The following is a 72089-nucleotide window of genomic DNA, read 5'->3' on the forward strand; positions in this document are numbered from 1 at the left end:
CTTCTTTATTTTTCTTCCTTTTTTCAATGTGGCTAATATGGAAATATAATGCATGTCATAGTGTTTGCCTTTTCAATGGGCGGAGGAGGGACAGGAGAGAAATCAAAAGTTAAGAAAAAAAAACAGTGTAAAAAAAGAAGGGGAAGCCCTGGCACTCATCATCTGGCAGGTCCTCTGATAACAAGTACATGATCTTTTTACTATACCAGAGTGTAAATAAATAAATAAAATAAAGTCTAAAAGAAAAACAATGCACATAGGACTCATAGAGACTTTGGGATATTTTTTCCCCTCATAGGCCATATTAGAGAGCTATGAACTAAGTGAACGGGAATGACTGTCACTTCCTGGAGGGTGAGCATTAGCCACAGGAAGGAAAGGTTCTGAGGACAATGCTGCTTAAGGTTATAGTAGAGAGCAGGTTAAAGTACATTGTTGCACAGATAGGCTCTATTGATAAGAGAACAGACATGGAGGAAAAAACATTAGGTGACCCTTGCCAGAGACTTCTTTAGGGCAGTCTTATAAGTGCTGAAAAATATAACAGTTTCCGTGACTTTAGGGGTTTTGCAAATAAAAATTGCTGGAGTGTGAAGATTCCATGTCAATTTGGGAGAGTATTACACTTCTCTCGAATGAAGAGCACATCCTTAAATCTAGGATTGCCTTTCTTCTAGACAGCTCTATAAGATATAATCAACTCCCTAACTTACAAATATTCTGACATCCTCTGATCAGACTAAAGTTATTGTAATGTTAAGCAGGGTGGGATGTTTTTGTTGTCTTCTCTTTTGAAATGCTAAGACCATCAAGTGCCTGAGTCTTACCTTTAAGTCAAAAGTCTTTGATTTAATCAAGAGTCTTTGACCTGCTTAAGCCACACAAAAGCTTAAATCACATGGGTTTGAGGCCCATGTTTGTGAATCCCTCTGACCTTGAATGGGGTATATAAGCTCTGAGGTTGGCATTTTGCTTTGGGGTTCTCACTCACTGGTAGAGTGTCATATGATTTGACCAGATGAGACTCTGGGTAGCCAATGGAGCCCCCCAGCTTTGAAAACCCAGATATTCATGCTTCTCTCTGGTAACTGTATGTATTTGTGTTTATTTGCTCTGTTTATATGATATATGCTTGTAATTTCTGTTTCTTTCTGTCTGAAGTTCATGGTGCTGACTTTTCCCCCTGAACTAAGTGAAAGGTATATGTATGTTTAATTAAAGTGAGATTGCTAACCCCTTAAAGTTCTTTTCTTAGAAAAGCAGATCAAAGAACCTATGCTAACAGCCCTCCTGTGTGCTGGTGTTGTTGGTCTTTCCCTTCCACAAGAGCTGCTAGCAACATTGTTGTTACAGTTTTTTAAGAAGTAAACTGTTAACCACTTCCTGTTCACATCTTCCCCATATTACACAGGGGCCTATATGCAAATTTTATTTCAGCATATACATACACATATTATGTAAATTATAAATCCTTACCTTTTGTTGTACAGTATACAAAATATTAAATAAAATACTATTGTCCTAATATATTTTACTAAAAAATAATTGATGAATCCTTACAAATGTAGATAATGTTTCATGTCTGCAAATGGATTAATTTCAACCTCACGACTACAATTAAGTGAGAAATGAGGAAATGCAAATATTTTTTCAATTTCATATCTTATTACGCATCCCTTGACCTTGTTACAAAATGTTTCACTACTAGTCTTCCCTCACCCCCTCATGCTCACTATCAATTCTTCATTACTAATTCAAAGAAACTGGCAGTCTACTGTAATTTAGTGATGAGATAAAACACTGTATAGTGAACATCTGAAATATAGTTCAAATTCATGTTTTTCCTAGGGTTTCATAATCATAATGCAATCACCAAAACTCCAGTGTTTGTAATCTATCATAGAAGAATATATTTTCCTTCATTGCTATGGCACCTAATGTAACTCGTTTTAATATTTTCAAATTCTGCTGGTGATTATTTTTCCATTTTTCATTAATATACCAGTATAAATTATGCTTTTAAAAAGAAAGCACATTATGTATGCTTTTTAAAACATGAACATACACACACACACACTAACTTTAGGTATTGATTTTATAGGTACCTTGAGGGATTTGGAAGACCAGATAAGGCCAGAGGAATTTGAGTAAACATTTTGATAGGAAGGGATTGACCTGTTCTATTAAGAGTATTGCTTTTGGGGATTAAGAATTCTTAGGAAGTAATAAACCAGGTTGCAGACACTTGTGCTAGATTCCATAGAGCATCGAACTGGTTGAAGAAGATGGAGTGGAAATGCTTATCACCTTTTCAAAATTAATCAGATTCCCAGAAGAACCCTAGACTAACATTTAATTTTCATTTGTGTTATTGTGCAAATTTCACATTTTGTCATTCTTCTCCTTCCTTCCCACCCAAATAACTTCTAAGCAGTGAAATTCTAACTAATCTTCATAGAACAGCTTCCTCTGCAACATTAGGAAAGCTTAGGCTGAAAGGGATTAGAGACCAATTCAGCTTTTTCAATTCAAAATAGTATCTTGAAGACATTTCATCAACTTATCAGCTGGCACACTTTTCAGTAAGCACTCCATTTTATTCTCCTTACTATTCATTTAGTTTTTCCTCTGCTCTCAATCAACAACCACATATTTATTGAAACTTTCATGTATGCCAAGAACTGTGCTCATTTCTGTGAGAGGTACAAAAGAGATATATCAATGTTTAAATAGTGGAAACTAATTCTTCTAAGGGAGATCGCCACTTTTTGTGGAGACAAAGGAAAACATAAAATTATAACTGAACACAGGTAAATAGATTATTAAATGGAAAATATGATTGCTAAAGGGGATCTGAAAGAGTTGTGGGTAATTTAATCATTGCACCAGACTGGAGCCAAACCTAAAGTGAGCAATGAAGGATTTGTACTGGGGTGTCAAAATTATATAGAGTGCTGATAGCAGTCATTTTGAAACATAGAACTAACTTGGATTAGCACTGTTAGTATGAAAAATTAGGGAAAATAGGAATCTACCTGATGTCAAAACAATGATCACATCTAAGGCAATTTCTTCCCTGCTACATAGTTTTACCCCTGTCAATGCTGGTGCAACACAACCCCTGCCCCCCTCTCCCCCACCCAAGTACTATGTTTCATGTACTAACTTGAGACTGATTTTATGCTAGTTTTGCCAGGTACAAAAACAATTATCTTTGTCCCAACACCAGACTGTTTAAATTTGTTACCATTTTTCTATTTTTCCAAATGATCATATATTATTGCCAATATGGAGTTCAAGAAAGGCTTATGTAGAAGATAAAGTTTGATTTGGTCCTTGAGAGACAAGTTTACAGGATGTCCCAAATGTCTTACTGTACCTTAACTTTACAATAACTTTAAAAGTATAAATGCTACAAACTTCTAAAAAATAACTAGAATTTGAGAAGTTATTGATTTTCTTTTATGTTTCTTTTTTTTTTGTAAATAGTATTTCATTTTTTCCAATTACATGCAACGATAGTTTGCAACATTCATTTTTAGAAGATTTTGATTTCTAATTTTTCTCTCCCTCCTTCCTTCCAATCCTCCCTCCCCAAAATGGCAATCAATGTGATATGTTTTACACGTGTAATTATATAAATATATTTCTACATTAGTCATGTTGTGAAGGAAGAAAGAGAACAAAAGGAAAAAGCCAAAAATAAAACAAACAAAAATCTGAAAATAGTACGCTTTGATATGCATTTTGACTCCATAGTTCTATCCCTAGATATGGATAGCATTTTCCATCATGAATCTTTTGGAATTATCTTGGATCATTGGATTGAGAAGAGCTGAATCAGTCATTGTTGTTCATAATATAATGTTGCTGTTACTATTTACAATGTTCTTCTGGTTCTGTTCATTTCACTCAGCATCAGTTCATGTAAGTCTTTCCAGGCTTTTCTGAAATCTACCTGCTCATCTTTTCTTCTAGCACAATAGTATTCCACTACATTCATATACTACAATTTCTCCAAAATTTATCATTTTCCTTTTCTGTAATATTAGCCAACCTAATAGATGTGAGGTCATACTGCAGTTTTAATATACATTTCCCTAATCTATAATGATGTAGAGAATATTTCTTTATATGACTATAGATAGCTTTAATTTCTTCATCTGAAAACTGCCTGTTTATATCCTTTGACCATTTATCAGTTGAGTAATCCCATGTATTCTTATAAATTTGACTCACTTTTCTATTTATTTGAGAAATGAGGCCTTGATCAGAAAGTTACTGTAGAAATTTTTTATAATCTCTCTTCTTTTCTTCTAATCTTGGTTGCTCTGGTTTTGTTTGTGTAAAAACTTTTTTTTATTGTAGTGTAATCAAAATTATCCATTTTGCTTTGCAGAATGTTATCTATCTCTTGTTTGGTCATAAAATTTTCCCTTCTCCATAGATCTAATAGGTAAACTATTTCTTGTGCTCCTAATTTGTTTATGGTATCACCCTTTATGTCTAAATCATGTACCCGTTTTGACCTTATCTTGGTATAGGATATGAGATGTTGGGCTATTCCTAGTTTCTGCCATATTATTTTGCAGTTTTCCCAAAAGTTTTTGTCAAATAGTGTTTATCAAACAATAGACTACTATAGTCGCTTACTACTGTGTCTTATGTAACTAATCTATTCCACTGATCCACCACTCTATCTCTTTCCCAGTACCAAATAGTTTAAATGATTTCTGGTTTATATATAGGTTTAGGTCTGGTATGACGAGTCCACCTTCGCATTTTTTTCACTAATCCCCTTGATATTCTTGACCTTTCATTTTTCCAGATGAATTTTGCTATTATTTTTTCTACCTCTTATAGAGGTTTTATAAACATTGTTTTATAAACAATTTTTGGTAGTTTTATTGGTATGGCAGTGAATAAGCAAATTTATTTAGGTAGAATTGTCATTTTTATTATATTAAGTGGGTCTACCCATGAGCAATGGATATTTTTCTGTTTCTTAGATCTGACTTTATTCATGTGAAAAATGTTTTGTAATTGTCTTCACATAGTTTCTTGGCTTGTCTGGACTCCAAAATATTTTGTATTGTCTACCATTATTTTAAATGGATTTCATCTTTCTATCTCTTACAACTTGACTTTGTTGGTCATATGTAGTCATGCTGATGATTTCTGGGTGTTTATTTCATATCCATCAACTTTGCTAAAGTTGTTAATTATTTCAAGTAGAATTTTTTAGTTAATTCCCTAGGATTCTGTAAGTATATCATCTACAAAGAGTGATTTTTTTTTTCCTTATTGCCTATCCTAATTCCTTCCCTTTCTTTTTCTTCTCATTTCTAAAGTTAACATTTCTAGTATAATATTGAATAATAGTGGTGATAATGTGCATTCACCCCTGATATTATTGGGAAGAATTCTAACCAATCAGTATTACAGATGATGCTTGTTGACGGTAGATAGATAAAAATTATCATTTTAAGTAAAGTACTATTTATTTGTAGACTCCTTAGTGTTTTTAATAGGAATCAGTGCTGTATTATGTCAAAAGTTTTTTTTCTTCATCTGTTGAGATAATTGTATGATTTCTGTTAGTTTTATCATTGATATGGTCAATTATGTTGGTAATTTACTGATATTGAATCAACCCTGAATGCTTCATATAAATGCCACCTGGTGATAGTTTATTATCTTGACAATGAATTCCTATGATCTCTTTGCTAATATTTTATTTAAAATGTTTGCATCAATATGCATCAGAGAAATTGCTTTATAATTTTCTTTCTCTGTTTTAGCTCTTCCTGATTTAGATATCAGCATCATATTTGTGTCACAGAAGGAATTTGGTAAAACTCCTTCTTAGCCTATTTTTTTCTAAATATTTTATATAGTATTGGAATTAATTGTTCTTTAAATGTTTTGTAAGAATTTGCATGTAAATCCATCTGGTCCTGGAGATTTTTTCTTAGGGAGTTCATTGATAGCTCGTTCAATTTCTTTTTTTCTAAAATGGAGTTATTTAAGTATTAAATTTCCTCTTCTGTTATTGTGGGTAATTTATGTTTTTGCAAATATTTGCCCATTCCACTTAGGTTGTCAGATTTATTGGCATATCGTTGGCAAAATAGCTCTTAATTACTGTTTTAAATTCCTCTTCATTGGAGGTGAATTCACCCTTTTCACTTTTGATACTGGCAATTTGGTTTTCTTTTTACTTCCTTTTTTTTTTTTAAAATAAAGTTATTATCTATTTTTTTCTTAAAACTTGCTTTTTGTTTTATTTATTTATTCAATAGCTTTCTTAATTTCAATTTTACAATTGCTCCTTTGATTTTGAGAATTTCTTTTTTGGTATTTAATTGGGGTTTTAAAATTTGTTCTTTTGGTAGCTTTTTTAGTTGCATGCCCAATTCATTGATCTCCTCTTTCTCTATTTTATTCATGTAAGCATTGATGTGTATAAAATTTCTCTTAAGAACTACTTTGGCTGCATCACATGAATTTTAAGATATTGTATCATCATGATGAGGTTGAAGAAAAATGATGATGATTGGCAACCATAGGTTTCTAGGGGTGCTTGAGACCTCAAAACACTGACACACCGGGTACTGATGAATGAATTCAACACAAGCCTTCTCACAAGGAAAAAGACAGTGTTTATTAAAGATTCATCATAATAAGTAGTCTTAAGAAATCTCACCCTTTATGATGCTTGTTTTCACAAGCTGGCCAGATTCAATCTACTGAGCTAGATTGAATCTGAGTGCCTTCATGGAGGCAAGGTAGAGATTATATACAGAAAGATTGTGGGAGGCATTGAGGGGTGGTCAAGTAGTCTGGGGTGACTAGAGCTCAAGACTCCAGGAAACAAGAGAATGGGATTTTGATGGGATTAAGAGTGGGAAGCAGCTGCACCATAGAGGTCTAGACTAGGTAGAGATTTGGTCCTAGATAAGGAAAGGCTTATGGCCTCAGGGGAAGTCCAGATCTAATGAGAAGATTCAAGGAGAGTTCAAGTGGTTTCCCAGAGACTGTATCGCATCAGGTTCAAGGGGATTCCCAGAGACTGTACTCTCATCAATCATGGTCATTTGATGGAATTATTGATTGCTTCTATGATTTATTGATCAACCCACTTATTCTTTAGGATCAGATTATTTAGTTTCCAATTAGATTTTTAGTATATTTTTCCATGGTCCCTTATTACACATAATTTTTATTGCATCATGATCTGAAAAGGATGCATTTAATATTTATGCTTTTCTGTATTTGGTTATGATATTTTTATGCCTTAATACATCATGAGTTTTTGTGTAGGTGCCATGTACTGCTGAGAAAAAAAAAAAAGATAATACTTTCTATCCCCATTGAAGTTTCTCCGGAGGTAGATCATATTTAAATTTTCTAAAATTTTATTCACTTCTTTAACTTCTTTCTTGTTAATTTTGTCATTAGATTTATATAGCTCTGAGAGGGGGAGGTTGAGGTCTCCCAATAATAGTTTTATTGTCTATTTTTTCTCTCATTTTAAAAATTCGAGGTCTTCTTCTGGTGTATAGGAAGCACTGTCCCAAGATTATTGCACTGGGAGCCAGGGTTTTGGTCATTGTTTTTCTGCATTGAGGTCTCTGGTGCTCATGGCTTCCCTGCTCCACTGGGGTGACCCAGCCTACTTGCTCTTATTGTTCCCTTGGTTCTGGGGCTGGCAGGTTGCCTGATGCACTGGGGATGTAAGCCTCACAGCTGGCCTGTTGTGCCACTGGCCTGCTGAGCCAGAACCATGGTGCCTTGGTTGCTGATCTGTGCAGTGTCTAAGACCCTCCCATTGGTTTGCCTGGACATTGAGGCAACATCATGGCTTCCCTCTGCCAACTTCTCTTTTATGGTTCTTATTACAATTCAGCATAACTACATCTTGTTTCATATATCACTCTAATCAACTATCAAACTCTGTAAAATGTGCATTTGTAGTTTTAGCTATAACATTACTCGCGAAATCTGATTTTGAAACACATAAATATTCTAATATGATCCCATAAGAAAATGGCTATTGGATATCAGGTGACTGAAGTAGCCAAGGACAAAGATCTCCTATACTGATCCCATAATCTGAAGAAAATATTATCCAGAAACTATCTCATATGGAATATATAATAATGGGGTGCCCTCCCTTGTCAAAATTAAAATTAAAAATGTATTACTTGAAATGTATAAAACTAAAGCATAAAAGAAGTTTGAATAATTAAACTTTCTAATGATTTTTATGTTTATAGCATTTATACTTCAGAAGTTATTAGAGTTTCAAACTGAACTAAAATATTTGGAACATGCTGCATTTGAACAAGTAGAACTGGGGCAGAGAAGGGCCTTTTAAATAGGGGGAATCATGGAAGTAAAGTTATAGAGATGGAAATGAGCCTGGAAATTTGTGGGAATAATGTAGCTTTTCACTGATGTATAGGACTTGTGATAGAGAGTGGTAAAGAAGAAGAAAAAAATGTCAATGAGAGTTCTCCCTCATGTATTCAAAAACTATGAACCATTCCACTTATAGCACTTACTAGCAGTAGGACTATGGACAAGTAGTTTAATTTCTGTAAGCCTCAGTTTCCTCATCTGTAAAATGAGAAGGGTGGCCTACGTGGCCCCTAGGATGCCTTCCAACTGTAAATATATGATCTTATGAACTCCAGTCTAATTTGGATTGGAGTAACTTAAATATGATTGAGCTATTGATCTGTTCCTTCTTGTAGTAATAGTTGTACTGAGAAAATACAAAACGAAAGGACTTGTAAGCCTGGTCAAGGAGGTATTCACCTCAACGAAGATGATTAAGGGTAAAAGTCACAAGAGGATGTTATTTTTTTCCAAAGTGCATGAAAAAATATTCTGGGTGCTTAAAGTGCCTTACAAATGGGAAAGCATGAGGTAAAAAAAAAAGCATGACAGAGAAAAGTTAGGTAGAAAAGTTCTCTTCAACAGTTGCTTCATTGATCTCAGGAAAGGGAAAGGCTTCATTGGAATGAGTCTCTGGCCAGATTACATAGAAGATACTGATTCATGATTTAGGTGACTGCATGGACAGTAGCTTTGTCTCTTAATTTAGAGATTGGACAGGATTTCAAAATAAATTTACTTGCTTCTTCATTGACCATTAATACTAGGCTATAAAATAGATAGTGGAATGAGATAAGAAAACAGAGATTCTATGATGTGAAGCTTGTCATTTTCCTGAAAGGGAATTTCATCCTGCATAACCAAGCATCCTAGAAAAGAATTTTGTCTTTAAATATGAGAATGGCCAAATATCCTATAGTACAGACCTTTAAATGAAGAGAATAGTCTGGGTTTAAAACAGGGGGATCTATTTCGATGTGTTAGTGGGAACATGGGGGCGCTGAGGAATTAACACCAGAAAACATTTATCCAGCCATCATTGTATGATGTCCTGGCATTATAACAGACTTATCGCTTGGATTATTATATTCTTGTCCCTCATTAAGGCATGTAATCCTGATGTAATATAAAAGAGTTCATAAAGAACCAGATGATGAGGCCAAAATCATGAACAGGCTGGGGACTGCAGGCAAGTAGGACTAGTTGAAAACCTTTAATTGCTGACATTTCTCTTTAAAGTTCACAGAAGATAGCTATATTAAAGGAATAGGTGTAGTCAGAGTCTGATTACCGCAGGCCAAGAATCATGCATACAGATCCTTTGTTGACTCCCACCATAAGCATAAGATGATAGATCATACCATAGCATGCTATAAAACTCATGAAATCAAGATGACAAGGAATAAGTACAGGCTTAAGTAGGCAAGCATATGGAACCACTACCCATGAGCAGAGACCTCTGGAGACCTGAAAGCTGTTTCTCCCTAGGTACCCAATGATATAGGCGAGGGTATAGGTTTGGTCTATTGATGGCATCACATGAGATGTGTGACCACATGATAATGATTATGGTAATGAAGATAGAGTTAGATAGCATCTTTATGCTTTAAAGTTTGTATGGCACTATACAAATACCTCATTTTTCCTCATACCAATTATAGGAGAAGCTGCCATTTCAGATTTTACTAAACATTTTTTATAATTCCATTTTAAGCTCAATTCTTTTTATGCTGCTGCTGTACAAGTGCTATCAACTGTTTAAATTCCATTGGCTTCAGGCAAAGCCCTTATTGTCCCATCCAAATTACAGCTCCATTTTGCTCATCCTAATCTATCATCCAACAAATGTTTTGTCTCTTGCTATGCTCAAAGTGCCCTTCCCTATATCAAACTATGTTCATGAAAAAGCCTATCTCAAGCCTTTTACCTGGCTACTTCTGCCTATATTCATTTGTGGTTTCTCTGAAATGCCATAGTACTCTATACCGCAAAATCTAATGTTATTATTCACATCTTTCATTCTACAATTGTTTCATGTGTTGTTATTTTAACTGTTTTACTTCCTAAGGTAAAGTTAGTTTAAAGCCCTGTTATTGTTTTTTTTGTCTATTGTTTAATATACATAATTGTTCGGGCACAGAAATAGAAGCAGGTAGCATGCAATCACCCTAGTCAAGAGTAGTCTAGTCCAGATTCTGGATTATTTTCAGGGTTGCTGAAAGAGCTCGTGCCAACAGTGTTTCAATTTCTCAAAGCTTGCCTTTCCTCAGGGCCCTGGGCTCTGGCCTTGTTTTCTCCATCTTCTTCCCAATCAATGTACATGTTCTGATTGTATTGTAATGAAAAGAGGTTTCCATGAGAATGCAAAAAAAGATTTTCTGAGACAGATCACCATCCTCAGTTCTCCCCACTCAATGATAAATATGAGAGAGAAAGAGAAAAAAAAGATATAAAAACATATTGATGTGTAATGAATGCCACCTAGATACCAATGAGTGAAAGATGGGAATAAGTTAAGTTTTTATGATAATGAAACATTATTACTAAGAACTGCCTCTCTGTACATCATTGAGAATTCCTTTTTTTATATTATCATGATGAATATAGGTATTAATAGCAAACAATTTCTGAAAATAATTTCTAATTAACCTTCAAGTACATCCTTTGGGAGAACAAGGAATAGAGATTTATTCTTGAACAATTAATACCTGTAATGTTTCCCTTCTTTTGTATAATTTTTTTTATTATTTTGGCTGCTGCTCTTGAAACTCATATTAAAATACAGCTGTTTGAACTTTATTACAAAAAAACCCCACAAATTGCCTTTTGACAATGAATTTGAATTATCCTCCCTGTTGTTAACAGAAAGTGCTGATGTGTCAGCTAGTCTAACATCAAGTGTTGCATGCAGTAAAATTTTAATGCTCTGATAGCAAAGTTTCTTTTGTTTTTCTCCTGAGGACTTTTTGAATGCATTCTCCTTCTCCTCTATATCCTGGTTTTCACTCAAAACTTTGTGCAAAGTAAGTACAAGGCTTTTATATAATGAACATATTTTTAGCATTATCGTATTTCTCTCCCACCTTACATGTATGCCTGTGTATCTGTGAACAGACATACACATGTATTTATCTTTTTGTTCTTCTTGAGTCATTTCAGTTGTGTCTGATTTTTCATGACCCCATGTCGGATTTTCTTGGAAAAGGTATTAGTTTGACATTTGCTTCTCTAGCTCATGAGGAACTGAGGCAAACAGGATTAGGTGTAATATGTATATGCATGCATGTACGTAGGTATGTATGTATGTATATACATATACATATATAAGGGCCATGTGGCATAAAGCCATTTATTCCTCTCCTCAATATTTCTGTTATAATTAATCATGTGTATGTATATATATATATATACATATATATACGTATATATATATATATATGTATACATATGTATGTGTGTAAATACATATAGGTATATGTGTGTGTATAATCTTGATCCTCATTCACAGATGATTTCATATTCATCAATTCTCTTGATTCCTAAAATACATATTTAACCCCCAAGTCAAAGCCAATACTCCTGGAGCTTTTGGGATCATTCATGGACATGTGCAGAGAAATGAAAAATGTGAGTGCCAGATGTGCATATGCTCTGCTGAAGACGAACAAAGCAATGCTCTGCCTTCTTGGTTCTACTCTCATACTGTAAACGACTTTTTTTTATGATCTTTTTAGAACCATTTTTTTTTCACTTTTTTTGTTCTTTTTTTTGATGATTTCATTGATCAAAATGTCATCCAACTATAGTGCTGAAATTATGTCTAGTATTCCTAAAAACAAGTCTGTGATAGGCTTTATGGAGAAAATATTCGCATTAAATAAACTTTTAAAAAATCATATTATATTGTTGTTGGGTGTGACTTCATGTTAACAAATCAACAATATGGTTTATCCAGGAAAAGGGGAAGATGAAATTCACCAATCTGTAGATGGGGTTGCTCTGGAAAGTGGCAAGCTGTATGTTGTGACCAAAAGCTCAAAGGAATCAAACCCTGTATTTCCCCTAGGTGTAATGGTTCAATATTCACTAATTTAGTGTTTGTAGTGACCTTATAAACATAACTATCATTAATGATAAGAATAGACCAAACACACATGTATACATTCATGTGCACATGGAATGCTTGTTTGTGTAAACATGTACTCACAGGCACACATACATATGTGTCACAATATGCATTCCAGCAGTATATAGGCTTCACCACTTTCCCAAAGGAGTCCGGGATGCATACACACAAAAATTAAGAATCCTTGACATAGATTCTAAGCCTCTTGGAGCTGTAATTGACCAGCTTTGGTAAGCCATTCTAATAACATTTTATGTGCTCTAAATGTTGAAGACTTGACTTATAACCCTGTTATCATCCTGAGTGTTTGGGTGCCAACCTTATATATGTCTAAATGATTTCTACTTAACAGAGGATAAGTTCAATAGCCAAGACTTGTATGTTTATATTATAATGGTTTTATATCTATCTTTCTAGTCTTTGGGACGAATGAAGGGGTGATCTAAAAAAAGAAAGAAAGATGTGGAGATCTTATTGGATTCCAAACAATAATCAAAATATTAAAACCAAAAAACTTATAAAGCTCATAATGCGTTATTGGAACAGTAGTGCCCAAAATTTAGGCTGGTTGTGCTATATGTGAGCAAAATGAACCCATGTTGAGATTGCAGTCCATTAAAATTATCAATCTGTTTTTTTTCCAGATCCTAAGCCAATGGCTTTGTATTTATTCTTTCAAAATTTCTGCGTTCCAAATCGCAGAATCTTAGAGTTGTAGGGCACCACAGAGGCTTTCTAGTCCAACCAAACCCAAACAAGAATCCCTCAGAAACATACCAAATAAGTGGCTGTCCAGTCTTTTCTTGAAGACCACCAGTGAGGAGGAGCACACTGTATTTCATGGGACCCAATGTTTTTTGGAGCACTAATTGTTAGGATTCATCACCTGCCTCCCTTTACATTAACCTAAATTTGCCTCTTTGCAATTTTGAAGTATTGTTCCATGTTTTAGTCTCTGGGGCTATGTAGAATAAAGCCAATCTTCCTCCACTCAATAATTCTATTGTATTTTGCCCATCAATCTTGAATTCAGTCTAAATATTCTTTGAAATGTCTCCTTTCCCTAATACAATTAAAATCAAAACAAACCAACATAAACATTGTTTTTCTGTTATAACTTACTTTCTTTACCAGACTTAGATCATGTTCTGAACTCAGCTCCTCTGGTACTATTCTTATAGGACTCTCTGAAATCATTTTGTATTGAAGATTTTTTTTCCTTTTTGTCTCTTCAAAATTTCATTCTTGAGAGCTTCTCATCCATAGTAAAAACTTTACAAAATCACATGAGGTAATACCTAGACTTTCTATGAATTCTCTGAAACACGATTTCTTAAGAGCTAGGTTTATCTCAGACTATGTATAGCTTTTCTCTTCTCATTCATAAATTGTTTGGCCATATGTTCATTTTCCATTATTTTACATATGTGTTACTTTTTTTACAGAGACAGATTTTAGTCATGGGTCTCTCACCAAATCTCAGTTATGTCTTTAAGATTAAATTTTCCTCCTATCATTAGGATCTAGTTTTTCTTCCTTAGACCCCACACTTTATTGATTTTAATTTTACTGTTTATTCCTTTCTTTGAATTCATCTCCTGTGGATTTCCAGACATCCCTAATATTCTTTCCATTTTGTATATATTCTCTGTGGTGTCTAGCCTGGTGACTTTACATGAATACTTCCTAACTCCTCCACCTTCCCTTTTGAGTTTAGAGTATATTTGATGGATTTTGAAAGATGTATACATGTATGTGTATATATGTATGTATTCATGTATGTGTGTATATATGAATGTATATATATGTGCATGTATATACCTATATCTATCTATCTATCTATCTATCTATCTATCTATCTGTCTATATCATATATTTCTCAACTACTCTTCCTCCTCCAAGGAAAACAATACCTTATAATAAAACATAGAAGAATAAGGAAATAAATTGGTAGAACTAACCAATGGCAAATATGTTCATATTAATCGTGATTAGAAGACTACATCACTGGAGAGAAACGTAGCATTTATGCACTTGAAGAGGTGACCCAGTAATACAAATCTTAGCCTCAGATACTGTTTTCTTAACTCAAATATGCTTTTTTCCTCTTCTGAAATCCTTGATTTCAATTACTAGCATTGATGAATGCACCATCTGTTCCCCTAAGGTCTTCAGTTACTGACCCATACTTCCTAAGTTGTTAAGTGTTGCTTTTTAGTTTCCTTCTGGTTGTAATATTTTTATACTTATGAATCACCAAAGTACATGTTACTCATCCTACTTTATATATCTTAGGAAACTGTCATATCCTAGATATGGATATGATGGAAGGAATATCCAAGGAAGGCAGTTGACCTTTGGATTATAATAAGGTAAATTTTCTTTTTAAAATATCCTATTGGTCAGGGAGTCTCTAACCATCACTACTTTTCTTCTTCCTCTGACTTTTGCTGGGTGTTCTCTCACCTGACAGAAGCTGTGTCTCTACATCATGATTATTTAGTGGACAAGCTGCTTTTTATTTTCCTCTCAGAAGGGAGGAAGTGGGGGAGTTGGATGTTGTAATCTGTGTTCTAAACAGTACAGACACTTCTGAAGATTGAATGCCCAACACTTACAACTACTAAAATTCATCAGCTCTTCATCCTTCATGGCCCCTTATCTAACTGGATAGAAGCCAAAAAAACGGAGAAGTCATAAAAATTATGAAGGAAATTTGACAAACAACTACCTCTTTAATGCTAATTCCAATATAAATATTATTTCATAAACCTTCTTGATTCTTATTGGGAGGCATGATTCCCATAGCTAGTGAGTATCTGAGGCCAGGAATGAATTCACGTCTTCCTGACTCCAGGCCTAGCACTCTTTCCACTACCCCATCTTTTGGACAAATCCAATTCTCAGTGAAATAACTTTGGATTTTTGTGATCATCAATTCATATTCCATTTAAGGGACTTCATTTCAAATCCATATTAACTTAATAATTGTTTGATTTAGGGTATAAGATGATATCTCTGGGCTTCATTTCCCTTACCTATGAAATGGGCATAATTATACATACATAGCTTGCCTTACAACACTGGTCTGTGTGTCAGATTTGATTGTATATCTTATATGCTTTGAAAATCCTAAAGGGCTCTGCAAATGCCTGCTCTTATAATTATTTTCATGTCATTAGCATTGTTATTATTAACTGTTGTACAATAGGAAATAGAAACATAACAATAATATCAGGTATCAAGAAGAGAAGGCCCTGATAAACAAAAAGACCCACAGTCCTTCAAGATTAGAATCTGCAGGTTAAAGTTTGGTTTTACACATTAAAGTGACTGTAAAATGGTCTTGAAGGTTCTAATGTTTATTCTCTCAATAACTTTTATATAAAGTTTCTCATCTTTGAAATAAAAAAAAGTAGTTCTGATAGCATAGAAAACTTGCCCTGGGCTCTGAAAATAAAGCTGTCTTCTATCTGCCCTTTAATCATTGCTAGTAATAAAAACCATGTAATTCAACTCTGCTTACAGGGTTATTTTTATGGTATATAAAGGAAAGTAGATTCTCTTACAACTTGCTCATTTAGATCTGAATTGGGATGACAGAACTTTAGCAATATGGCTTAAACACACAAAAAGAACAAAAACAAAAAATAAACCCTATGTAATTTGTATGTATGAATGTATGTATTTAATATATTTTTAACTCAGTCTATGACTTTCTTGGCACAGGGAGCTTCATGTTAGTAACTTATCCTATCAGTGCAGATCAAAGCCTTTTTGCTTCAATTTGTAGTTGTAAAGAGTTTACCGAAACAAATGGGAGTTTAAGTATTTTTCCCAGGGTCACACATTAAGAGTCAGTATTTAAACCCTGACCATCTTGATTCTGAGGCAGGCTGCATGGCTTTCTACCCATTATGCCCTACTGTCTTTCATTCAGACAGATATATCTATATCTATACATATGTATATGTATATATAGATAGATAGATAGATAGAGAGACAAATATTGACAGAGATATAGATATAGATCTATATCTGTATATAGATATATATTTAATTATATATCTATCCCTTAAATATAACCCGTGAAAATCACTTATCACCACACTGAGTAAATATCTAAGACTATAAATTGCAGAACAGTTGCTGGTGTGCATTTTGAGAGGAATTTTCATCACTGGAAATTCCCTAACCAATGAAATCACAATGGATAGACAAGTAGTTAGGTAGATAGGTAGATGATAGCTAGCTAAGTATTATATTTCACGGCATAATCAACACAGATTTTATGCTATTTTTTTTACAAAAACATGGGCTATGATCATTATATGAAGCTTTTAAAAATTGTGCCAGTATTACTTAAAATCATTTATTACTAAACTGTCTACACTGAAAGATTAGAATGCACAGAAAACACATGAATATATGTTAAAATTGAATACTGACTATGCCCATGCACAGAGATTTCTAGGCTCATGGCTCTCAATGTACGATGGATAAATGAATATCCATATGCCACTGGTGAATACATTGCTGCTCTGTTTACCTTTTAAGTGGCATGAGGCAGAGAATTATACCATGTGACTATTATGTAATGAAAGGCCATAAACCCAATTTTTGTACTGAAAAAAACAGGGTGCAACAATTATGTTGTGGCAAAAATTATGTGGTAAAATATGGTTGTTATAGAGAAATAGATGGAAAGAAAGATAAATGATAGAAAATAGAAATATAAAGAGATACGGGATGGATGGATGGATGGATGGATGGATGGATGGATGGATGTGTGGATTGATAGGTTAATTGACTTCAACCTGCTTACAGGTATAGAACCATATACATATAGAGATATAGATAACAGGAAATATTAGGGTTATTTTTACACAGATATCATAATGGTATATAGAGAGATGAAGAAATTGAGATATAGATCAAATCACATTGAAAATATTTCTCACAGTGATATCTTTTATTTACTCTTGGTATGATCAGAAATTGCTATCATCGCAACTACATAAAGGTTATTTTCAGTTTTTGTGGCTATTGTGACACTTTTGAAAGAAGTTTATGTTTCATTACTGTTCAGAGTACCATAGTAGTTTATAAAACAAAATAATTTCAGAGACTCCTGCAGAAGAATTCTCTTTAAATATTGATACAGTAGGAAGACCTTGGCCTTTTCCAGCAAAGGTCTTTAAGAGGTCTTAGTTTGACTGAGACAATGCCCATTCAGTGATTAAGATGATGTAGATGGAACCAATAAATGTCTACGTTATTCAGATGTTGTCATATATACCTCACAACTTCAAGAACCTAATTTTATTGGATCTCTACCCCTCTAAGACATGATTGTCAGTCTTAAAAAAATAGCACCCCTTCTGGCTCATTAGACTATCAAAATTGTTGGGCTTAGCTAGGTTAGCCACAGAGGAGACATACAACTCAAAAAGCCCATGTATGAAACTCTTTCAGTTTGACATCTGCCAAAGCTTGTCTTTTCCTAATACAACCTTGAAGAACACATGACTTCTTCTACACTATGATAAGTAACTAAAAGTTTACTTTAATAGAGATAATCTATCTAATTGGAAAGAACCTATTTCCTGGAGGTATAAGAAAAGATGTAACATAATTTGCAAAAGGGCTTTAGCAGAACACCTTAAAATAGATTTAATTTTAATCCAGTGATTAAACACAAAGACCTAGAGAAAATTTAGTGGAAAATGCATTGAACAAGCCAGAGACGATTTTTCCCATTCCCTAATTTTATCATTGTCATAGGAACTGATGTCAGTAATATCTTCCCTAACTGGAGCTAATATATTCTCTTTTATTTTCAAACTTTCCTATAATATTTGGTTTCTGTTGCCCATATCACATTTTACTTTGTTTCACACTTACCTGTTTATATGCCAAACACCAACCTGGAGTAACATATAAATTCCTCAAAGGTAGGCACTCTATCTATCTACATCTACATAGGTCAATGTTTTTATTTTTTAATTTTTGTGCATGATATACACACACATACAAATGTACTGTATGCAAAGATTAATAGCTTAAAACTGAACTAAGATTTTTGGAATGTTTATAATAATCCATTGTCATATGAAGTGCTCTCATGTGGTTCATGTGGATAGTAATTGACAAAATATTTGTTAAATTTAATTTAATACAGATGTGGTTATACCACTGTGGTCTCCACCATCAGAGTATTGATTGACACTTTGATATGCCCAAAAGCTATTTCCCCAGAGATAAGTGGTGAAAGCAATATGAATAAATGCTTCCCAAAATAACAACTACAAAATATTAACTGTATGGTATAATGCTCCAGTCAACTAATAAGAAAAGAAAAGCACAGAAAAAAAATATCTCTGAGATTTCACCTTACACCTAGACATTTGATAAAGATGATAAAAAATGGAAATAATCAATGTTGGAAGAGTTTTGTGAAGATAGGTACACAAAGGTACACAAATGCATTGCTAATGGAATTGTAAAGTAGTAGAACCATTTTCAAACATAAATTATGCAAATAGAAGACTAAAATTGGTATACCCTTTGACCCAGAGATTATAGCATTAGGAATATCCTCCAAGTGTGTCATTAATAAGAAGAAAGTACCCATATGCACCAAAAATGTTTATAGTAATACTTTTTTATTGTACCAAAGAATTAGAAACAAAGTAGATCGCTATTGATTGAAGCACGGATAAATAAACTATAATATACAAATTCAATAGACTATTAGTCTTCTATAAGAAAGGACAAAAATGATGAATACAGAGAAGCATGGAAAGACAAATGAACTTTTGGAGAGTGAATAAGTAGAGGCAAGAAAACAATATAAACATGCCTTACAGTAACATCAATGGAAAGAACAATGACTACAAAATTATCAAAAGTGAATGTTGCAAAATTACAAAGAAAAGCATGGCCCCAAAGAAGAAATACATGAAAATGCAATACATTCCACCATCACCTCCAACAATAAACATACTCTTTTGGAGAGATGACAACTGTTTTAATGTGGAATATTGTTTATATCTTCAGATTTTTTTTCACATTTATTGATGTTTTGCTGTTTTTTTCTTCTTTCCCCTCTGCTTCCTTTTTAATATTTTTTTTGTATGAAGTGAATTTATGGGAGGGTAAGAAGAGTATGGGGGTTTTTAGGAATATAAAAACAAAATACATAAATTAAAATATTTTGAAAATTATGTGTATACTAAATCTACCCAATCCAATAGTAGATAGAAACTGCTTTGTAATAAACTAGTGTTCTTTGGGAATTCTTGACTTTAGTTGTTCTGTATGCCCACAGCACTATGCCACTACATCTAGAACTCCAAATAGTCATACAAGAATAAAATGTTCTGCCCTACCCTCAGTGAAATGGTATTTATCCACTTGGTCATCCTGGATCAGGTTCTGCTACTCATTTGTTGCCTCTGATTTACTTTCACTCCCATTTGAAATCCTTCTGAATGTTTGCAATCTAAACATACTCTTTCCCTTACAAATCAATTATCTTCCCCCTCTGTATTTTAAAGTGGGACACACTAGGAACTTGGATTACTGTTGGCAAGAGGAGAAAAAAGGTGATGGTTATAGTAACACCCCTTTCTGTTTACTCATCTGAGCTACACACATGTGTGTATGTGTGTGTGTACATACATACATACATGCATGCATACAGTACTTGGTGGTTATAGTAAAAGTTGCTGCACAAGTGCAACGGCCATCAAAGTGGGACTTTTTGTGTCTATTGTTTCAGTGTACTTCTTAGCGTCAAGGGAATCAATTGCCTTTGAGTCTTGCTCTTGCTTGATCAAGAGTCATCAATTGGAAACAATATATGTGATGTGGTGCTAGTCATGATTAGCGATCTTTCCCACACCCTTTTGCTAAGTAGGCTATAAGCCCCAGGGCCCTAAACAGGGAATATATGCTCTGAGGTTAGCATTTTCCTTTGCGGGCTTACTTATGGGAAAAGAGTTCATGTGCTGTGGACAGACAAGAGTCTCAGTAGGCGTTAAGGGCCCCCTCCCCACACACCGCTCCCAGGTTTGAAAAACCCAGATGTTTGTGCTTCTCTCTCTGGTAACTATGTATTTAATGTCCTGTTCAGACAGCTATAAGTCTGTATGTTGATTTGTATTAGTTTGCTCTTTTTATATAATTTCTACTTGTAATTTCTGTTTGTGTTTTCTCTGAAGTTCGGGGTGCTGACATTTTCCTCTGAACTAAATGAATGACATATGTATGTTTAATTAAAGTGAGATCGTAAACACCCGGAAGTTACTTTCCTTAGAAAAGAAGATCAAAGAACTTCTGTTAGCAGCCCTCCTGTGTGCTGGTGTTAACAAAAAATTCCAGTGTATTTGGGTGGAAGTTTTTCCAAGTGTACCCCAGCACATTCATAGCTTCTGTCATAAATATTACATCTAATATAAAAAATGTAAGGCAATAGTAACAGTAAATATCACAGAAAGGTTTTTTTTTTCAGAAATAGAAACTGAGAAATAGGGAATACATGGAGAAGACGATAATGGACATAAGGCATAGGAGGAAGATGGATGATATAAGATTGCATTACAATGGTTTGGATGTGGATAAGAAAAGAGAGTCTAGAAGATAGGTTGTTTGGCTGCCATGTTCTAGTTTCTAAGACTAGCATTGTGCTCCTAACTCAAGCTGAGCCTTTAGAAGGGGAGGAGATAGGATGAAAGATCCCACATATTAAGAGGGTGGAACTTATATTCTTTTTTTTATCTTAAGGTCATTTTCTTTCACTAATAAATCTCCTTCGAAAAAGAAAGAATGCACTCAATTGGTATCTTAGTGTACAGGAAAGTAGGAGAGAAAGGGATAAGGAGGGGGTGATAGAAGGGAGGGAAGATTAGGGGAGGGGGATAGTCAGAAGCAAACACTTTTGTAAAGGGACAAGGTCAAAGGAGAAAATAGAATGAACGGGGGTAGGATAGGATGGAGGGAAATACAGTTAGTCTTTCACAACATGACTACTATGGAAGGGTTTGCATAATGATCCATGTGTAACCCATATAGAATTACTTGCCTTCTCAAGGAGGGTATGTGTGGCAGGGGGTGTAAGAGGGGGGAAGAAAGGAGAGAATTTGGAACTCAAAGTTCTAAAAACAAATGTTTAAAAATTGTTTTTACATGTAACTGGGAAATAGGATACACAGGCCATGGGGTATAGAAATCTATCTGGCTCTGCAAAAAATTAAGGGGGAAAGGGATGAGGCAGGGAATGGGGTGAAAGTGGGGAGGGCAGACTGGGGAAAGAGGTAATCAAAATGTATGCCATCTTGGGGTGGGGAGAGGTGGGGAGAAAATCTGTAACTCAAAATCTTGTGGAAATGAATGTGGAAAACTAAAAATAAATTAATTAATCTTAAATTAATCAATCATTAATCAATAAATTAATTAATTAATCAAAATGTTTTGGGGAAAATAAAGTATTAAAATTGGAAAAAAAATCTACTTTGCCTATTGGACAAGGCAGAAATAGGCATTTTATCTTCTTCCTGCAGGGGAAAGAAAAAAAAATAATTCAAAGCAAAACAAAAAGCAGCAATGTCTTCAAAAACAACAAAAACAAGGAGTCCCATAATAGCCAAATAGTGTCTATCTCTCTCTCAGCAATAAATTAAAAGTGTTGGACTCAAACACCAAAATAAAAAAGAATACTATAAGGCTAGACAACCCAATTCACTATCTGACTGGTTAATCCCTGATGTGAGCTATTTAATGAGTCCTTTCCATCTTTTATTTTATTTTTACTTTAAAGGCAGTTGTGTTTACTGGATTGAGAATTCCCCTAATACTGATGAAGACATAAGTTCATGTTCTACCAGTGAGACATTCAGTCTGTTAGATGCTGGGCATGTGACTTCATCTCTCTATGACCTAAGTGATTCACTAAAGGTATAAATTGCGGAGCAGATGCGGGTTGTTTCAGTACAGGTAGCATCTTATTTGGAACACCTTTACTGATTAAATCCCAGGTCTGGTCAAATACGCATACACTGGTAAACATGAAAGCAAGCACTCACAATTTATTCAGATTGATTGACTTTTGCTGTGGGTTACCTCAGGGAAAAAAGAGATTTGGGTTTTGATTTTAGGGTGCAAATGTATGATATGCAGGGTAACGTCAGTTTCAAGTGGTGATCTATCACCCAGAAAGTAAAGAAAAAATGACAGTTCACCTCACTCCTTTCAATTAAGAGGGAAATCAGGAGGGAAAGGTTCTAATTATGGTATGTATTGGAAAAAAACAGATCATGTTATCTGTGTTGGTTCTAAATTAGTGTTTTACACATACACATGTGTTTGCGTATGTGTATATGTACATGCACACACATATATATATATATACATATGTCTATATGTATATGTGTAAATACATATGATGTGCAAATATTTATATATTATGTATTTATAACGTGCAGTGTTTATATAATATATAATTTGTATATATACATATATGTGTTTTGAATCTATGTATATGTGTGTATGTGTATCCATATATCTATATCTATGTATCTATATCTATGTATCTATTTATTTCTCTCATATTAGAACATAAGTCTTTGTAAGTAAGAATTGATTTATTCTTATCCTTTTTATCAACAGAGCCTAGCAAAATGCCTAGTAAATAACAGGTATTTAACATTTACTCATTGATTGAATGACTGTGCATTGTCCATATGAATCTGCAAAATAAGTTCCTAAACATGTCCCTGATAATATGGATGTGGAATATGGAGCTATTAAAACAAACAAACAACAAAACCAACTCTAGTGCTCTAAAAAATTATCCATTTCATTTTCAAGTCTAAATGCACACCTATGGCGAAGCCAATTTGATTTTCTGAATTTTTTTTTCCATCAAAGCAAATTAAAGCCATTCAACTTAGCATTACTCTTGTTTTCCCTTCATACACACCTTAATAGTCACTTGCAATAATGGCATGCATGTATTCAAGTGTCAAACTGAGAAGATTATAAGATTACAGAAGCAACACAATCAATGCAGAAGTGGGAGCTCCATTTGAAAGCCTTCTAACAATTATTTCATAACATGTGATACTTGAAACTGTTCCATTTTCAGTGATAGATAAAAAATTGCTCAGTATGGAACTTTTGGGAGATATCTCCTTGGGAGATATGAATATAATTTCTTTGCTTTTAATCCACCCTCTAGATTACACACTGATTAACACTTTTATTGAATGAAATGAATGGCAATAAAGAAAAGTTATACGGACTTTGGAAATATATATACTGTCCTTCCTTTGTTTTTAGGGAGATCCATTCTATTGTTTATTCAAATCAGATTATTTTAAATCATATCTTTAGCCTTAACAGAAATAATTGGCATTCATGAGTAAATTAAAATGGGTCTGAATTTTATAGATCTTGTATTTCAGGGAGATCATCTAAATCCAAAGAAACCTTTATAGGTGGGCACCTGAAATTAAGGCAGTATCTTACTTAAATTAACTAATGATTATCTTCTCTTCACAGTGGAAGTATAAACATAATCATAGTACATAAATTTAATAATTCCTTTCACCCACTATGTACATTGCTCAAATCTCAGTCTTTGGTTTTTGCATTCATTCTTAAATATATTGGGATTTTTATTATATATAGTATGGATTTTGGTAAACTTATGTCCATCAACAGTACTCACCTGCGAAAGTTTTATAGTGAAAACTTTTTTTATTAATATCTATGTTCCAGTCTGCTGACTCTTTTAATCCAAATTCATTTTTATCCTCTCCAATTTCAGAAAGAACTATGGCTTAAAAAATTCAATACATGTAAATTTGAGATGAGTCTTTGCAGCATGTATACACATACCAATATCTATATCTATACGTACACATGCACACATGTATGAATGTATATGCAGAGGTATGTGCATGTATGTACATGACACCTACATATCAATATGTGTAGATGCATGCATATGTGTATGCATGTATATATGTATGTAATTGTGAATATATGAGTATGTGTGTGTGTGTATATATATATACATATATATATATATATATATATATATATATATATATATATATATATATATATATATATATATATATATATATTTATGTGCATGTATTTCCCATCCTCCAGTGACCCTGCTTAGTTATCATCCAGGCCAATCTACTTATAAAACTGAAAAATATTTGGACCTATTGCTGAAATACAAAATGAGAAAATCCACAAAAACCTAATTACTTGTATTTTTACCATGACATTATGATAAAAAATCCATTTGCATTCACTTCTTAATATACTATAAGAAATAAAAGTTACCATTGGTGTAGGTAATATATCTGTAAGGCTCTGGTTAGGAACCCCATCTTGTTGAATTTTTCTTTTTCAGGAAATGGGCCCATAGGCCTTAGGGAGGAGGGTCACTCAAGTCATTGGCGTCCTGGGGCAGCTCTTTCCAGCTTGAGAGACCTAATCGTTACATTTTTAATTTGAGCTTTTATGTGTAGGTAATAAGCAAAAAAAAAATCTTGGCGTCATTTGTTGTTTTTTGATTTTCTAGACTTAATTGATGAATAAAATGTTATTACTAAAGATTAATTTTAAAGTATATTTTGTTCATCTTCCACCTCTCCCCAGGAGAGAGCTGACTGTTAGATTGTTACACAGTTTATCAGGGTACCCCTGCAAAATATGCCCAGGAGAAATTATTTATCTGTGTTTGTTTTTTAAGTTTAGCATTAATAAGTCTATCTACTCTTTTTACCTTTGTCTACATTTAAGGGAGACTGCTACCGGGTGGTTGGTGGTGCCTTTGGTATGATATTAACCTCTCCACCAACGTGGTTCACAGAGGAAAAAAAAAGCCAACAACCCCACATCCCTCCCAAACCCACTTTCCTAAACAGGTAAGGGCCAATGCTACAAATATGACCCACAGGTAATTCAGATATGCAGCTGAGTCATCTGTATAATGAAGAGATTGGACTTAATTTCTAAAGTTCCTTTTACCTCTAAACTTTTGTTGCTCAAAAACACAATAGGGGTTCAATCTCCTTTGCATTTCTCATTTACTTTCCGGCAAAAGTTCAGATGGAAGATGTGTTACAAGACACAAAATCTTATATTGAAGGGTAAGGATCATGGGCAAGCAGCACGAGAAGGCAGGAGGATGACTATAGTTCCCACTTAAATAGCACTTAATACTTACAAAGTCTCTTGCTGATGTTGACCATACAGGGAAAGTGCTGTTAAGAATGCTATCACCCTTTAATAGATGAGGAAAATAAAAGTTATAGAGTGTATAACTTACCTGTAGTCACATGCCAAAGTAAGTAATGGAAAGTAAAGTTGAATTCAGGTTTTCTGACTGTTTAGTTGTGTTTATTTTTCTATTACATTATGTGATTTCAACGTTTAAACAAACATATACTTATATAAAGCTAATTTGATTAAATAAATTTTTCCCCTCTTTTTAAAAGAAAAGTATTCTTTACTAAAGAAGCATTTTATTCTCTTCCTATCAGTTACTCAAGCCTAGGGGAAGCCTAATTCATAAGTAATTAATAGTTGACAGCAAGAGAATTATTACATTATATGATAAATTTAACTGATGCAAAATTAAATTAGGTCAGGGGAATTTTTGTAAAAAAAAACTATGGATTTTTGGGAAAGATTTAAAAATATCTAAATTTCTTTGAAGTATAAGTATTTAAGGAGCAAAAATATCTCGAATTAAATGTTTAATTAACAAACATATACACAGTTTTTGCTCATGTCTTTGTATTCTAGAAAAGGATGCACAGTTTTTAAAATTCAACTTTTTATCTTTTTAATAGAATAGTTACATATGTATATATATATACGTGCATGTGTATATGCATGCCTATCCATACATATACACATATGTACATACATATACACAGAAAAATTGAAAGGCCTGAATACCACAGTACTACGATCTGTACTATAAGTCCAAGAATCTGTCACTAATAAGTAAGTTCTAAAAGTAAGAAGAATTCTTAGTAGAATTCATAAGCTATTTCTTGCAGGACATTATATATCTAATTTTAACAGCTGGAAAATCATTATGCACAGTTCAGAGTCCTGCTATAGCACTTATCGCTGAGTCAATTATTAAAGTCAATGGTTATATCCTTGTAGTAGCCTTTTGTATTTTTAATTGAATTTAGACATTTTAAGGAATAATTATTTTCTACTCTATTTCCATTCATGCAATAAAAATGTGATTTCAATACATTATCATTCCAAAACTACTTTAAAAAGTTTGTAAATCATTTATTCAAGAAACATTTTGCTAAGTGAAGGTGTATGCGAACCAACATATAGTTTGGAGTAAGGAGGATCTGCATTCACAGCCTGTCACTGACATCTACCCCAGCCAAGTCATTTAACCTTTTCCAGACTCATCTAGGAATTGAGTCTAGTAATAACACCTTCTAGATCAAGTTATTATAAGGTTCAGTTTGGTCTTTTGATCAATTGTTGTCCTTCACTCTTCAAAAGGACGAAAATGACATCACTATGCCAGAATCAAGTTACGGTGTATCCAACTGTGTCTGATTAGACCAATATAAGCTCAGAATGCTCTACCACAGGTTGGGCACAAATGGTCCATGTGAACAATTGGAATGGATTCTCTAAATTTACACATCTTCTTTTTCTTTTGAGCTACTTCAATTCTACTTTGCTCATAGAGCACAGCACCTTCTCTGATGAGGGCATGCCATCCTAAGTGGTTACGTGCCAGCATCTCCCACGTCACACAATCAATTCCAAAGTTCTTAAGAGAGACTTTGAGAGTGTCTTCATGTCACTTCTTCTGATCACCATGTGAATGCTTGCCCTGTGTGAGTTCTCCATAAAATAGTCTCTTTGGAAAGCATATGTTTGGCATTTGAACAATGTGGCCATCCCAAGTGAATTGCACTCTCTGAAGTAGAGTTTGAACACTTCACAGTTTAGTTTGAGAAAGGACCTCAGTGTCTGGTATCTTATCCTGCCAGGTGATCTTCAGAATCTTCCTGAGATAATTCAAATGGAAGTCATTCAGTTTCCTGGTGTGGCACTAGTATACTGTCCAGGTTCAACAGGCATACAGCAGTGAGGTCAGGACAATGGTTCTGTAGACCTTCAGTTTGTTAGTCAGTCTAATACCTCTTCTCTCCCATACTATCCTTCAGAGCCTCCCAAACACTGAGCTAGCTCTGGCAATGCGTGTGTCAATCGTTTTATCGATATGTACATCCCTGGAAAGTACACTGCCTCAACTACTCAGTGCTGATGAAGCCACAATAATTTGTGATAAGGACATGTTCCAAGAGAGACAGGCTGAACACTTCCACAGTGTTCTCAACAGATAGTCATCAATCAATGCTGAAGCCATTGGCCATTTATCTCAGGTTGATGTCAATCCTTCCCTAACTGAACTTCCAATTGAAGAAGAGATTTGGAATGCCATTAGGCTCCTTTCATGTGACAAAACATCTGGTACTGATTCTAGTCCAGCTGAGATTTACAAGGTATGGGGTTCATTGCTCACACAAAAAGCTGACTGAAATTTTCCAGGTTATATGGCAAGGGGAAATTATCCCCAAGGAGTTCAAGGATGCCTCCATTGTCCATCTATATAAAGGTAAAGGAAATAGATTGTCCTGTGACAATCACGGTGGGGGTGGTCTTTCTCTTAGTTATTGCTAGCAAGATTCTTGCCAGAGTCCTCCTTAATAGACTGATCCCTTATCTGGAAGATAGTCATCAATGTGAGAATGAGGGTAGCTTCAGAAAGGGCCAGGGAAGAGTTGATATGTTGTTTGCTGCCTGACAACTCCAGGAGAAATGCCAGGAGGAGAACAGCAGTCTGTACTCATTTGTAGATCTGACCAAGGCCTTTGATACTGTCAATTGTGAGGGCTTATGGGAAATTACATCAAAATTTGGTTGTCCAGAGAAGGTGATCAGAATTGTGCATCATTTTCATGACAGCATACTTGCTCAGGTTCTGGATAATGGACAATGCTCTCATGCTTTCCCAGTCACCAATGGAAGGAAACAAGGTTGTGTGCTTGCTCCCATGCTTTTCAGCATGATGATTTCAACCATATTGTCAAATACTTTCAGTGAGAATGAATATAGCATAAAGGTCAGCCACTGCACTGGTGGTAAATTGTTGAACTCGAAAAGACTGAAAACCAAGAACAAAAGGTAGGGATTGTTGGTACACGACTCTAAAGTTTAAATGAGGTAACAAATGTAAGATGTTCTGCAAATATTAACTATATAAATGCAAGCTGTTATTGCTTCTTGTTGTTAATCCCTTCCCATGAGCAGTTTAAAAATCATCAGCCAAAAACTTAAAAATAAAAGAAAACACATATAAAAATCTACATGGGAAATGTTGGGAAAAGTGTCACCTATTTCATCAGGAATCCTTAATTGAGCCTTGGCCCAGGCTGTAGCCTTGTGATCTAAAGCAAGTTAATAAAACATATAAATTTCATTTTCTCCACAGGTGCAATGACAGTTGTATTACTTTCTTCTCTAGGTTGTGTAAAGATCAGATGAAACATAATACGCAAAATGTCTTGTTATCATAAAGAAATAATGAATTATTAGTTGTTAGAAATCCATAGGACATAAAATATTTGGGGAATAACAGTCAAATAAATAAAATTTAAATTTCCCATTTAATATTGTAGAAATCAAAATGTAAAAGCAAAACAAAATTTAATTTGAGACTAGACAAAATTCTTCTCTTAGCAGGTGGATTTCAGGAAAACCTGGAAAGACTTACACGAACTGATTCTGAGTGAATTGAGTAGAAAAGGGGAATATTGTACATAGTAACAGCAACATTGTGCCATGATCAACTTTGATAGATTTAGCTCTTCTCAGCAATACATTGATCTAAGACTATTCCAAAAGAATCATGATGGAAAATGCTATCCACATCCAGAGAAATAACTATGGAGTTTGAATGCAGAATGAAGCATATCATTTTCTTTTTTTTCCTTTCTCATATTTTCCTCCTTTTGTTGTGATTCTTTCACAACATGAATAATTTGGAAATATTTTTATATGATTGTACATGTGTAACAACAATATGGCTAGCAGCTACTGTGGTTGTATAAGACCAACAACAAGAGCACACATAAGGCTGCCAGTACAAGTTCTTTGATCTGCTTTTCTAAGGAAAACAACTTTAAGGGGTTAACAATCTCAGTTTAACTAAACATACATATATAATTCAGTTGGTTCAGGGACAAAAGATAAGTCCCCTGAACTTCAGGGCAAGTACAAACAGAAATTACAAGCATACATTACAAACAGACCAACTAACACGAACCAATCTATCCATAGCAATACATAGTTACCAGAGAAGCATCAACATCTACCTGTCTGGGTTACAAAGCCAGGAAGGGGGCGGGGGTTTAACGACTTTCTCAGAGTCTCATTACCCACACTTTTTCAATAAGTGTATCCCAAAAAGTTAACCACCTACCTTCCAATGCATATACCCTGTACAGGACCCTGAGGTCTTGAGGCTTACCATTCAGAGTGTGAGAAATCAGTGTGGGAAAGCTCCAACAACTGGCTGCAATATCAAGTAAGTTGGCTGTCTTTGATTGAATCTTACTAGGTGCTAAATGCCAGGCCCAAACCCCTGTATACTAAGTGCTAAGCCTGTGTGGGCATGAAGCCCTCAGGGTCCTAAGGGGAGCTGGTAAGACCAGAGCCAATAGTAGGAGCCTGAGTCCTGGTTTTGAGATGACATTTGATGATGGCTAGAGTGTATAAAAAGAGAGAACAGAGCTATTTGCTTGGGGCTCTCATTTACTGGATGAGTGGCTTGTGACTGGAAGAGACTCTGGGCAGCTGCAGTTAAGATCCCTCCAGCTTGTAAACCCGGATATCAGGACTTGGTTAAACCATGGTAACCATGCATTGAGATTTGAGTCAGAGAAGGTCGGTCTGTTGATGTTTGTAAGTTGCTTGTATTTCCTCTGAAGTTCAGGGTGCTGGCTTTTCCCCCTGAACTAAGCAAATGATATTTGTATGCTGGACTAAAGTAAGATTGTTAACCTTTTAATGTTACTTTCCTTAGTAAAGCAGATCAAAAGAACTTGTGCTTGCAGCATTCTTGTGGTTGGGCTTGTGTTGGTTTTCACCCCCACAGCAGCTGCTAGCCGAATTGTTGAAACAGCAGCACCACATCATGTACAATTCAATGACTCTCTACTGTGTTAGTGCTGAGAAACTTTCCAAGACAACAACGATCCCACTTTACCTGCCCCATTCAAACAAAGGCCAGACTCATTAAAAGTCCTTAAGAGAAGAACAGCAAAAGAACCCTGCCCTGATTGCCACTACAACATGTATAGCCTATATCAGATTGCTTGCCATCTTGGGGAGGGGGAAGGAGAGGGAGGACAGGAGAAAAGAACTTGGACCTCAAAACCTCATAAAAGTGAATGTTGAAAATTTTCTTAATATGAAAATGGAAAAATAAAATGCTATTAAGTAAAGATCAAAAAGTTCTTTCCTTAGAAGCATATTTTATATATATGAATATTTCCTTCTTTTTTAGTTGTTCTGTAGTATCATTAGAATGGTAGTTATTCCCTCCAAATATATAAAACAATTTCTTTCTATGAATAGATTTTTGTCATTCCATAAAGGATCTGAAGGGTTATTTCTCTGTGTACAAATATATATATATATATATATATATATATATATATATATATATATATACATACACACACATATTGTATATATATGTATATATGCAAATATACATATATGTGTGAGTGTATAGATATATACACACATTCTTATCTTGTTTTTTTTTTTTTGTTGTTATTTTTGTTGTCGTTGTTCTTGTTGTTTTTCAGTTATGTCAGACTCTTCATGACCGCATTTGAGGTTTTTGTGGCAAAGATACTGGAGTGATTTGCCATTTCCTTCTCCAGCTATTTTACAGTTGAGAACTGAAGCCAACCGGGTTAAGTGATTTGCCTAGGACCACATAGCCAGTAAGTTTTTGAGGTTGAATTTGAACTCAGGAAGATGACTCTTCCTGATTCCAGGCCTGGCGCTCTATCCACTGTGCCACCTAGTTACCCATTCCTATTGTATGTATATACAGTTACTAGTATTTATATAAATCTTTAAGATTTGCACAGTAATTTACAAATATTTCCTCATCTTATTCTCCCAACCACTCTGGAAGGTAGATGCTATTATTTCATTTTACTTATGAGGGAACTGGGACCAAAAGAGGTTGTGTGATCTGCCTATTGTCATCACATAAAAGCAAGGAATGAAGATAGACAGACAGATAGATAGATATGAAAGATGAATAGATGTGTGGATAGATGGGTGGATAGATGGAGAGATAGATGGATACAGGATAGATAGATAAGTAAATATAAATCTATACATTTGTGTGTGTGTGTATATATATATACATCCACATGTGTATATATACATATGTGATTATGCATGGATATTTATATTCATACATATATGACTATACATATAAACATAGAGAACTGTGCATATATTATATCATTGTAGCTGAAATGTTCCTCAGTTGTGGTGGCAACATGGTAGAATGGAAAAGCACTGGTTTTGAAGTCAGAGAATGGGGCTTTAAGTATTGGCTCTGTCACTTACTGGGTCAATGATTTCTGATAGTACCTGAAGTTCTCTTAGACGGGTTTCTCATCTGCAAAACTCAGAAGCTACATATAGTTTCAGAAAAGCTGATCTACCAAACACTACATTTCTACTCAATAGCGAACAGATTGTAAATGATTGAGAAAATATAGTCAAAATGTGTAGGCCTATATGAAGACCTAAAAATGAAATTTTATTGAGTATTACAAAATTATGTCTATGAAAGATTATATTAGCAAAGAAGAAAAAAGAATGAGCAAATCAATAAACTAAAACCAAGAATGAAACAGTGATTTTTTAAAGGAAAAATAAGTAAGACATATAATGAAATGAATTTGAAAAATTTGAAACATTTGGAAACATTGGAAAAATAAAGTAGATACTTTGGGAGAACTCAAATAAGATTGATATGAAATGAGCTAATATATTAGAAATTGTGGGAGAGAAAAAAAAAAACATCTAAATTTCCAAATCATTGTGATAAAGGATAACTGCAGTGAGTGTAGAATAAAAAGAAGATTTTTCAGAGATTATTGTTCATGGCTCTTTTTACCACCCCTCAAAAATACAGATTAAAGATAGATTGATATTTTAAAAAATACAAAATATCCACACTGATAAGTCATTTTTAAAAGACAACATTAAAAAGGCCATTTAGGAATTACCACATAAAAAAGGTATCTGGACAATTATATCAAATATAATTATATTGAATATATATCAAATATTCAAACACCAAGTCACCTATGCAATTTGAAAATTCAAATATTTTAAAATTAGTAGAAGATAGTATTTTTTCTAATATTTCTTGTAAGAAAAATATGTTTGAGTCCCCAGACCAACCAAGATAGGACAGAAAAAAGAGAGGCATAGGGGAATATAATTGATAAATATCAGTTGCAACAGGAATAGTAACAACAGTAGCAGCAACAACAAAAACAAGAAAGCTGCATAAGGACTTGACCAAAAAAGACAAAGATTTTGGTGCGAAAATAGCTGCCTAATACACGTACAAGAGCTTTTTAAGGTAGCAAATTGTTGTGTCCATATAACATACTTTTTTTTGATCCTTCATATTTTATTATTTAATATTTTTAGATTTCTACATTGTTTTCTGCAAGATTTTCACTTACAAATTTTCTCCCCATTTCTACCCTCCCCCCCTCCAGATGGCATATATTCTGATTGCCTCATTTCCCAGTCAGCCCTCCCTTCTGTCAACCCCCCAATCCCCTTTACCCTTACTTTCTTGTAGGGGAAGACAGATTTCTATGCCCCATTGCCTGTATATTTTATTTCCCAGTTGCATGCAAAAAACAACTTGTTTTTGAGCATGTACTTTTAGAGCTTTGAGTTCCAAATTCTCTCCCTTCTTCTCTACCCACCCACCCTCCCTAAGAAGGCAAGCAGTTCAACATATGCCCCACATGTATCAATATGCAAAACACTTCCACAATAATCATGTTGGGAAAGACTAACTATATTTCCCTCCATCCTATCCTGTCCTCCTATACTCAATTTTCTCTCTTGACCCTGTCCCTTTTCAAAAGTGTTTGCTTTTGTTTACCTCCTCCCCTGATCCGCCTTCCCTTCTAACATCGCCCCTTTCTTATCTCCTTCCCCCTACTTTCCTGCGGGGTAAGATAGCCAATTGAGTGTGTATGGTATTCCCTCCTCCAGTTCAATTCAGTGAGAGCAAGATTCACTCATTCCCCCTCACTTGCTCCCTCTTCCCTTCCAACAGAAGTGCTTTTTCTCACCACTTTTATGTGAGATAATTTACCCCATTCTATCTCTCTCTTGCTCCCTCAATATATTCCTCTCTCACACCTTAATTTTCTTTTTTTAAAGATATTATCTTCATATTCAACTCACCCTGTGCCCTGTGTTTATATATATATGCATATTCCCTTCAACTACCCTATATACTGAGATAGGTATCTTGAATTACAAACATCATCCTTTCTTGTAGGAATGTGAAAAAATGGTTCAACTTTAGTAAGTCCTTTATGATTTCTCTTTCTTGTTTACCTTTTCATGTTTCTCTTGATTCTTGGATTCGAAAATCAAATTTTCTATTCATCTCTGGTCTTTTCATCAAGAAAGCTAGAAAGTCCTCTATTTTATTCAAAGTTCATATTTGCCTTGTCACATTATGCTCAGTATTGCTGGGTACCTGATCCTTGCTTTTAATCCTAACTCCTTTGACCTCCAGAATATCATATTCCCAGCCCTTCAGTACCTTAGTGTAGATCTTGTCTTATTCTGATTGTGTTTCCACAATACTCAAATTGTTTCTTTCTGGCTGCTTGCAGTATTTTCTCTTTGACCTGGACACTCTGCAATTTGATGACAATATTCTTAGGACTTTTCTTTTTGGGATCTTTTTCAAGAGGTCATCAGTGAATTCTTTAAATTTCTATTTTACCCTCTAGCTCTAGAATGTCAGGGCAGTTTTCCTTGATAATTTCTTGAAAGATGATGTCTAGGCTCTTTTTTTTGGTCATGGCTTTCAGGTGTCCAATAATTTTTACATTGTCTCTCCTGGATCTATTCTCCAGGTCAGTGGTTTTTCCAATGAGATATCTTACATTGTCTTCCATTTTTTTCATTCCCTTTGTCTTCTTCTATAATTTCGTGATTTCTCGTAAAGTCACTAGCCTCCACTTGCTGCAATCTAATTTTTAAGGTAGTATTTTCTTTACTGATCTTTCGGACCTCCTTTTCCATTTGGCTAATTCTGCCTTTCAAGGCACTCTTCTCCTCATTGGCTTTCTGGAGTTCTTTTGTGATTTGACTTAGTCTATTTTTAAGGTGTTATTTTCTTCAGTATTTGTTGGGTCTCCTTTAGCAAGTCATTGACTTGTCTCTTCATTATTTTCTTGCATCATTCTCATTTCTCTTGCCAATTTTTCCTCTACTTCTCTTACTTGCTTTTTCAAAGCCTTTTTGAGCTCTTCCATGGCCTGAGGCCAATTCAAATTTTTCTTTGAGGCTTTCGATGTAGGCTCAGGGACTTTGTTGACTTCTTCTGGCTGTATGTTATGGTCTTCTTTGTCACCAAAAAAAAGATTCTGCAGTCTTAGTCTGAGTCATTCAGCACTACCTGGTCATCTTCCCAGCCAACTACTTGAACTTTGAGCTTTTTGTCAGGGTATGACTACTTGTAGAATAGAGAGTACTTTGTCCCAACTTTAGGGGCTATGCTGCTGTTTTCAGAGCTACTTCTACTCCACCTTCACCATAAGCTCTGCCATAGCAGCGCTCCTCCTCCCTTAAGAATTGCCAAACAGTACCATGACCCAGATGCTAGCAGGTCAAAGCAAGAGAATCCTGCCTCTGTGCCAGCAAAGTCCTCCCTGTACTCCTGCTTTGATCTGGGGCTTGATTCCTCCCACCATGTGAGCCTGGGACTCAGGAAGCAGCTGATGCTGGAGCTCTGGAAGCAGTTGCAGGTGCTTCCTGCTGCTGCCGGCCCACTGCCACACCACCTCTGCTGCCCCCAGGGCTGTGGCCGGACTACTCACTTCTGTTACCCTGATCCAGCAGTTTTCCCACTAACCTGCTCTGTGGTCTTTGGAGTTTGTGGGTTGAGAAGTTTGGTAACTGCTACAGCTCAGTGATTCATGGCCCTATTGCCTGCTCTGCCCAATTCCCAATCTACTTGGTCCTGCAGCAGCCCACACTGGGCTGCGCTCCACTCCCTGCACCTTGCAATAGACTCTTCCCAGCAACCATCCAGGCTGTCCTGGGCTGGAGAAGTGCTTCCCTCTGTGATTCTGTGGGTTCTGCAACTCTAAAATTTGTTCAGAGCTATTTTTACAGGTGTTTGGAGGGATTTGGGGGAGACCTTAAGTGAGTCCCTGCTTTCCAGCTGCCATCTTGGCTCTGCACCTCCATATAACATTCTTTAAAAGTATCCTTTAAACTGATCCTATTTTATAAAAGACTCAGATATGAGTACTGGTTCCATCACTTGTTGTCCATATCACAGTGGTCAAGTTCCTTCACTGCAGAGAGCCTCAGTTTCCTCAAATGCCAAATATATAGGGTAAAATGCACAGAGTCACAATAGACATACATATGTATACACATGTGCATTACATAATGTATATGCATGTGTGTATATGTATACACACATATACATATTATATATTACACTTTTAAAATTCTTATTCAGTATTCAGATCCTCATCCATAATTATCTTTAACAATCCCTGTAGTAACTTATGGAAGAATTGTATTGAAGGAGAAAATGTATTTTTTGCCAAATGGCACAGGCCAGTTTGAAAATGTTTGCTTTTGAGAGGCTTATATAAGATGTGATTTTGGTATCACGAATCAGAGAAACTATTATCCCCTTTCAGCTGGCAAACACTCAGCAGGTGACCCTGGCCTGACATTCATTTTGCGTCATTTGTCATTTCCATAATCTCAAATGTGAAATGAATGCAGATTGAAAGCTGCAGAAGGCTTTCAAGTCTCAGCATGTGTATTCTTATAGAAAGTATAAACCTCAGCTCATACAACAGCCATCACCACATTATTTGAAAAGCAAAAATAAATCTTATTCTATGGGTTGCATGGTAGTGTTGTTATGTGCAATACTTTTTTTTTTCAGAGAGAAAACAATTTGCAAGCTGGTGTTTTGCTGATATTAACACTTCCTCTACATTTCAGCAAGTAACTAGAGAAGTTAGAAATCTTCATTGAATTTATGAGCAAAGGCTTATAGTGTTGTCTGGTGGATCCTTATTAAAATGGCTAACAGTGTTTACAAGTAGTGATTGTAGGAATGATGTAGTAGCTTTGAAGCAGTAGTAAGTCGGAGTTCAGTTAGGGATGTACCTGAAACTGGACACACAAATTCTGCTTCAGATATGCCTAGCCTCAAGACAGGGCCAAATCCAAATGAAAGATTGGAAAATAATGGAGCCCAATGGTAGATTGAACCATACATGATAGCTTGATTATGGATAGCTTAAATTTTGATTCACATGTTCTGTAATAGCACTCTCATTTTTGCATAATTAACCAATTAAGTGCTAGTAAGATAATTTTTTGAGGGAAAAATAAACTCCGTCTAGAATACACTAAGGGCTTAATGAGTGGTGGTCTATTACTAAACTATTAGAATATGAAAGAATTATCACAGTCTGGACTAGAAAAGGATTAACATACCTGCTGAGGCTTGTTGCCTCAGAGGATTTTCCTTTTGCTCTTTTTTTTTTCTTCTCCTTTCTTAATTGTTGCACTTTGTTGCTGACAATCAGAGAATTGGGAGATAATTCACCATGGAAAAAAGGCTTTAAGGGAAAATAGAAACCGGCAACTTGTTGGGTGAGCCAGCATGCTCTTCTCCAATCTTCAACTGTGACCCAGAATTGGATATAGGAGATGGAGTTCTGAAATTGCGTTTTGTCTGATGTCTGGTGCTAGCATAAGGGTATCTTGTAATCTCTTTCTAAACAGTTCCCAGGTTCCCTTTATGATCTTTGGCTTGAGAACTCCCAAATCTTCTACTACTTCTGTTCCTACAACCTAGATGCACAAATGGTATTTTATTCACATGAGGTCCAGGTTTGCCTCCACCCTCACATCACAGATGTCTCTTTCCACCCTCCCAAGTTGTCGTGGGCTGCAAAAAATTCTTCGTTGTCACCTTTGCTAAGCTCTGCCACTCCAGAATCCAATTTGAGGCATTATTTTTAAAATTGTTTGTAGGGGAGTGTTGGGAGAATTGGTCTGAGTGCTTTCTCTACTCTGCCATCTTGGCTACACTGCCCTAGAATAAAATGTTAAAGGCAGAACAAAATAAAGCCAAAATATGGGATAGAACACTAGATGCAAGAAATGTGGTGGAAAGTTGATGAGCCAAATATCAAGATTGCTTTATAATTTTCAAGAAAAAAACAAACAAAAGAAAACTAATTGTATTGAAGACACTTCCAATATTATTTCTTGTTAGAAATTATTACCATCCTTCTACAGGATATTGATATAAATTTAATTTTTTTAAAATAAAAGTTATAAGTTAAATATTCTGAGAAGATGGCAGAATAAGATGGCAAACGCTGGGCTATTTTAAATTCCCTTACAAACATAAGCTAATTATTACTTCAAAGGGAATTTTGAGCAGCAGAAATAATTAAGAGTCAGGATAAAGAAATTGTCCTCCTAAAACAACTTGGGAGGACCTTAGGAAAAGTGACCTCCAGGGCAGAGGCCCTGCCCAATTGAAGTGCAAATACCTCTGGGCAGATTCTACTAATTGAACAAAGGCCCTGGTGACAGGTGGCAGCCTCTGCAACAGAAACTTTCACTTCATGAAAAGTGTAAGGTTCAGACAGCTGAGCAGGGATGCCAGGCACAGGTGTGTTGACCAGACACAGTTCTGGATGCATCTCTAGGTGAGGAGGAATGAGCTTATGCCAGGTGAGTTGTGGTAGCAGAGAAGCAGGGACCCTACTGCTTGTGGGCACTTCCAAGAGAGCTATATCTCTGCTTTCAGTTTTGGTTCCAGTGCAGAGGGTGGGCTGAACTTCACAGTCCTGAGAGGAATCACAGTGAGGTAGAGTATTTGCAGTGATTGCATGGCTGGAGGTTCTAGGTGGAGAGGAATGCCTGAGGTCTGGCTCCAAGAGAGAGATTATTAAACAACAGTACCTTAAACCTGAAGCATGAGGCATCATTCCCCTCACCTCTTGACTATAACTTGACTATCATAAGAAGTTACTAAAAGTTAATAGTAACAACAAAAAATAAGTAAAGAAAGAAAAATAACTTGACTACTATGGGGACAGAGGAGATCTGGATTTATACTCTGAAGAAGATAGTGAGCTAAAAAGACCATTCCTACTTCAAAGAAAACTGTCACAAGCCCAAAAGAGTTCTTAGAAGAGCTTAAAAACAACTTTTAAAATCAAATGAGAGAGGTTAAAGAAAAGTTAGAAAAAAAAAATCTTCCTTCCTCTTCTTCATCTTCCTCTTATTTTTCCTCTCATCCCTCCTCTGCCAAGGGTGATTCACAGGCCATGCCCAAACCTGGAAACTGGCCCTGGAGTCAGGAGGACCTGAGTTCAAATTCGGCCTCAGACACTTGATATATTTCGTAGCTGTGTGATCATGGGCAAATCACTTAACCCCAATTTCCCTGCCTTCCCCCCCAAAAAAATTATCTGTCTTAATTGTTGGGAAATTCAGGCTGCATTAAGGTCAGTGAGCAATGCAAACTCACCTTCTCAAGTAACACCCTGAATTAAGTGAGTATACTGTGATGCAATACATGAATGCCACATGTGCTGTCTGAAGCTGGAACTGATGAAGTTACAGTAAAGGACTAATCAAAGAGGCAGACACAGGTATCTAGGGGAAAGAACTGGTGCATAATTTATGCAGATAATAAGAATTACATAATTTCTTTATGCAACATCTTTGTGCATAGTTGCTCAGAGTCATTAGTACATTTTATAATAACCCAGATGAAAAGATCAGTCTCTCCATCGTGTAGACAAAGTAGACAAAGATCCCTAAAAACAACGTTCAAAGACCTTTGGAAAGAAGTCTTTTTAAAACAGAGTCAATGAAGTACTTTCAAGAATGGACAAAAGAGAAGAGGGGGTTCAGACAGAGAAACACATTTCCAGGAGAACTTTGAAACTGTGTTAAATGTACTGTGTGTATGTACACACACACACATATGTATTTAGAAAGAAAACAGAGTCTGGTTCATATATTTCCAGTTTCTTATTCAATGCTCTTTTTTTTCTTTATATAGAAATGTTTATGTTTGTTGCTGTTTGCCTAGTTCAGGTAAACCAAAAAAAAATGTTTGGAAATAGCTTGTAACCTGGAAGACAAAAAGCTGAGTGTATTCCATTGGAAAGGATGATGAAGCGTGTTTTATTTGTTATGGTTTACTATGAGTGTGTTCATGTTGTTTTCCCCATTTACTCTAGGGCGACTAAAGACTGTCCATATTATTTACATTTAATCTTGACATTTGTATAATATTTTATGTCATGTTGCCCAAATCTGAAGAGATCTAGCTAGACTCATGCTATCTCATATTCTGAGATTATCACAGTTACTAGTCAAAGCAAATGCCATTTTGCTATTTTTTTTTGGGGGGGGAGCATGGGTAAGAAGTTTCAAAAATACTCTGAGTTTGGAGTTTATAGGACCTGGGCCAGGAGTTAATAGATGAGAAAACTGAGTCTCCGTAAGATAAAGTGACTTGCCCACTATTTCGCAGGTATAAGTGGCAGAGACCTTATTTTAACACTTTGTATCCTCTATCCTGGAGTGAACTCCATCCTCATGAGGGAGGATTCAAGGGCCATACCCCATTTGGGGAAAATTATTCATGCTTTGGGGAATGGACTAGGTGGGAAGGAGGAGAGAGACATGAAAGGGTTTTATCTGCTCTCAGGGTGAAGATCCCCGCCCACCCCCCTTAGTTAAATTCACAACTGTTACATCTGAGGAAACAAATATAAAATGGGAAAAATAAAAAAAAAACATCCACATGGGTTTGAGCTCTGGGAGGCATACATCCATACTACACACATACTGATAATATAGTTACATATTTATGTACATATATACATATGTACATATAAGTACGTATATGTGTATATATAAACATACTTATGAATGTGTGTACATACACACACATATATATATGAATACTCATATACATACACACATACTAATATTATATGAATGTTAATATACACATGTACACATATATTCATAAATCATGTGTGCATGGCTCTGATTAATTAGGAGCTAAAGATTATGTATACTGATAACTCATTCGTAATTTGTTTACCTGCATGTAAACTTGTGTATTTGTGTGGGAAGGGTTTTTTAGATCTGTAATTTCATTGGTGTAGGGACTAATCAGTATAGAAACTCTTCCGATCTATGTGGATTAACAATTCATTTGTCCCAAAGGGTTTCAGGAAATTGTCTGGGTGCCTGAGACATGACATGATCATACAGTTAGTAAGTCTTAGAGTTAGTTCTCACACCTAGGTCTTCTCAACTTATAGACTAGTTTTCTATCCATTAACCACATTATGCATTGCACTATGATATTGTAAAGCCTCTAAAAATCTTCATTTTTGATAGGAAAGGCAAATATTCCCCTCAAACACATAAAGTCTTATTTAGTCATTTGTTTATTTTAAAGTTTGCTTAGCATGCCAATTCTTAATGCCAATATAAACTGCAAGCCAATCCAAGCAAAATGATTGACAACTTCAAATCATCATGTTCTTGACTGAATTTTTTTTTTTCAATTCATACAATGCAATTAGAAAAGAATTCTAACAGTTAAGGTTATTCACATTTCACATTTTAAAATTATCACTATTTGTCCTTGACAATTTTGAACTGTAACATTTTGCAGAAAGCATTCCAATATTTGGGGCTAGGTGAGAAACTTGTAAGCAAGGTGAGAGATTAGTGATGGCTTTTAAATTCCATCATGTTCTTCTCTTCTACTATATTTGGGTGGAGAAATCAGTCCTATTGTCTATAAAGAAACCAGTCTTGAAGGATTTCTGTCACTAACCATGACATATCAAAGAATTATAGAATCCCAGAGTTTAAAGGGACTTAAAAAGTGATACAATCCAATATGTATCTGAAATCTTCTCTATCACAAACCCAAGTGTCCATACATATTTTCCTTGAGAACCCTGAGAAACAGGAAAGTCACTAAGTCTGTGTAATGTAGACAGTCCACTTTTAGATGCCTTCATTTATTAATAATTTTTCTCTTTATCTTAGCAAATAATTTACCTCTTTCTCCAAATTGACAGTGTTGATAGCATGCCCAATAAATTGAAACACCTATTGTGTTTACGGCAAGATGATTTTTTCCTGACAAATCATCTCTATTTCCTTTAATAAATGGTCATATAGCATAGCCAAGTTCTCTTATCTTGCTTGTCAAATTCTTCTTAACATATTCCATCTTTCAATGCCTTTTTCCAAAATGTAGTTTCCAAAATTTAGCAGGTTACTCACCCCCTCTCTGTATCAAGAAATAGAGAGATAAATGTAGACAGATATATATAGATATATGCATATATGTGTGTATTTGGGGAGAGAGAGAGAGAGAGAGCGAGAGAGAGAGAGAGAGAGAGAGAGAGAGAGAGAGAGAGAGAGAGAGAGAGAGAGAGAGAGAGACAGAGAGAGAGAGAGAGAGGGAGTGAGAGAGGAGAGGATACAACAGAGCCATCATGTCTGATGCTTAGGATAGCTTGCTTATGTTCATAATTTCTCAAGATTTGAGTTAGTTCTCTGTGGCAAAATTTTCACACTGTTGACTCAAAATGAGTTTATAGTCCATCAAAAATCCCATTTTTAAAATGTAGCCTTATTACTCACATCTGACTTATTCTATATTTACAATTTTTAATGGTCATAGAACTTTAGATTTATCTCCTATTTTCACCATTTTTAGAATCTTTTGGATCCCAATTTTTCTCATCCAAAAATAAGCTATTCTTCTCAAGTTCTTATCCATAAGTAAGATGACAATATCTATGAATTCATCTAACATTAAATTTTAAAGAGTATAATATACAGGATAAATCTGAAAGGCATTTATTAGAAACACTTTAGCTTAAGAGTAATGTATTAATTTACTTTCTTTTGTTTTTTTTTGGATTGATCATGTTTCATTCCACCAAAATACACTGTCAGTCTAAATCTCTCAATCTTTCCACCTTGCCCACAAGGATATAATTTCAGACATTGAAAAATGCCTCATTGAAACACAAATGTGTTTGTATAGATATATGCACTCTCCCTGTTCTAACAGTCTAGCAGACCTCTTAAGCGAGGTGTTGACAGTAGTCTAGCACATTTTTTTTAATTAAGAAACCCATGCTAGATAACAGTGATTTTTACTTCTTTGTCTGAATACTCACATAATAGCAATTCTATAATCTGTAATCTTGCTGGGAATGGAAGTTGAGATCCCTCCTTTGTATATGAAGAGTCCAAATTTTTCTTATGCCATTTTTAATTGGTAGCATGTTCATCTGTCACTTCCTCCACCACAAATATTCCTTTTCATAGAATTGTTCCAATATCAATCATATTGAATATTATTAATATTTTAATCTCAATCATATTTTAAGAACCACACATGCAATACCACTTTGCTACCATTTTTAGCCAAGCATCATTTTCTCCTGCAAACCATCAAAACTCAGCAACTACTATTTTAGTAGAATTTAAAGGACTACAGAGATGAAAGTTCTTACTATCTTGTTGTTATCCTACTGTAGTTCCTTTTGGGATTAATTGGTTAAGGACCAAGTTCTTTGAAATCACCAAGGATAAGTAAGTATATGATTAATATTTTCTCACTTATCCTTATTATATGCTCTACTATAACTTTGTCATTCCCAACTTCTTAGTTTCTGTTTCTTTTAAATAATTCTTGTTCATTTCTTTCTATTCTCAAGACCTTAGAAAAAAACACTATCATTCAATGGCCTTGCTTTCTCTATATTCTCTAATTGTCATTTCATCCATTTCAATTGTTTAATCTCCTCCTTATCCTTCTTCCAGCCTCCAATCTCAAAATACCTTTTTGTTGTCATCTTTTACTGTAATCATTGGCTTGCTCTCTCTTTTCTTATCCACAAAATATCTTTTTATTCTTACATGTTTGATTTTCATACACACATATATGTTTTTAAAAATCTGAATTTACCTTAGAATTTCCTCAGATGCTAGATGCACACTGTTAAATGATGCTCAACTTTTCCCCACTCTCTAACACTGGATCATTTGAGACTATCAGCAAAATGATTTTCTTTATAGTCCTTCATCTATCTTTAGCTGATTTAGTTTCAGTCTCAGATGATAGAATCTTATCCATATATCTTCTGAATTCCATGAATTCTGCTTTCCCAAGCTTTGGGGTATATGCAAGAGTATGACTGCTCCTATTTCCTTTATATAGTACCAATTTATATAGTTTGTTCCCTTCTCAATATTTCCATCATTTCTATGCCAAGTCTGTCTTTATTGGTAAAACAAAGTCCAGACTAGCAGTTGAATCTATAATTCTTATAGCTTTTATGACAGGAAATTATTAGCAAAGGAGAGTTGAGTGTATAAAATAGTCATGTTTTTAGTGAGAGTACTTCTGTCATATCAAAATAGTTGATTCTCTCCCTTGCAATCATGTACTCTTGATACATGGCATTTTGATTATCATCAGGCATTAATTTTCCATTTCTTTCTCCTGCATACTCTGGCTTACTATCCAAAAAAGAGACATTGAACTTTTATACCTCTAAAAAATGTGTAGAATTAACTTGCTACTACTGTCTTTTGTGATGGATATTACAGAGCCACTTAATGGTAATAAGTTATTGTTTGATGTTGGCTAGCTTTCTCACTAGTCCCTCAGTGACAGGGTGAAGAGCAGAATTAAGTGTCACTTTGAGCTGAAGGATCTCGTTGCACACTTGAATGGGTGGATGTAAGAAGAATTTTTCAATGAGGGCTCAAATGCATCCAATGTATGTACAGTCACAGGTATTCTCTTGGTGATTGACCACTCACATGAAAGTCTACTGATGGGAAAATAACTGGGTTTAAGCCCTTTTGCTCAATAAAGCTCCAAAGGCTGCTGAGGAGACAGAAAGATTGCTAAAGCAATGTTTGTCAGTTTTACAAGTCATAACTTGGTGACAAACCAGATCATAATAAGATGTATTCACTCAACTCTTTTGCTTTAGGTTCAATATCAATATTTCTCCCACTTTTTATCATCCTCCATATATTCCTAACATGCTACTATCCCTACAATGATGATTTATTCACATAAAATCTCTCTTTTTTATATACAATGTTACTTTGTCACATTTTAAAATAAAATCTTTATTTTTTGACAGTTTACATTGTAGTGTTTCAGTCATGAATCAACCACAGAAGTTTAATGATCTTTTGGAGGTCATCTCACCCCATTATAATTATATACTTGCATGAATACAGACATAATACACGTATGCATACACATGTACACCATACACATATACCTACTTATTAATATATACACATATTAATACACTTTATATGTGTGTGTATATAAATATATGCGTACATATATACATATATATACTTACATATATATATATATACATATATATATATATATACACATACTTACATATATATACACACACACTTTCATTTCTTATTCGTGCCAGATAGAATTTTGAGACCATACGTGTAACTTCCCTTCTTTGTAGTCTTGTCTCCAGCAAATTATGGGACCCTTGAGTATTTGGAGTATTTTGTTTGCTTTGTTGTTTGCTTATTTTGTAACATTTAAATGTGTATATAAATGCAAGCTATAATCCTTGCTATGATCTCCATTTTCATTGTTATACCACATTGGTTGCTCTCTTTGGTACTTGCTTTGGCAGTTATATCTGATCACTTTAATCCTTCCACTTTCATCATAACCTAAGATGAGCAAATCTATAGGCTGATTCATTTTAGATTCAACCTTCCCCATAGCAAAAGCAAATACACAAACAGTCAATATAAAAACAAAACCATCATTCTTGTAATTTAAATTCTCACCCTGGAAGCAACATCTAATTCTCCAATACCAATTTCTTAGCCACATGTAAATGCCCCATTTCATTCTTTATATCCTGATCTGCAATTTGCTGTAGGGATTAAAATATCTCCTTCCAGTTTTTGGCACATGATTTCATAAAACCTAGAGCTACTTTGCTGTTTCTTCCCAGTGGTATCATTCATTTCTACATATATATCTAAAAGTAAGGAATGATCATCTGGTTTGACAAGTCATGGGGAGCCTTCCAATAAACCCTCTTCATATATCCCACAAAGACAGTACACCCAAAGTTTATAAGCATGTATGTCAGTGTTACACATTGCTGCTTTCGTACACATCAAATGATAATGCCCATTACGTATTCTTTCTTCATCTCCCACATTGTTTGTGGCAATATGAATCTCACAGTAGGAGAAGCAGCAGCAGCAGCAACAGTAGTAGTAATAGTAGTAGTAGTAGTAGTAGTAGTAGTAGTAGTAGTAGTAGTAGTAGTAGTAATATGCTTAGCACAATACCTGGAAAATTATAGATGCCTCATAAATTCTTATTGACTGATGAAAGCTAGAATTTTTATAGCGCTTTAGAGCTTTTGAAACCTTTTATGTTGTAACAATAATGCTACTAGCAGCTGCTGTGGAGTTGTAAGACCAACAACACCAGCACACAGGAGGGCTGCTAGCACAGATTCTTTCATCTGCTTTTCTAAAGAAAGCAACTTTGAAGGCTTCATAATCTCACCATATCATTCACATAGTTCAAGGGAAAAAAGTCAGTACCCTGAACTTCAGAGAAAACACAAACGGAAATCACAAGCAGAAATTATATAAACAGAGCAGATAGCATAAATCAGTAGACAGGGCTTCTGTTTGTCCATAGCAGTACATACATAGTTGCCAGAGAGAGAAGCGCCAACATCTGGGTTTTCAAAGCTAGGGGGCCTCCTTAACAACAACCCAGAGTCTTGTCTGGTCAAATCACATGACACTCTTCCAGTGAGTGAGCCCCAAGCAAAATGCTAACCTCAGACTATATGCACACTTCTTTGGGGTCAGAGGGCATCACAACCATGTCACTCAACCTGTTATGACTTAGGCTTTCCTGTGACTTAAGTAAGTCATCAAAGACTCAATTCAAACAAAGGCAAATCTCAGTCAAAGGCACTCGATAACCTCAGTACTATGAAGAACTAGAACTCCAAAAGAAAAAAAGAGCAAAACAAAAAGTGCCACTTTGCTTGCCATTACATATATATGTTAACTTGTGAGGTCGGAGTTATTACTGTCCTTGTACTATTGATGGAGTAACTGAGGAGCATTGAGGTTAAATAATTCGACCAGGTTCACATAGGCAGGAGGATTTAAAATCAGGTCTTCCAGACTCCAAGGCCTTTACTCTATTTTACCACTTGAATGTTATTTACCAATTTATAGAACTTGGACAATTTGCATTTTGCTCAGAAGACTCAATTTTCTGTTCTACAAAGAGTTTTATATTTATTGAACAACTTGAGGTGTTGGGAATTTTTTCTTTATTCCTCCATATTATATTTTACCCACCCACCAGCCTTATTATTCTGGTATGGATATAACTTTTTTTAAATGCTCTTCTTATATTCATTCTTTCCCTCTGAAAATATCCCTTCTACATTGTTTTCAAAAAATAATTTTACAATTTCAATTGAAACAGAGAATAGAGAAATGTAACTTCAATCTTTTCACTTTCTCTTCTACCTGAGAGAAGACTCTCCTCCTCCTTTTCTTCTTCTTCTTCTTCTTCTTCTTCTTCTTCTTCTTCTTCTTCTTCTTCTTCTTCTTCTTCTTCTTCTTCTTCATAATATTACTATTATTATCATTATTATTATTATTATTATTATCATCATCATCATCTTTGGTTGCCAATAGTCAGAACAGTTCAGGTGAAACTTACTAGGAACAGACAAACTTTGAAGTATTGCCAAGATTATGGAGTATACTGTACACAGGCAATTCAGGAGAGGTAAATTTCTTTGAGCACATTGGAGACAATATGAAAGGTCCTTATGATAATTGTAGGGAGGCAGAAAAGAGTGGAAATAGAATTAATATGATATGTGAATGTATGTGAACATGTTCTGAAGAACAAAAAGGAAAAAAAAATGGGTGTGTAGCAAAAAGAGTTGGAGCTTAGACCAGGTTGAATGAGTTGTAGTAGTCTTGGTAGCCGGTAAGACTAAAGATCTTCAAACAACTTTTCTTTCCTATGAAAACCAAAATTAAATTAAATTAAAAAAAGTCTACTTTCTTAGAGCACAATGCTGGGGAAAATTCTAAGCATACTTTATATCTCAATTGCTTTGTTCAGCAAAATCTTTTCAGACTGGGAGTAGCACTGAGGAAAGGAGAAAAGAGGGATTCTTGATGTGGTCCTCATCCAAGCTTCATATAAATGTCCATCTGTGTTTCAGCCTGCTTCCGTAGTGCCAATGAATCACAGAACCATTAATACTTATTTTTCCCAAGCCTACCATTTCACAGTTCAAGAATGAGTGAAGAGTAGATATCTTAAGAGAAAGGTGATTTCTTTAATTTTGTGTGTTGGAGTCTGAGCCAATCTGAAAAAGAGTTTTTACAATTTTGAAAATTCCTGATATTACTACAAAGAATATTCATTAGATTACTTTTGAATTTGTAGAGAAATACTTAATAAACAGATGATTAAATAGCAGAGAAAGGGTGAAGGTGGTATAATTGAGTTTGACTATCCCTGAAAGTAATTGTATCACACGCTCAAAAGTCAAAAAAAGCTTCATCAATTCAGTTATTTTACCTAGAATATTCTTTAGTAAATAACTCTTTAACACCACACATTAAATTCTAAAGGGTTTGGGATTGGCATCATTGAGGATATATTTTTAAAAACAAAATCACACTCTTTTGAATACTTACACAATAGAAGTAATACATATATGTATACATATTATTTATGTAGCATCAAAATGAATAAATGAATAAACTTATATATAGAACCCTTTACCACGTAGTATTTTTCCAATGATAAACCTGTGATGTGGATAATTAAAATATCATTATTTCACCCATTTTACAGATGAGAAAAATTGAAACTTAGAGAGGTTAAGCCACACCTGGTGAGTATTGTTTCAAGATTTAAACTCAGACCTCTTTAATCTAATATTAAAAGTCTTCTCATTCTACTAGGATGCATTTTTACAGAACACATGATTTATTGATATTACCTTTCAAAGCAAGAGAAACATATGATAATTCTTATTAGCTACTGGAAACAATTTACTAAAAATATTTATTAAGTGCTAATATGTGTTAAGCACTGAGGATACAAAAAGGTTGAAAAAGTCTCTGCTTTCAAGGAGTTCACAATATAATGGGTGGGGGTAGGGAAGGTCGTGTAAACAAATATAAACAAAGAAGCTATTTACAGGATAAATGATGACTTTATAGAGGAAAGGTATTAAAATTAAAAGGAGTTAGGAAAGACTTCCTGTAAAAGATGTATTCTTAGTTGAAATATAAAGGAAACCAGGGAACTAAGTAGACAGATTTGAAGGGAAGAGGATTCCATACCTGACAGTCAGATAAAATGCCTGCAGTTAAGAGATGGAGTATCTTGTTTGGAGAACAGCCAGGAGCCCAATGTCATTGGATGAAAGAGTACCTGGCAGGAAGTAAGATGTTAAACAAATGGAGAGGCTGTGTTGACCAGTGAAATCTGAAACAACTGAGGAAACAAAGGTTTGAGCTTCCAAGCATATCACATTATTAAGAAATTTATGCCAATTTTGTAACAAATCAGGACCAAGTCCCCTCATTATATAGGGAAGACAGATTTTTTTATGCATTAAAAACAAATAATTAACAGGATGACCAGGATACAAGATTAGTTAATCTGATTTTGAAAAGGTGGAAAACTTAAGGTTCTCTGTAAGTTGGTGGGGGGTGTAGATGAGTGACTTTTAGGAACTGGGAGTGGGGAGGGTGAGCACGTAGGCTTTGCTGGATATGTAACAAGATGTCACTCAAATACCACTTTAAGCAAACAGGTTGAACTTGAGGGAAAATAAGTTTCAAAATGGAATCAGTTTTACAAGACAGAGACGGTTCATACAATTCTCACAATTCTCTCAGTTCCCTTCTTTGATTCATGGGGGAAGGACGAGTCACAGCTCCCCAGGAATTGCTTATCCATAAGCCAAATATATAAGGTATTTAATGTGCTCATGCTTGTTATCAAATTTGCATATCAATAAAAGACAACTGGGAAGAATCCTCTTGTGTAGTTTAGTACAAATGCTAACAAAGAGTCTAAGTACAATAATGATGATATAAATACCTTGTTAAATAGACTCTATAGGCGAACTAAGTCAAACTACAGATCATACTACTTAGAGGGCTCACAGTAGTCTAATTTTGAGAGGAGAAATTTGTGTGTCACCAAGATAACCAAGAAAATTCAGCAAATGTAAACTCTTATGAAACAAAAGAGCAAAGCAATACAAGGATGATAATTATGATTAAATAACACCAAGTCTCCTTGTATCTTAGTAGCCTACTTTAACATCCATTTAATCAGTATATATTTTCGAGAGTCCCAGATGTGCCATATATTTATCTAGTCTTTAGAAATATCTTCTCTTGGCCATTCTGGAACAAACCTTATTCTCAGTTTAAGCTCTGAAAGGGGTGCTCTGCTTCTCTGGTTCCAAGTCATTTGTAGAGATTGCTAGATGATCCTGCTAAAATCTGTCAGTAACAAGACAGTACAAGTTAGTACAATCTATTAAATTTGTTTTTTCTATAACTAGTACTGTGGCAAAAACCAGATCAAGCCTTATGGTTTTGACCTTATCAACAATATAGTTATGAGACTGTTCCAAATTAAGGATTCATAATTTACCTGAAACTTCAGAGATTTTCAGTTTTGATATACCAGGTGCTGTTTTGTTTTTTCTAAAAACCCTATATCTGATACAAGAATTAAAAAAAAAACCCTTCTGTCTTTTTAAAATTATCTGACAGACACTTTATAATGGCTTCATGAGAATTCAGTTAACCATCCCTTTAATCAAAACTTAAAACAGTATTAAATTTCAGTCCTAATAGTTTTTACCTTACAAAGCAAAATTGCCCTAATCATAGCTTAGGACTTGAATACTGTTAGTTTTCTACTGTTTCCCTCACAGTCACATTTTTCCTTTGCTTGGAAATTAAAAATAAGTACATTCTGGAGTTCTTCAAATTGCACATACAGTAAATACATAATAGTTGACTCAAAATTCACTTAGCAACAATGTGGTTCAGATTCAAACACCCTCCCTTAAAATCCTTGAATCCAAAGTCCACCATTATCAAGTTAGCTCAAAAATGTAACTTCATTGCCAACTATTAAAATAAAATTTCATAAGTTTACATAAGTAATAGCCAAATGATTCCAGATGAAAACTCCTTCTTTATTATGATAAACTTGCAAATTTCCCCATTTGATAAGGAGTGGGAGGGGACATCCTATCCTCTCAGTCCTAGGTTCTCAAACTTCAGTAGAATTTTACATGTGATCAGTAGAGTTGGTCAGATCTTATGATGCTGCCTAAATACAAAGTCTCAGAAGACATCAGAGATAAGGATATCTTAAAGATTGTGTACATATTTTCCAGCCAAATAGTTTGTTGTTGTTAGTATTATAAAACAAAATATACCCCAATAAATATATCACAGTTTTCAAATATTTTTTGCTTTTTATCACATTTTAATAGTTCATATGTAATCTAACAGCATTCAGATTTTAAGAGGTTTTTTTTGCCTAACAATGTTTCTGATACAATGGTTTCTAAAATTACACAGTACAAGAAAAATTAGAAATATAATAATAACATGCAGTATCATATATTTAAAACATGAAATAAAACTTACTACCTGGCAGATGAGGTCAATTCAGCATAATGCTTTCCTTATCATCTTACTCATTCATTTGATCAAATTTGGCAGTTTATGCTAATCAAAACTAAAACTCAGGATAGAGGTATCCAGTACTGAGCGATTATATTCAATTAGAGAAAAAATATTAATAATAACAATAATCTACATACAAATAGTTCTTATAATAAGCTGGGCCCTCTGTTTAGCACCTCAATCATTACGTTTGATCCCCACAGCAATCCTGGTAGGTGGGTACTAATAATATCCCCTTTATAAATTTGGAAACAGAAACTAAGAGAGGTAAAGTGATTTTTTTAAGGTCAAACAGATAATAAACTTCTTAATGCCATGCAGCAAATGCAGTTTGTATTAGATGCTGATTTACTACAATTATCGTATTTAGTTAAAAGAACAAAATTTACCTCAGCAATTAATTCTGTTTGAATAAAACTTTGAAATTTCTACTTCTGCCTTTCTAAAAGACATTTCTAGTTTCTAGTCTCCTACCCTCCTTTTTATCATTGTGAATATCTACCATGATTATCAAAACCAAAGTCTGTGTCCAGGTGATGGTGTAAGTGGAGAAGGTGGTCCCATGAAGCCCTCTTCAGTTTAAGGCCCCACACCGTTTTTTTCCTTAATTAAAGTTGTTCCCTGATTTAAATAAGCTTTTCCCATTGGTAAAGAAATGGTTAACAAATAACACACACACACACACACACATATGTGTGTGTATATATGTGTACATATATATATATATATGTATACATATATATATATATATACATATATTTGCAAGATTATAAAAGTCTTCTAAATATAGATAGAAATGAGGATTGGGGGAAAGGGTGAGGGAAGAGACTAAGGGAGGGATCTTTGAAGGGGGGATTAAGTTAAGTAATAGAAGGGCAAAGTAGAGTACATGATTAAATTAGAAGAATCAGGAGGAATAGGAAATAAGTGATACACACAAAATAAGAAAAGATCAGAAGTAGAATTTTTTAGGAGAAAAATGCTAGTGTATTAATCATGTTGTGAGACAAAGTTAAAACTAAAATAGATTCAATCAATTGAGAAAAATAGGGAAACTACACTATATGTCAGCCATATTATCACTATTGTGTAAGACTGTTTAAAATAACTAGACAGTATAAGGTTGGAATATTGCTGTGGTGTAGAACACGATGAGTTGGTGGACTTAGAAAAAAACATGGAATGGCTTGGACTGATGAGTTGTGAACTGATCCAAGCTTTCTGGTGATCAGTTTGGATCTGTGTCCAAGGGTCAACCAAATTGTGCATACCTTTTGATCCAGCAATAGCACTACTTGGTCTATATCCCAGAGATTGTACAAAAGGGAAAAAGACCTACAATGTGGAAAAGTATTAATAACAGCTCTTCTTGTGGTGGCAAAATACTGGAAATTGAGGGAGGGGACATCCATCAATTTGGGAATGGCTGAATAACATGTGGTGTATGAGTGTAATTGAATACTATTGCAATAAGAAATCATGAACAAGATGATTTCTGGAAAAAAATGGAATGACTTGTACAAATCGATGCAAAGTGAAATGAGCAGAACCAGGAAAATATTGTACACAGTATCAGCAACATTTTGTGATGATCAGCTATGAATGACTCAGCTCTTCTCAGCAACACAATGATCTAAGACAAGTACAGAAGACTCATGAAAGAAAATGTTATCCACATCAAGATAAAGAACTGATGGACTCTGAATACAATTAGAAGTATATGTTTTTCTTACTTTATTCTTTTTTGTGTTTTTATTGGTTCTTTTTTCACAACTGTGACTAATATGGAAATATGTTTTACATAATAGTACATGCATAATCTTTCCTAAATTGACTTCCATTATTGGAAAAGGGGAGGAGAGGAGAAAAATTTAGCACTTCAAATCTTGTAAAAACAGACACTAAAAAATTGTTTTAATTACATCCCATGAAGAGGCACAAAAAATTATTATAGTAGAGGGAAAGAAAGGAGGAAGAAGGGTAGTTTTTGAGCTTTAATCTGATCAGATTTGGTTCAAGGAGGGAATAACATACTCTGTTAAGTATAGAAATCAAACTTTCCCTAAAAGCAATAGGAGGAGAAAGGGGAAAGAAAGTGGGGAGGGGAGTAATTAGAAAGAAGGGAAGAACTAGTAAGGGAAAAAGGTAAGATAAAGGAGGGGGGCTGATAGAAAGGGAATACTGAGGGAGGCAGTGGTTAAAAGTAAAACTCTTTTGAAGAAGGGAAGAGAGAAGGGAGAAATAAAAGCATAAACAGGAGAGAGGAAATAGGATGGAGAAAAAGACACAGATAGTAATCCTAACTGTGAATGTGAATGGGATGAACTCTCCCATAAAATGGAAATGGATACCAAAATGAGTTAAAAACCACAATCCTACAATATATTATTTACAAGAAACACATTTGAAAGGGGGATACACACAGAGTAAAGGTAAAAGACTGGAGTAGAATACATTATGCTTCAGCTGAATTAAAAAAAAAAAGCAGGGGTAGCAATCCCTATCTCAAACAAAACCAAAGCAAAGATAGATCTAATTAAAATAGACAAGAAAGGAAACTTCATCCTGCTAAAAGGCACCATAGACGATGAAGTAATATTATTACTAAACATATATGCACTAACTGGTATAGCACCCATATTCTTAGAGGAGAACTTAAGGGAGTTACAGGAAGAAATAGACAGCACTATTGATTGCAGAAATGAAAATCAAAACAACTCTTATAAATGCTGGAGAAGTTGGGAAATTGGAAAATTATTGCATGGTTGGTGGAGCTGTGAACTGATCTAACCATTCAGCAGAATAATTTGAATCTATGTCCAAAGGGCTATAAAAATGTGCATAACCTTTGACCCACCAATATCACTTCTAGGGCTCTATCCCAAAGAGAACATATTAGTGGGAAAAGGATGTGTATGTAAATACATACATATCTATATCTATATCTATATCTGTATCTATATCTATATCTATATCTATCTATATATATTTATAGCAGTTCATTTTGTGGTAGCAAAAAAAATGGAAATCAAAGGGATGTCCATCAATTGGGGAATGGCTAAAAAAATTGTGGTATGTAAATGTAATGGAATACTATTGTGCTATAAGAAATGAGGAGTAGTGTGACTTCATTATAACCTGGAAAGACTTAAATGAACCAATGCTGAGTGAGGGGAGCAGAACCAGGAGAACATTAAACACAATTACAGACATATGTTATCTGTAAGGACTATGGTAGACTTGCCTCTTCTCATCAATGCAAGGTTCAAAGACAGCTCTAACAGACTCATGATGGAAAAAAAAATAAACAAACAAACAAACAAAAAACCTATGTATATCCAGACAAAGAATTATGGACTCTGAATGCAGATTGAAGCAAACTATTAGGTCTCTTTTTTTCCTTCTTTCTTGGTTTTGTTTCTTCTTTCTCATGAATCATTCTATTGATTATAATTCTTCTTTACAACTGGACTATTATGTAAATAAGTTCAATGAGGGTGTCTATGTAGAACCTATATGGGATTACATGCCATTTTGGGGGGTAGGGGCAACAGAGGGAGGGAGAGCAAATTTGGAACTCAAAAACTTGTGGAACTGAGTGTTGTAAATTTAAAATAAAAAATAAATTATTTAAAACAAAACAAATCAAAATGTATAATGGGGAAATATTTAACAAAATAAATGAAAATACAATAAAACATTAAAAAAGAAATGAGGAGCATATGGCCTTCATAAATAACCTGGAAAGATTTCTGTGATCTAATACTGAGTGAGGGGAGCAGAACAAGGAGAACATTCAACACAATTACAGACACAAGGTATCTGTGATGATTAACTTTAATAGACTTGGATCTTCTCAGCAATACAAGGTTCTGAGACAGCTCCAAAAGACTCATGTTGGAAAAAGCTATCTACATCTAGAGAAAGAATTATGGAGTCTGAATGCAGATTGAAGCAACTATTTGCTCTCTTTTTCTTTTCTTTTTTATTTACTTTTGTTTCTTCTTTGTCATGGTTCATTCTTTGGTTGCAATTCTTTACAAATTGACTGTTGTGAAAATAAGTTTAATGTGAAGCTATATGTGGAAGCTATATTGGATTGCATGCTGTCTTGGGGAGGGAGGGTGGAGGAGAGGAAGGGGAAAAAATTTGAAACGCAGAAATATATGGAACTGAGTATTGCAAACTAAAAATTAAAAAAATAAAGGAATAAGAAAAAAATGTCTTGACATGTAATTGGGAAAAATAAAATACTATTAATTTTTAAAGGCATACAGGGAAAAGGGGGTGATCAAATGTGGGTAAACATTCTTTGATTTAAAAATAAATTTTAGTATTTCAACATTAGGCTAATGTTTCTAGGTACAAATTTATCTACAAAGATACTAGAGTTTTAGTAGATTACCAGTTCTGTATGACTGAATGATGTGATAATGTCATCTAAAATAATCAAATGCATAGTCACACTGTATTAAGAGACTCATAGTGTCTAGGATCAAACCTGATGAATAATTTTATTTTCTGAATTCCATATTTCAGGAAGCAAATTGCCAATCTGGACAACATCTCAAGTGCAACCAAGTAGGTCAAAGTCCTTGAGATCATGCCACATGAGGCTAAATGGAATTCACTGGTGGTGTTTACTATGTAGTAGAAAATATTCAAGAAGGAATTGGCAGTCTTATACTATTTTGAGTGCTGTCACGTGAAAGAAGAATTGGGCTTTTAATATTCTGCCCCAAAGGATAGAACTAGAAGTAATGGATAGAAGCAGCAAAGTGAGAAAATTAGACTTTATGTAGTGATGTATAGGTATGTGAGTGTGCATGTGTATATACACATACATACACATATACAGACATCTACACACATATACATACATCCATATACACATTAATATACATGTGTATGCGTATGTGCATATGTATACAAACATGCAAACACACTTATACACACGCATATAGCTATCTTTCAAAAGTAAAACAGACTTTCTTACAGACTGTGACTTTTTGAGAAAAGTGGTAGGAGGATAAGATTCTGAGACAGAAATGATCAACTACTCTGACTCTAAAATTTTACAGATGGAAAAGCTAAAGGTCAGAGAACAGAAGAGACTTGCTAAAGATCACATAGCTAATAAGTGACAGAGTTGGGAATCTGTTGTCTTCTTATTTCAAATCTGCCATACTTTCCACTGTACCAGATTGCTATTATTGGAAAGAGTATCTGGAAATCTCTATTGGATTAGATGGCTCTGATGATTGTTCTCTTCCTATGCTGAGTCTGTAATTTTGTGATGCAGTAAAGGAAAGTCCAGTCTAGGGCTGTTTCTATAAAAGTTTCTCATCCAGAAATGTTAAAAAATCATTCTAGATTATTGGCTACATGCATCTCTAGAGGTAATATTTTTCTTTGGCGCTCTACCAATTCCAGAGGAGACAAAAACGAATACTAACCAAAGATTCTATGTCTTCTATGGAGAATAATTTTAGCAGAATGTAAATTCAAATGGGGTTCTCTATCAGTGGTGGGATACTATCGATGCTGCCATTTATGGGGTAATATTTCACCAATCACAGGAAATTCCAGAATGCTACAAACAGCATGGTATAAGACATTTTAAAAAATAGGGCTTAAATGCTTGAAAATGTAGTTTCAAATCCTTCATAAAATACATGCTGCCTGCATAACCTTAGGTAAGTCTCTTATCTTCAATATTCAAGAACCAATTTTTTAGAGTTGTTTCCTAGACACAAGTGAGAAATAAAGCTGATCATATTAAAATAGGAAGGTTGTATAGGATCACAGAAATAGCATTTGGTTTGAAGTAAGACTGGATATACATCCTTGTTCTACTATTAACTACATGTGATTGAGGCAGGGTGGCACAGTTGATTGTACAAAGAATTTGGAGTCAAAGCAAGCAGATTTGGTTTCTGCCTATGCCACTTAGAACCAGGACCTTTGGCTTAGCACTCTATATTTGTGGCAATCAATTTCCTCATCTGAAAAATAAAAAGGATGGACAAGAATACCTCCTAAGTCTTTTTTAGCTTTAAAGCTATGACATTGTGAATGATTATTTGGATATTTTGTTCATTAGGACAATAAAATTTCTGTGAACTTAGTACTGCTTGATAAATTACTTCTGGCTTGTCAGATTGAAGCCATGGCTTATATTTGAGAATCTACCTAAACATATATCAGAGAAGGACCAAGGCAACTGAATGTAGTTTGTCTGACATCTTTTGATCATTAAAGACACCGTTATACTGTGATCATTAAGTGATTACAGTGGCTCTTCCTCAAATTACTTCCTTTGAGGATTTTAAAGAATCTTTCTTCAAAAATGTGATTGGCTTTACTGTCTCTTAGAAAGTACTTTTCAAATGATATTGAGTTGAGTAACAATGATTAGTGGAGATGAAAGGAATGAATGAAGTAGGAATAGCACAGCAGTATTGATATAATCTTGCCAATCAATAAGCAGTGTAATTTATAGTAAAATGAATTTAGAGATGTCATTTTAATCCATTCAAACAACCATAAATAAATCAACTATAAAATAACTTAAATTAAATAATTAAAATACTTAAAATAATTTTTCATCCTCAGATAATCAGATCATAATGTTATATTCACAAATATTTCTACATTTGTAAGGACCTCTCCATCCTATGCCATTAGGTATTAGGGAAATTAAGGCTATTAAATAACACCTCATTTTTTTAAAGAAAAAAAGTCATCTCTCAGAATCTTAAACAACTCTCTCACACTAGAAGATCCCCAGAAGGTGCACAAACCCATTCATAGAGTAAGTTTGTCAGAGGGGTGGTTCTTTTACCAATGAAATTAAAATTTGCTGCTCTTTCTTGTTCATGCCTTATCCATCTGCACCCTGCCCCCCCAAAGCAACACATAAATGGAAGTGTCCCATTCTTTTTAAAATTAAGCATTGTTTGGGGCAGCTACGTGGCACAGTGAGTAGAGCTCCGACCTTGGAGTCAGGACTAACTGAGTTCAAATCCAGCCTCAGACACTTGACACACTAGCTGTGTGACCTTGGGCAAGTCACTTAACCCCAACTGCCCTGCTTTCCCCCCACAAAAACCAAACAAAAAAAATAAAAAAAAGGTTTAAAAAAATAAAAAAAAAATTAAGCATTGTTTGGCCCATGCTATTTCCAAACTTACTCTAAAATATCACCTATCCCAAATCAGGCTGCAAATGATATGAGAATATAGCTTCTCTTAGAACATTTATATAGGCTGTATTTCCAGTAGGGTCCAAAAGTCCAATAGGGTACAGAAGTGACATTGATGGATTTTTGTAGTGATCAGTCCACTCCAGTGAAAAGCAAGGCTAGTGATTCTGAGATCAACTAAATTAAAAAATCCTAAGTGAACCTGACTGACCCATTTTTACAGAGAAGCCAAGTGTAAATTCTACCACCTAGGCAGGGCCTAAATCTCTTTAGTGTAGCTTCAATTTCCAGTGCTTCTATTCCAATTCTATGCTCAGTTAAGCACCCAATGCGTGTTTTCTTTTGTGATAAAAATACTCAAATTATTTTGTAATATTATGAAGAAATGCTTTCTTTTAATAATCCAAACAGTATCTTCACAAACTTTTCTCCAACTTTTCTTTCTTCCTCGTCTCAATATTTCTTGGTGATCCCATTTATCATTTCCTGCAATACTTTCTGTTTTCTATCCATTACCAGTTTATTCCTTTACCTACTTTGCTTCATTTCCTTCTCATTTAGCAATTCATAGTGCCTGACATGTTTCTTCTACCCGCTTATCCTTCTATCTTTATGCCTCCCACATCATCTGCTTCTCACTAATTAACTTCATTTTGAGCTCATTCTATATCTTATTTTTTAATCATTTTGCAGTCATATCCAGTTCTCTGTGTCCCCTTTTGGGATTTTCTTTTGGAAAGGTACTGGAGTGATTTGCCATTTCCTTCTCTAGCTGATTTTTTAGATTAGTAAACTGAGGCAAAAAGGGTTAAGTGACTTGCCAGGGTCACATAGCTAGTGTTTGAGGCCAGATTTCAGGTCAGGAAGGTGAGTATCCCTGACTCCAGGCCTAGTACTCTATCCACTGTGCCACCTAGCTGCACCATTCTATCCTTTACCATTGCCCTTAACATCTTGGTTGTCTCTGTGTCCTTCCCCTTTCATCCCAAATTTCATACCTGTCTATTTCTTGTCTCTTTAGACCTTGATTGTCAATTAAAACTTATTGAATTGTGAGTTGATACAACCATTTTAGACAGCAATCTGGAATTATTTCCAAAGAGTTATTAAATTGGTTGTAACTTTTGACCCAGCAATACCACTACTAGGTCTATTTCCAAAGATGATTAGGAGAAGAGGAAAAGAACCTATATATTCTAAAAGGTTTATAGTAGCTCTCTTTGTAGTGCCAAAGAACTAGAAATTACAGGGATGGCCATTAATTGGGGAATGGCTGAACAAGCTGTTATATGCAACTCTGTTGGAATGTTAATATAGTATAAGAAAGGACGAGCTCAAAGATGTTATAAAAATATGTAAAAATGACATGGAAAAATAAAGTGCAAAATAAGCAGAACCAAGAGAATATTGTATGTAGTAGCAGTGATATTGTTTGAAGTATGATTTTGAGCAAATGAGTCATTTTGACTATTATAAATATCTGGATTAACTATAAAGGACATAGGAAGAAAGACACTGTTTGCATCCAGAGAAAGAGTTGATAAATAGAAATATGTAGAGAATAATTTCACACACACATACATATGTATATATATATATGTGTGTGTGTGTATGTGTATATATATATATATATATACATATATATATATATATATTTCTGCTTAATGGTAGTGATCTCTAGAGTAGGGAGAGGGAAGAAGAAGAGGGTAAAAAGGAAATTTACATGATAACTTTGTTGTGTATTTAAAAGAAATAGTAACTTGTACAGAGTGGATTTGTGGCTTCATGTGCAACCATCTTTTTAAATGTACTTTGTTATAGAAATGCCTGTCTTATGAAACATTTTAAATTAAAAATTATTGGCTTCCTGTACTATGTATATCATTCTTTTGTTAAGGTAAATATGATTGTCACAATCTGAATCCTATCATAGTTTTGGGGTAGAAATCAAATTGACTGATTTTGCTATTATTATTTAGGTAGTTATATTGGTATATGATATATGTTTCCAAGTCTGACAAAATAAGAATATTCTTTTATTTGAAATTAAAAAAATAAATTTTGTTTTTATTTTTCTCATTGTTTGTTTAATATTTTTAGTTTTCAGCATTAATTTTCAGAAGAGTTTGAATTACAAATTTTCTCCACATTTCAACCATGCTCTCACTCCAAGATGGCATGTATTCTGATTGCCCCATTCCCCAGTCAACCCTCACATCTGTCACCCCACTCACTCCCATCCCCTTTTCCCTTACTTTCTTGTAGGGCAAGATAGATTTCTATGCCGCATTGCCTGTATGTCTTACTTCCTAATTGTATGCAAAAACTTTGTTTTGAACATCTGCTTTTAAAACTTTGAGTTCCAAATTCTGTCCCGTCTTCCCTCCACACTCACCCTCTCTAAGAAGGCGAGCAATTCAACATAGGCCACATGTGTATCATTATGCAAAACCCTTCCAAAATACTCATGTTGTAAAAGACTAACTATATTTTGCTCCTTCCTATCCTATCCCTCTTTATCAAATTTTCTCCCGTTACCCTGTCCCTTTTCAAAAGTGTTTGCTTTTGATTACCTCTTCCCCCTATCTGCCCTCCCTTCTATTGTCCCCCCTTTTTATCCCCTTCCTCCTTCTTTCCTGTGGGGTAAGGTACCCAATTGAGTGTGTATGTTATTCCCTCCTTGGGTCAAATCCGATCAGAGCAAGATTCACTCATTCCCCCTCACCTGCCCCCTTTTCCCTCCAAACAGAACTGATTTTCTTGCCACTTTTATGTGAGATAATTTACCCCATTCTATCTCTCCCTTTCTCCCTCTCTCAGTGTATTCCTCTCTCATCCCTTAATTTGATTTTATTTTTGTAGATATCATCCCTTCACATTCAACTCACCCTGTGCCATCTGTCTATACATATATATGTGTTTGTGTGTGTATATATATATATATATATATATGTATATACACACATATACATACACACACATTATATATGTGTGTGTGTGTGTGTGTGTTTGTATGTATGTATGTATATATGTGTGTGTGTATTCCCTTCAGCTACCCTAATACTGAGGTCTCATGAATCATACACATCATCCTTCCACATAGAAATGTAAACAAAACAGTTCAGCTTTAGTAAGTCTAGTATGATTTCTCTTTCCTGATTACCTTTTCATGCCTCTCTTGTTTCTTGTTTTTGAAAGTCAAATTTTCTATTCAGCTCTGGTCTTTTCATGGACAAAGCTTGAAAGTCCTCTATTTTATTGAAAATCCATATTTTGCTTGGAGCATGATACTCAGTTTTGCTGGGTAGGTGATTCTTGGTTTTAATCTTAACTCCATTGACCTCTGGAATATCATATTCCAAGTCCTTCAGTTCCTTAATGTAGAAGCTGATAGATCTTGTATTATTCTGATTATGTTTCCACAATACTCAAATTGTTTCTTTCTGGCTGCTTGCAATATTTTCTCCTTGATCTGGGAGCTCTGGAATTTGGTGACAATATTCCTAGGAGTTTTCTTCTGGGATCTTTTTCAGGAGGCAATCTGTGGATTCTTTCAATTTCTATTTTACCCTCTGGCTCTAGAATATCAGGGCAGTTCCCCTTGATAATTTCTTGAAAGATGATATCTAGGCTCTTTTTTTGATCATGGCTTTCAGGTAGTCCAATAATTTTTAAATTATCTCTCCTGGATCTATTTTCCAGGTCACTGGTTTTTCCAATGAGATATTTCACATTGTCTTCCACTTTTTAATTCCTTTGGTTCTGTTTCATAATATCTTGATTTCTCATAAAGTCAATAGCTTCCACTTGCTCCAATCTAATTTTTAAGGTAGTATTTTCTTCAGTGGTCTTTTGGATCTCCTTTTCCATTTGGCTAATCCTGCCTTTCAAGGCATTCTTCTCTTCATTGACTTTTTGGAGCTCTTTTTTCCATTTGAGTTAGTCTATATTTTAAGGTGTTCTTTTCTTCAGTATTTTTTGTGTGTCATTTAGCAAGTCATTGACTTGTTCTTCATGTTTTTCTCACATCTCTTGCATATGTCTTCTCAATTTTTACTCCACTTCTCTAACTTGCTTTTCCAAATTCTTTTTGAACTCTTCTGTGGCCTGAGGCCAGTTTATGTTTTTCTTGGAGGCTTTTGATATAGGCTCGTTGACTTTGTTGACTTCTTCTTGCTGTGTGTTTTGGTTTTCTTTGTCATCAAAGAAAGATTCCAAAGTCTGAGACTGAATCTGAGTCTGTTTTTGCTGCCTGGCCTTGTTCCCAGCCAACTCACTTGACCCTTGGGTTTTTCTAGGGGTATGACTGCTTGTAGAGTAGAGAGTACTATGTCCCAGGGTTGAGGGGTTTAACTGTTGTTTTCAGAGCTATTTCTATACAGCAAGATCTGCCACATCAGCACTTCGTCTCCCCCAGGAACCACCAACCCTAACCAGACTCAGATCTTTTTTTTTAATTTTTTTTTTATTTTTAGTTTACAACACATGGTTCTACATAATTTTGAGATCCAGATTTTCTCCCATCCCTCCCCCCTCCCTCCCTGAGATGGCATGGAATCTCATATAACTACCATGTATAACTTCGCATTGAATTAATTTATACACTAGTCAAGTTGTGGAAAAGAATTATGACCAATGGGGTGAATCATGAGTAAGAAGAGACAGAACCAAAAAAAAAAAACAAAAACAAAAACAAAAGAGAAGAAAAAAGGCGAGCATGAAGTGTGCCTCAATCTGCATTCAAACTTCACAGTTCTTTCTCTGGATGAAGACAGCATTCTCCATCGTGAGTCCCCTGGAGTTGTCCTTGCACCTTACATTGCTGAGAAGAGGGAAGTATGTCAGGGTTGGTCATCACAGAATCCATATATCTGTGGTTGTGTACAATGTTCTCCTGGCTCTGCTCTGCTCACTCAGCATTATATCATGTAGGTTTTTCCAGATTGTTACGAAGTCTGTATCATCCCCATTGCTTATGGCACAATAGTATTCCATTACCTTCATATACCACAGCTTGTTCAGCCATTCCCCAATTGATGGGCATCCCTTTGATTTCCATTTCTTGGCTACCACAAAAAGAGCCGCTATAAATATCCTTGTACATATGGGTCCTTTTCCCGCTTGTGTGATTTCTTTGGGATACAACCCTAGAAGTGGTATTGCTGGGTCAAAGGGTATGAACATTTTTATAGCCCTTTGGGCATAGTTCCAAATTGCTCTCCAAAATGGCTGGATCAGCTCACAACTCCACCAGCAATGTAGCAATGTTCCAATTTTCCCACATCCTCTCCAGCATTTGTCATCCTCTTGTTTTGTTATTTTAGCCAATCTGACAGGATAGATGTGGTATCTAAGAGGTGTTTTGATTTGCATTTCTCTAATCAGTAGTGATCCAGAGCATTTTTTCATATGCCTATAGATAGCTTTAATTTCTTCCTCTGAAAACTGCCTGTTCATATCCTTTGACCATTTCTCAATTGGGGAATGGCTTGTATTCCTATATATTTGGCTCAGTTCCCTGTATATTTTAGAAATGAGGCCTTTATCAGAGAAACTAGTTGCAAAGATTTTCTCCCAATTTTCTGCTTCCCTCCTAATTCTTGTTGCATTGGCTTTTTTTGTACAAAAACCTTTCAATTTAACATAATCAAAATTATCTGTTTTGCATTTTGTAATGCTCTCTATCTCTTGTTGTATCATGAATTCTTTAGTTTTCCATAAATCTGATAAGTAAACTATTCCTTGCTTTCCCGAATTACTTATAGTATCAGATTTTACTCCTAGATCATGAAAACCATTTTGACTTTATTTTGGTGTATGGTGTGAGATATTGGTCTATGCCCAGTTTCTGCCCTACCATTTTCCAATTTTCCCAACAGTTTTTGTGAAATAGTGAATTATTAGCCCAGAAGCTGGCCTCCTTAGGTTTATCAAAGAGTAGATTGCTAAACTTGTTGATTTCTCCTACTTGTGTACCTATCCTATTCCACTGATCCACACCCCTATTTCTTAACCAGTACCAGGCAGTTTTGATGACTGCTGCTCTGTAGTACAGTTTAATATCTGGTATGGCAAGGCCACCTTCTCTAGCATTTCTTTTCATTAATACCCTAGATATTCTAGACCTCTTGTTTTTCCAGATGAATTTTGTTATTATTTGGTCCAGCTCAGTAAAATAAGTTTTTGGTAGTTCAATTGGTGTGGCACTGAATAGATAGATTAATTTAGGTAAAATTGTCATTTTTATTATATTAGCTCGGCCTAACCATGAGCAACTGATATTTTTCCATTTATTTAGATCTGATTTTACTCGCGTGAAAAGTGTGTCATAGTTATGCTCATACAGACCCTGGGTTTGTCTTGGCAAATAGACTCCCAAATATTTTATAGTGTCTATAGTAACATTGAATGGAATTTCTCTTTCTATCTCTTGCTGTTGGGCTTTGTCAGTAATGTATAGGAATGCTGAGGGTTTATGTGGGTTTATTTTATATCCTGCAACTTTGCTAAAGTTGTTTATTATTTCAAGTAGTTTTTTACTTGATTCTCTAGGATTCTCTAAATAAATCATCATATCATCTGCAAAAAGTGATCTTAAGCAGCCTCTGCACTCCAACTCTGATCTACCACTTAATACCTCTCACCAAGTGGGCCTAGGGCCAGAAGCAACTGCAGCTGTAGTTCTGTCCTCAGAGCTTTACCACCTCAGCTGTCCCCAGGGCGGTGGCCGAACTGCGAACTCCTTTCACTCCCCACAGTTTTTGTCACTAACCTTCTCTGTAGTCTTTGGTGTTTTGGGGTTGAGAAGTCTGGTAACTGCCACAGCTCACTGATTCAGGGCACTAGGGACTGTTCCACTTGGCTCCCTGTCTGGTTGGTCCTGGTGCAGCCCATGGTGGGCTCTGCTCCCCTCCACTCCTAACTCCATGGAATAGACCTTACCGAGCGACCATCCAGGGTGTTCTGGGCTGGAGCTCTGTTTCCCTCTGCTACTCTGTGGGTTCTGCAGCTCTAGAATTTGTTCAGATCCATTTTTATAGGTTTTTGGAGGGACCTTGCGGGGATCTCATGCAAGTCCCTGCTTTCCAGCTGCCATCTTGGCTCCATTCCCAAAATAAGCATGTTCTATGTAGTTCAGAAACTAATTATTCATTTTGCAGTTCAAGTGATTACTTTCAATCAAAAGGCAGAAGAGAACTGGCAATTATATATTACCTACTGTGTTCCAGGCACTGTGTTAAACATTTTATAGATACTCTCTTATTTGATCCTCGCAACAACCCTATGAAGCATGGGCCATTATGAACACCATTTTACAGTTGAAGGAATTGAGGCAAATGGAGTGAATGACTTGCTCAGGATCATGTAACAAAGAAGGTGCCTTTAGTCATATTTGAATTTATGTCTTCCTGACTACAGGTCTAGCTCTTTACCAACTGAGCTACCTGGGCAAGAAACAGTCCTTGAAGTCAAGAGGCACACAGTCTAATGGGAAAAATAACATGGAAAAAACACCTATATACAAAATAGAAATATACAGCATAGATTAAAAAAATCAACAAAGGGAAGATACTAACATTAGGGTGGATTGATAATGTAGTATTTGAATGGTCAATTTTGCTTTCCATTTTATTTTAAACAAACATTTTTTTTTTTTTTTGCAAATCCATGACCTATACTTTAATTGCAAAGAAGCATTTATTTTATCCTAAATTATATTTCTGGTCTTAGTTCTCTGGGAACACTTCATTGGTAATAGGAGTAGATAATTTTGAAGATCTCCTAGGTTCTTTTGAGGACCTTTTATCTTTAATCCTTGATCTATTATCCCACTGACATTTCTGCATGTGTATATTTATTTTGATGAACTATGAAATATCTTATTTATTATGTAATGCGTTTATGTTATTATTATTATTATTGATTATTTTGGTTTGTATTAGAAATAGTAAATATTAGAACAGATCATGAATGAATGAATACATGAACTAAAAGTCAATTTTATGTGTTAATTTTTGCTAAGCACTGAAGATATAAATGAAAAAAAATATTGAAACAGTCTATGTTCTCAAGGAACACATATTCTAACAAGAGGAGACAGTGCAAAATAGAAAAGGCAGCTACAGGGTAATTGGAAACATGAAAAAGTTGTAAGAATTTAGTAAGCAAGCATTCTGATTATGTCCATGGTTAGTTATAGAGGCAAGATATACGATAAGTCCTGGAAGTCCTCCATCTGATGAGAAGTAATAAAAATAATGAATGATGGTGCCTTTGCAGGTGGCAGATTTATTCATAGCTAATGTTAAGCTTGAGTATAAAGCAATACATAATAGTACTATATAATATTTTTCTCATTTGTTCATATGTGACTTTTATATTTACTTATTTTGGTAGTCATTTCTTGAAATGAACTGAAATGAAAGAGGAAAGTTTAGTAAAACCATAAGTCATATGGAATACTATTTTAAGGAGTTGTCACTTAAAACAGAAGGATATTAATTATGTTTTGTATTTTATTGATTTTTACATTATATTTATACACTACAACAGCTCTCAGAGCATCTCTTATTAAAAAAAAAGACAACTAAGCAAAAGTAATGATGTAACGACCTCATTTGAAAGTGTAGGAAATATTTTATGTCTGTAGGAGCAATGACATAACTCCATTAAAAGACAAACAAGAAATCTATCTTCTTTCCCCTTCTCCCCCACTCTACTGGAAAATGAGAAAGAAAATTCAAAACAAATTATTTTTAACAAATATGCATACTTGAGTACTCCCCATATGGGACAATGTTCTCTCTATTATATGTGTGTTTATGTGTGTGTACATATATGTATATACACATATATGTACACACAGAAAGTACGTATGTGTATACAGAAATACAATTTATCATTTTAAACAAATTTCCATGTTCTTTATGTTTGATAGTTTAAGATAAATGAATATTATGTTTTGCAAAAGCTTTTTTGGTACCTATTGATATAGTTACTGTAATTTAGCTATAAATGTGGCTAATTAATGTTATAATTTTCTTATAAACCCAACCCTATATCCCTTATATAAATCCAACATAGTTATGGCATATAAAATTTGTGATATATAGTCTGTTTCTTTTCTACCATTTATTTAAATATTTATATCTATGTTAATATTTGTTATTGGTATATAATTTTACCTGTATTGACTCTACCTGGATTAGACATCAAGACTACACTTGTGCTAAAGAATAAATTATAATTTACAACATATATATATATATATATATATATATATATATACATATATATGTATATGTGTGTGTGTGTGTACACATGTGTGTGTATTGTAATTTGGCATATTAGTTTCCAATAATAGCTTTTATTTCTTAATTTTCTATGAATATTCCTTTTTGATAATGGTAATTTTATTTTTTTCACTATTTTATTTTCACTACATTAGCTAGTGGTTTACTTGTTTGGCAAAAGGCACAATAATCACTGAAGAAAATGAATACTTAAAAATTAGCAATAGGAAGCTAATGACTTTCTGAGAAATCAAGAAACAATAAAACAGAATGAAAAGAATGAAAAAAAAAATCAAAAGACAGTGTGAAATATTTCCTTGGAAAAACAGTGAACCTGGAAAATAGATCCGGGAAAGATAATTTAAAATTTTGGGGACTACCTGAAAGCAATGTTCGAAAAAGAACCTAGACATCATCTTTCAAAAAATTATCAACAAAACTTCTCGATATTCCAAAACTGGAGGGTAAAATAGAAAATGAAAGAATCCACTGATCACCTCCTGAAAAAGTTCCCAAAATGAAAACTTCTAGGAACATTATAACCATATTCTGGAGTTCCCAGGTCAAGGAGAAAAAAATTGCAAGCAACCAGAAAGAATTAATTAAAGAATGGTGGAGCCACAATCAGTATAACACAAGATTTAGCAGTTTCTAAATTAAATAATCAAAGGGCTTGGAACATGATATTCCTGATAGGCAAAGGAGTTAAGATTACAGCCAATAATCACCTACCATGCAAAACTTAGTATAATTCATCAGGAGGGAAAATTGATTATATCATAAATGGATATATATATATATATACATATATATATATATATATATGTGTATATATATATATATATATATATATATATATATATATATATATATATATATATGAAAATAGAAGGCATGGGTGTGATTTGAATATGAAGGGATGATATCTAAAAAGTGAAATTAAGAGAGATATGTACTGGGAGAAAGAAAAAGGGAGAAGTAAAATGGGCTAAATTATCTCACATAAAAGAGGCGAGAAAAAACTTTTAGAGGAGGGACAAGGTGAAAGAAGAGAGAGAATAGAATAAAAGTTGGGGTGGGATGGAGGGTAATATAATTAGCAATAGTAACTGAAAAAACAATTGAAGCAGGTTTGTCTGATGAAGGCTACATTTCTCAGAGAGAACTGAGTCAAATTTACAAAAAAGGAGAGTCATTTCTCCGATTGGTAACTGATCAAAAGATATGAACAGTTTTCAGATGAAATAAGCAAAGCTATCTATTGCCATATTTTAAAATACTCTAACTCACTATTGTTTGGTGAAATGCAAATTAAAACATTTCTGATGTACTACCTCATATTTATTAGACTGGCTAATAGGACAAAAACAGTAAATGACAAATGTTGGAGGGGATGTGGGAGAAAAATGCAATTAATGCTTTGTTGGTGGAGTTGTGAACTGATTTCTCCATTCTGTAGAGTAGTTGGGAACTATGCCCAAACGACTATAAAACCTGCACAGCCTTTGACTTCATAGTTCCACTACCAAGTCTATATTGCAAAAGAGATAAAAACAAACAAAATAAGAAATGGACCTATATGTACAAAATATTTATAGCAGCTCTTTTCTAATGGCAAGTATTGGAAATTGAAGGTATACCCACCAATTAGAGAAGGCTGAACAAATTGTGGTATGGGATTGTGATCGAATACTATCATGGTATATGAAATGATGAGCAGGTTGTGCTCAGAAAAACCTGGAAAGATTTACATGAGCTGAAGCAAAGTGAAATATGCTGTGTACAAAGTGTCAGTAATATTGTGAGAAGATCAGCTGTGAATGACTTAGCTATTCTTAACAATACAATGATCCAAGACACCTCTGAAGGACTTATGGAGAAAAAAAATGATATCCATCTCCAGAGACAGAGCTGATGGTGTCTGAATACAGTGAAGTATACTTTTAAAAGAATTCCTTTATTTTTCTTGAGGTTTTTTTGGTATACGTTTTCTTTCACGATAGGAGTATTATTGGAAACATTTTACATTGTTACTCTTGTATAACTTATCAAATTGTTAGCCTTCTCAATGGGGATTTGTGGGGAGGAATAGAGGTAATTTGAAACTAAAATTTTAAGAATGCATGGTAAAAATGTTTTTGCATATTAATGGGGAAAAACAAAATGCTAAAAACAATTCATAGTGGTGTAATAAATACCTGAAAATATGTAGACTTTTAAAAATTGTATTCCATAATCATTAGAAGTTATATGATGTCCAACCCAGACACATACATGCACACACACATATACACAAACACCCAATATTATAGTGTTATTATCCATTTTTCCTTCTTCTTTTATAAAATGGTCATTAAGCATTTAGAAGCTATGTCATCAAGTACACCATCTATATTCTGTAAATGAATCAATTGCCAACTAATTTCAACAATATATAGTTATGTTTTTCTTCATGTCTCTTTTAACTAAGTGTATTTTGTTATTGCCTTATCTGAAATCACAATTACTACCTTATTACCTCTGTGTGTGTGTTTGTGTGTGTGTGTGTGTGTGTGTGTGTATGTGTGGGCATTATACAACTTTAAGTCTGTTATAAATTTAAACAAAAATAGCCAAGAAAGAAGTTAAGGATTTGAAAAAAAATTTATAAAATATAGGTTTTAGAGACCTTTAATAATTATTGAATACAATTTTTAAAAGTCTGCACATTTTGCAGGTGCTTATTACACCACTATGAATTTTTTAGCATTTTATTTTCCCCATTTTCATGCATAAACATTTTCACCATTCATTCTTAAAATTTTTAATTCCAAATTGTCTCTATTCCTCCCCACAAACCCCCATTGAGAAAGCTAACAATTTGATATGTTATACAAGAGTAATCATGCAAAACATTTCCAATAATACTCATGTTGTGAAAGAAAAGAGACCAAAGGGAAAAATAAAAGAAGTAAACAAAGTATGCTTTACTCTGTATTCAGACACCATCAGCTCTCTTTCTGGAGATGGATATCATTTTTTTTCAACAAAGGTCTTTCAGAGGTTTCTTAGATCATTGTTTTGTTAAGAATAGCTAAGTCATTCACAACTGATCTTACAATATTTCTGATTCTTTGTACACAGCATATTTCACTTTGCTTCAGCTCATGTAAACCTAAGAGATGAGTTGTTTAGTAATTGTGTTGCTTCATGATGGGATAACAATGGTTGTACTGTTCTTTTCTACTCCACCATTTTGGTCCATTCTCAAAATGACATTAATTCAACAATTCATCAAATAATAGACAATTATTAAGCTCCTACTGTGTGTCAGGCTAAGAGCCTGGATATTCAAAAGAAGTGAAAGACAGTCCACATCCTCAAATAGCTTTCAATCTATTGGGGAAAGCAAGAGGAAAACAAATTTGTACACAGTAAGCTACATACAGAATAAATAAGAAATAATTTATAGAAGGAGACACTAAGATTAAGAAGGATTAAGGAATGCTTCCTGTGGGATTTAAATTGGAACTTAAAGGAAGCCACAGAGGTCCATAGTTGAATCAGAGGTGGGAGAACATTACAGGCATGGGGGATGTCCAAGAAAATGGAAGATGGATCATTTTGTTCATGTAGTGCCAGGAGACCAGTATTGCTGAATTAAAGAGTACCTGGCGGGGAGTAAAGTGCTAACAATTTATCTACGTTTCCACAAATGTAGATACCAAGGCCCTCAGCCCTGATCCAGGTATTC

This window comes from Trichosurus vulpecula, chromosome 9, assembly GCF_011100635.1.
Source record: "Trichosurus vulpecula isolate mTriVul1 chromosome 9, mTriVul1.pri, whole genome shotgun sequence".
Taxonomy (NCBI): Eukaryota; Metazoa; Chordata; class Mammalia; order Diprotodontia; family Phalangeridae; genus Trichosurus; species Trichosurus vulpecula.